At 44.4% G+C, this 72,089-nt stretch overlaps 2 protein-coding genes across 2 annotated transcripts; both read left to right on the forward strand.

The window, feature by feature from the left end:
* The first annotated feature begins 16,523 nt into the window (after positions 1-16,523).
* LOC120924660 (POU domain, class 5, transcription factor 1.1-like) lies at positions 16,524-43,487 on the forward strand. The gene is made up of 5 exons (XM_040335659.1): positions 16,524-17,487; positions 20,024-20,135; positions 34,708-34,838; positions 36,648-36,827; positions 42,720-43,487. The coding sequence occupies exons 1-5, from the start codon at positions 16,846-16,848 to the stop codon at positions 42,963-42,965; spliced, it is 1,311 nt and encodes a 436-aa protein (XP_040191593.1). The 5' UTR covers positions 16,524-16,845; the 3' UTR covers positions 42,966-43,487.
* A 14,287-nt stretch (positions 43,488-57,774) lies between these two features.
* Positions 57,775-65,501, forward strand: LOC120945191 (serine/threonine-protein kinase SBK1-like). The gene is made up of 5 exons (XM_040359159.1): positions 57,775-57,780; positions 60,784-60,952; positions 62,522-62,724; positions 63,477-63,626; positions 64,680-65,501. Exons 1-5 carry the CDS (start codon positions 57,775-57,777, stop codon positions 65,499-65,501), a joined length of 1,350 nt encoding a protein of 449 aa, XP_040215093.1.
* The last annotated feature ends 6,588 nt before the right edge of the window (positions 65,502-72,089 follow it).

A 72,089-nucleotide genomic window follows, 5' to 3' on the forward strand; every position in this document is an offset into this window, starting at 1 on the left:
TGAAAGAGAAACTATAAACTGCTGGGCCTATACCTATAGAATCCCCTAATGCCCCTGTCAGGTCACCTGTGGCCAGGTGACAAGTGCACCCTGTTGGGGTCAGGGATGCACCACGGGGTAGTGAACCCTATAGCCGACTGCTGCTATTAAAGAGGAAGCGTGAACCCAAGATCCCCCAGGGCGCGGAGTCTAACACCCAGCTTTGTGTTCACCAGAGCCTCTAGCGGTGAGGATGGACTTCGCCGCAGCTGGATCCAGGTCGCGACCCCTGGGACCCCCTAGGTCACGCTCCGCAGGGAGAGAGGGGAAGCAGCAAGCAGGACAAGCGATAGTGATGGGTAAGCCGAGGTCAGGGCAACAGGCAGACAAGGGTAACCGAGAGACAGGCAAAAGGTCAGATTACAGGCAAACAGGAGAAGTCAGGGACGAGCCAAAAACGGTACACAGGAAGGAAATCGTAGCACACTGCAGACAGGAACTTAAGCTAACAACACGGTTGAACAGCAAAGCAGACTAGCAGTGCAGTGGTTAATATAGGCTTCCTGGGATGGCCTGGGGTGGAGCCATACAGGGAGGAAGGTGATAAAAGACAGTCAGAAATAGGGTCAGGCCTCCAATGAACACATGGAGATCAGGTAAGCTGCCAGACTTTATTGCATATCCATGACAGCCCCGTACACACGATCAGGCTTTTGCCCAGCCAAAATCACATCGGAATTCCATCGTAGTAAAAGAGAACACGTTCTCTATCTAAACTCTGATGGAATTCCTCGGAATATCCGATGGAAAAACTCAGATGGGGCATACACATGGTCAAAATTAAAAAAAGTGGCGCTATACTGTTGGAATTGCGGCGGTATTCTGCCGCTAGTGGTGCAGTATTAACCACCGCTAGCGGCCGAAAAAAGGCTTAACACTGCCCGCAATGTGCCTCTGCAGAGGTGCATTGCCGGTGGTATTACCGCGGTGTCCCATTGTTTTTCACATTTCCCATTGTATCCACACCGCTCCTCTCACCGCTCCAAAGACGCTGCTGGCAGGAGATTTTTTTCTCTCCCGCCAGCGCATTGCCTCAGTGTGAAAGCCCTCGAGCTTTCACATTGAGAATGCTGGAGCAGGCGTATTTCAGACGGTATTTATGCGCTTTTTTTAGCGCTAAAACGCCTGAAAAACTCCTCAGTGTGAAAGGGGCCTAACTATCAATGTTCTTTTATTTCCATAATAAATGTGTAAATGATGGACAGATGTCAGAGAATAGCAATTATTCTGGCTGTGTTGTCTGTGGGGTATTGTGGACAGATGATGGGGGGGGTATCTCAAGAAGAGGAGATCCATAGCTTTGTATATGGGGATATTGACCAATGATTGAATGGATTGGACTATTACTAGAATGTTCATTACCCACTTAACCCCCGGACCATATTGCTGGTCAAAGACCAGGCCCCTTTTTGCGATTCGGCACTGCGTCGCTTTAACTGACAATTGCGTGGTCGTGCGACGTGGCTCCCAAACAAAATTGGCGTCCTTTTTTTCCCACAAATAGAGCTTTCTTTTGGTGGTATTTGATCACCTCTGCGGTTTTTAGTTTTTGTGCTATAAACAAAAATAGAGTGACAATTTTGAAAAAAATAAGAATATTTTTTACTTTTTGCTATAATAAATATCCCCAAAAAAATAGAAAAAAAATTATTTTTTTCCTCAGTTTAGGCCGATACGTATTCTTTTACATATTTTTTGTAAAAAAAATCGCAATGAGCATTTATTGATTGGTTTGCGCAAAAGTTATAGTGTTTACAAAATAGGGGGTATTTTTATGGCATTTTTATTAATATTTTTTTTTTACTAGTAATGGCGGCGATCAGCGATTTTTTTTCGTTACTGCGACATTATGGCGGACACTTCGGACACTTTTGACACATTTTTGGGACCATTGGCATTTTTATAGCGATCAGTGCTATAAAAATGCATTGGATTACTATAAAAATGCCACTGGCAGTGAAGGGGTTAACACTAGGGGGCGGGGAAGGGGTTAAGTATGTTCCCTGGGTGTGTTCTAACTGTAGGGGGGGTGGCCTCACTAGGGGAAATGACTGATCCTCTGTTCATACATTGTATGAACAGAAGATCAGCATTTCTCTCCCTGACAGGACCGGGAGCTGTGTGTTTACCGCTCTGTAACGAGCGATCGCGTGTGCCCGGTGGCGATCGCGCCCGCCGGGCACGCGCATGGGAGTCGGGGGCCTTTGCGAGAGCCGACATATAGCTACAGGCTTTCGCGCAGGGGAGCCGACCTGCCGCCGTATAACTGCGGCGGCTGGTCGGCAAGCAGTTAACAAAGAAGTAGAACCCTAGAAACTAACTACTAGAGATCAATATTCACTCCGACATTGCTTATATCTAAACAAATACAAGTATTATATATTAATCTTTATGAAAAAAAATGTATGTGCTCATAGAAAATATATAATCTGCCCCCTGTACGGCATTTTGTCAAAAAGGTTGACTGTATATCATATAGGCTGGTTTATGCTTGATTACTCATCAAAAGTACAGGCAAGTAAGTATAAGCCAAGAGCAGAAATGCCATAAAACTGGTAGTGTGTTGGAAAAGTTAAGTTAAAGCGGAGTTCCAGCAGAAATATGACTTTTAACCACTTAAGGACCCGCTCACGTACATATACGTCCTTTTTTTAAAGATGGATATCTCGGTAACGGCAGCAGCTGCTGCCACAACCGAAATATCTATCTTTACTGTGAGCGGTCCTGTAAACGATAACGGTGGTCTCTGCGGCGGATTCGCCGCGAGATCACCGTTATCGGTGGTGGGAGAGGGCCCCCCTCCCACCGCTCTCCCGCGCCTTCCACCGCTTACCAGAGCCGTCGGTAGTGGCGGAGGCGATCGGGTCCTTTCCTCTCCTCAGCTGGGAGACGATTGAGGGCAAGATGGCCCCCACCCGTCCCCATAGCATAGCAGGGCGGAAGTGACGTCAAAACGTCACTTCCGCCCATGCTTCTTAAAAAAATATTTTCAGGTTGTCATTTTTTAAATGTTTTATTTTTTTTTGCATTGAAGTCTAAATATTAGATGTGAGGTCTTTTTGACCCCCAGATCTCATATTTAAGAGGACCTGTCATGCTTTTTTTCTATTACAAGGGATGTTTACATTCCTTATAATAGGAATAAAAGTGATCAATTTTTTTTTCAGTCTAAAAAATAAATAAATAAATAAAAATAAATAAGAAAACAAAAAAAAAATTCTAGCGCCCTGTCCCAACGAGCTCGCGCGCAGAAGCGAACGCATACGCGAGTAGCGCCCGCATATGAAAACGGTGTTCAAACCACACAAGTGAGGTCTCACCGCGATCGTTGGAGCGAGAGCAATAATTCTAGCCCTAGACCTCCTCTGTAAAGCTCAAAAGATGCAACCTATAGAATTTTTTAAACGTCGCCTATGGAGATTTTTAAGGGTAAAAGTTTGACGCCATTCCACGAGCGGGCGCAATTTTGAAGCGTGACATGTTGGGTATCATTTTACTCGGTGTAACATTATCTTTCACAATATATACAAAAATTGGGCTAACTTTACTGTTGTCTTATCTTTTTAATTAAAAAAGTGAATTTTTTCCAAAAAAAGTGCGCTTGTAAGACCCGCTGCACAAATACAGTGTGACAAAAAGTATTGCAATGACCGCCATTTTATTCTCTAGAGTGTTAGAAAAAAAATATATAATGTTTGGGGGTTTTAAGTAATTTTCTAGCAAGAAAAACTTTTAGTCTGAATCTAAAAAAAAAACACCCAAGGTCCGTAAGTGGTTAAGATAAAAATACCCCTAGAACAGTCAGGCCTCGTGCAATGTAACAGAGGTATGCTGTAAACTATGCCCAGTTTTCTATCTGTGCAGCATTGTTTTCTTACTTTGTGAAGTTCCTGCACGATGCAGCCATCTCCAATGTGGGCATCTGAAGCCACAGTGTCCTCCTTCCTGGATTTCATTCATGCTAGCTACCCAGCATGCACCTGCCAATCTTGTGCATGTGCAGTGCGGTTAAATCTTGGTCAGCTTGACATGGAACAGCCAAGCTGGCCATGATTTTCCAAAGACACCAATGTTAAATGTTACGGGAGCTGTGCCATGCCAAGCTGGCCATGATTTTCCATAGACACCAATGTTAAATGTTACGGGAACAAATGGAAAAAAAAAATATGGACAGCCACACTCCAAAAAAAACCTTGGTGGTTGTCTTTATTTAAAAACGGAAAAATGCACTACAAGTCACAGCACACAACACGGGAGTAAAACAGCTGATGCCTTTCACACTATAAATTAGTGCTTAATCATAGCTATCCCTTGATCTTCTGAGACCATACTGATCATCCTAACACAATCCTCCTGGAGCGGTAACTTTCTTTCCTAAATATTATGGGAGCCGTGCCATGCCAAGCTGACCAAGATTTTCCATAGACACCAATGTTAAATATTATGGGAGCAGTGCCATGCCAAGCTGACCAAGATCTCCCAGGAGCCAATGCAAAACCGGAAATGACGTACAGCGCCACGGCGCCTAAAGGAGGAAGTGGAATTAGATATAGGCATTAATCAGGTAAGTGAACAGAAAAAAAAATACCAATTAATTTTAAGGATGCACATTAGTGCTGCATGGTGAGGAATGAAAAATGTGGGCGGAACTTTTGTAAAGGCAAAAGGTGCATTCTATGCATTAAGATAAAACACTTCTGTGTGCAGCAGCCCCCCTAATACTTACCTGAGCCCCATCTAGATCCAGCGATGTGCACGGCTATCTGGTACTCTCCCTTCTGATTGGCTGAGACACTGCAGTGGTGCCACTGGCTCCAGCTGCTGTCAATCAAAGTCAATTGGCCAATCAGGAGAGAGAGGAGGCGGGGGTCGAACCACGGCTCAATATCCGAATGAACACACAGAGCTGCGGCTCGGCTTGGGTGCCCCCATAGCAAACTGTTTGCTGTGGGGCACTCAACTGGAGGGAGGGGCCAGGAGAGCTGAAGAGGAGGATCTGGGCTGCTCTGTGCAAAACCATTACACAGAGCAAGTAAGAATAATCTGTTATATTGATTGGTTTGTGCAAAAGTTATAGGGGCAGATCCACCAACATCTGCGCTCGACGCAGCGTATCTAAGATACGCTACGCCGCTGTAACTTACTTTGAGTTGGTTTCAATCCTCAAAGAATCCGCGCCATAAGTTACGGCGGCGTAGCGTATCTCTAGTACGGCGGCGTAGCGTAAGGGCGCGGAATTCAAATTCGGCGGGTAGGGGGCGTGTTTCATTTAAATAAAGAGCGTCCCCGCGCCGAATGAACTGCGCATGCGCCGTCCGTAAAAACTCCCAGGGTGCATTGCTCCAAATGACGTCGCAAGGACGTTATTGGTTTCGACGTGAACGTAAATGGCGTCCAGCCCCATTCACGGACGACTTACGCAAACGACGTAAAATTTTCAAAATTATACGCGGGAACGACGGCCATACTTAACATTGGAAAAAGCCGAACGGAAACGACGTAAAAAAATGCGACGGCCGGTCGTACGTTCGTGGATCGTTGGAAATAGCTCATTTGCATACTCGACGCGGATTACGACGGGAACGCCACCTAGCGGACGCAGAAAAATTGCATCTTAGATCCGACGGCGTACGAAGACGTACGCCTGTCGGATCTAGCCGAGATGCCGTTGTATCTTGTTTTGAGGATTCAAAACAAAGATATGACGTGGGAATTTTGAAATTACGCCGGCGTATCAGTAGATACGCCGGCGTAATTTCTTTGTGGATCTGCCCCATAGTGTCTACAAATAGGTGGATAGGTCTAGTCTAGGTTCACATCCATGCAGCTGCACTTGATGAGTTTTTCAAGCACGGTTTTCTGTGCATTTTGCGTTTTAAAATCAGCAGTTTTCATGCATTTTGCGGTTGTTGTTTTTTTTTCTCTTTAAACACACTGTAAAACACACTGTATAAAGCTGGTTGATAAGGAGGGGGCCAGGAAGCCGGCCGCCGCGTCCTTAACAACCGATGAGTCATCAGCTGTCAGCGGGGTTCCGACGGTGGAAGAAGACAACAACGGCACCGGGAGAGATGGTGGCTCAGAGTTATTTTACTAATAAAGGAATTGTCAAAAACTGGCTCTTGTTTTTTTTTTTTACTTTTCACTGCTTTTTTGTACCTGATACCCATTCACATAGGGGGACGGGATCTGGGTGCCCCCCAGATTCCGATAAACCCCCCTGCCCGCAGACCCCCAACAACCACCGGCTACGGTTGTCGGTAAGAGTCCCTTGTCCTCATAAAATTGGGGGAAGGTGCTTTGAGGGGGGGGGGCTCTCTCGCCCCCTCCCTTTCCTGACATGACATTCTTGACTAAGGGTTTGACATGAATTTTGGGGGGACCCCACACAATTTTTTAATTTTGGCGTGGGGTCCCCTCAGAATCCATACTAGACCCGAAGTGTCTGATATGAACCTGGGGGGGGGACCTCACTCCTTTTCTCAAATTTTTTTGCCAGCAAATTATTATTATTTTTTTTAATTCAACTTTCAGCAGGAAAACCCGCTGACAGCTGAGGACTCATCGGTTGTTAAGGATGTGGCGTCCAGCTTCCCAGCCCCCTGCTTAGCAACCAGTTATATAATAAGAACCGCAAAACACATAATAAAAATTGCATAAATAACGAACCACTTGCACTTCTGGTGCAGCAGCTCCATTGAACTCTATTACATGCAAACTGCAGTGGGAAAAATGGGGCAGATTCACATAGAAGAGCGGCGGCGTAACGTATCGTAGATACGTTACACCGCCGCAATTTTTCATCGCAAGTGCCTGATTCACCAAGCACTTGCGATGAAAACCCACGCCGGCGGCCTCCGGCGCAAGGCGGGCCAATTCAAATGGGCGTGCACCATTTAAATTAGGCACGCTCCTGCGCCGAACCTACCGGGCATGCTCCGTTTCCGAACTCCCGCCGTGTTTTGTGCAAAGTGATGCAAAGCGACGCGCGTAGCGTAATTCCGTATTCCCGGACGACTTACGCAAACAACGTTATTTTTTAAATTTCGACGTGGGAACGACGGCCATACTTTATACAGCAATACGATTGCTGTGTAAAGTTAGGGCACCAAAAAAAACCGACTAAAACGTTGTGGATCGCCGTAACTCCTAATTTGCATACCAGACACTGGTTTACGACGCAAACTCCACCCAGCGGCGGCCGCGGTATTGCATCTTAAGATCCGACAGTGTAAAACAATTACACCTGTCGGATCTTATGGCTATCTATGCGTAACTATGAATCAGTCGCATAGATGGAACAACAGATACGACGGCGTATCTGCTCTGTGAATCTGGCCCAATGTTCCTGACGCTTTCCAAAAAACGCAACACTGCAAAAAGGACAGATGTGAACTAGTACCATAGGAAACTATGTTAACCACGTGCCAACCAGGCCAATTCTGACCTTTCCCTCCTACATGTAAAAATCACATTTTTTTCCTAGAAAATTACATAGAACCCCCCCAAACAATATATACGTTTTTTTTTATCAGAGACCCCAAAGAATACAATGGTGGTCATTGGAACTTTTTATCTCGCACGGTATTTGTGCAACAATTTTCCAAACGCGTTTTTTGGGGAAATACACTTAAAAAACAAACAAAAAAACAGTAAAGTTGGCCCAATTTGTTTGGTATAATGTGAAAGATGAAGTTATGCCGAGTAAATAGATACCTAACATGTCACGCTTCAAAATTGCACACGCTCGTGGAATGGCGCCAAAGCTTAGTACTTAAAAATCCCCAAAGGCAACGCTTACATTTTTTTTTACTGGTTGTTTTGAGTTACAGAAGAGGTCTAGGGCTAGAATTATTGCTCTCGCTCTAACGATCGAAGCGACACCTCACCTCACCGTTTTCATATGTGGGCGGGACTTTCGTATGTGTTCGCGTCTGTGTGCGAGCACACAGGGACAGGGACACTTTAATTTTTTTTTTTTAATCATTGTTAATTTCACTTATTTTTAGTTTTACACTTTAACCACTTAAAGCGGAGGTTCACCCTAAAAAACATCTATATACAATTACATCCAGCATACTTCTGACATCTACAGTATGCTGTTTTTTTTTTCTTGCCGTATATACCGTTTTATTGTTATTTTCCCCCCGGCTTCCGGGTTCTGGCTCCCGCGGGAGTGGGCGTTCCTATTCAGAGGTTAGATGATTGACGTCTGGTGAAAAACTTCCCCAGGCGCATAAGGTGTGTCACCAGTTTTCCGTAACTAGCCGACCTGCGAGTCGGCTCTATACGGCGCCTGCGCCCGCCGTGTAGAGGCTAGTTACGGAAAACTGGTGACGCGCCTTATGCGCCAGGGGAAGTTTTTCACCAGACGTCAATCATCTAACCTCTGAATAGGAACGCCCACTCCCGCGGGAGCCAGAACCCGGAAGCCGGGGGGAAAATAACAATAAAACGGTATATACGGCAAGAAAAAAAAACCAGCATACTGTAGATGTCAGAAGTATGCTGGATGTAATGGTATATAATTGTTTTAGGGTGAACCTCCGCTTTAAGGACCCCTTCACGCCGATATACGCCGGCAGAATGGCAGGGCTGGGCACAGGCACGTACCTGCGGTACGTGGGTCGTGAGCGCGCCCAAGGACCTGGTCCTGTGCTCTGTAAGACCCACGGACCCGATCGACGCCGGTGTCCCGCAATCGGGTCATAGAACTGAAGAACGGGGAGAGTTAAGTGTAAACACACCTTCCCCGTTCTTCCTACCGTGTTTCCCCGAAAATAAGCCTGGGTCTTATATTAATTTTGGCAACAAAAGACATAGTAGGGCTTATTTTCGGTGTAGGTCTTATCATGTAATGTGCTGTCTTCTCTTCCCCTCTCCCTCCCTGCCTGTTAGGAATCCCCAGTGTGAACTTAGTTAAAATGCTTGTAAAATCTTGTTATCCACTCTATTACAGTATTATATAATGTACAATGTGTGTTTCTGTAATATAATTGTGCCAAATACCTTCATTATAGCGCCGCTCTGCGCTTTTGTGACCTGCCGGAGCTCTCTTCCCTACATTTATGTTACAGAAACACACACATTGTACATTGTGTACTACTGTAATAGAGTGGGTTATAGGATTTTAAACTAGGGCTTATTTTCAGGGTAGGGCTTATATTGCAGTCCTCCTGGAAAATTACGCTAGGTCTTATTTTAGGGGTAGGTGTTATTTTTGGGGAAACAGGGTAGTGTGACTGTCATTGATCGTCTGTTCCCTGTCACCTAATTTTACCACAAAAAACTGGGAAAACTTATTGACTTGAGTATAAGCCTAGGGTGTCCATCTGCATGCCTCACTGTGCCTCACTGTGCCCATGCCTTGCTGTGTCCATGTGCATGCCTCACTGTGCCCATGCCTCACTGTGCCCATGCCTCGCTGTGTCCATGTGCATGCCTCACTGTGCTCATGCCTCACTGTGCCCATGCCTCGCTGTGTCCATGTGCATGCCTCACTGTGCCCATGCCTCACTGTGCCCATGCCTATCTGTGTCCATGCCTAGATTGACATTTAACATGGGAGTCTATGGAAGGGGTGCCCGCCTTTTAAAAATCGGTGCTCCTCAGCCGTAGGTCCCCCAGACAACAAACTTTGCACACTTGTAGAGGAGAAATGGGGCTACATGTGTGCCAAGATTGGGGTCCAGGGTACATACGGCTGGCAAGTACCGGGTCCCCAAAATCCGGGAGATCAGGTGCAAAAAGGTGACTCGAGTATAAGCAGAGGGGGGCATTTTCAGCACCAAAAAAAAATGTGCTGAAAAACTCGGCTTATACTCGAGTATATACGGTATATAGAGAGTGTATAGAGTATATACGGTATATAGAGAGTGTATAGAGTATATACGGTATATAGAGAGTGTATAGAGTATATACGGTATATAGAGAGTGTATAGAGTGTATACGGTATATAGAGAGTGTATAGAGTATATACAGTATATAGAGAGTGTATAGAGTATATAGAGAGTGTATAGAGTATATACGGTATATAGAGAGTGTATAGAGTATATAGAGAGTGTATAGAGTATATACGGTATATAGAGAGTGTATAGAGTATATAGAGAGTGTATAGAGTATATACGGTATATAGAGAGTGTATAGAGTATATACGGTATATAGAGAGTGTATAGAGTATATACGGTATATAGAGAGTGTATAGAGTATATAGAGAGTGTATAGAGTATATAGAGAGTGTATAGAGTTTACTGAGAGTGTATAGAGTATATACGGTATATAGAGAGTGTATAGAGAGTGTATAGAGTATATAGAGAGTGTATAGAGTATATACGGTATATAGAGAGTGTATAGAGAGTGTATAGAGTATATAGAGAGTGTATAGAGTATATACGGTATATAGAGAGTGTATAGAGAGTGTATAGAGTATATAGAGAGTGTATAGAGTATATACGGTATATAGAGAGTGTTTAGAGTATATACGGTAAGCCTTGTACACACAGTTGGATTATCCAACGGAAAAAAGTGTCATGACAGGCTGTTGTCGGAAAATCCGTCCGTCTGTACGCTCCATCAGACAATTGTTGTCGGATTTTCCACCAACAAATGCTTTAAAATTGTTCGCCGACAAATGTGTGATGTCGGATTATCCGAGCATGTGTACACAAGTCTGTCGGAACAAAAATCCAAAGTACAAGCGTGCATGCTCAGAAGCAATGCTGACCATAACACACAGAAATTGCCCAAAGGGTGGCGCTAAAGATCTGAAAAAAACACGTCGTTTTGCGTTTGTTGGCCGACAAATCTTTGCCGTTTGTATGCAACAAGTTCCTGGCCAACGCCCTTCGGACAAAAGTCCTACGCTTTGTCTGATGAAAATGTGATCATGTGTACCAGGCTTAAAGGCCCATACGCACGATCGGAATTTTTGACAACAACAGTCCGATGGACGTGTTTTATCGGACAATCCGACCGTCTGTACGCTCCATCGGACAATTGTTGTCGGTTTTTCAACGGACAAATGTTCTCTGTGCGCGCTCTCAAACTTTCCGGCAACAAATGTCCGATGGAGGATCATCCGATTGTGTGTACACAAGTCCATAGCACAAACACGCATGCTCTGAACCAATGCCAAAGATCAGACAACAGTAGCAGAAGTTGCCCAAAGGGTGGCGGTAAAGAGCTGAAGAACCACGTGATTTGGTGAAAGTTGGCTGAAAAAGTTCTGCCGTGTGTATGCAGAACAAGTTCACGGCCAACTGCCCCTTCGGACCAAAATCTACAGAAAAGTCAGATGGAAGTCCGATCGTGTGTATGAGGCTTAAAGTGGAGGTTCACCCAAAAAGTTAATTTTTAACTTTAGATTGAGGCTCATTTTGTCTAGGGGAATCGGGTGTTTTTTTTCAAATCGAAGCTGTACTTACCATTTTAGAGATAGATCTTCTCCGCCGCTTCCGGGTATGGGCTGCGGGACTGGGCGTTCCTATTTTGATTGACAGGCTTCCGACCGTCGCATACAGCGCGTCACGATTTTCCGAAAATAGCCGAACGTCGGTGCGCAGGCGCCGTATAGAGCCGCACGGACGCTCGGCTTCTTTCGGCTACTCGTGACGCGATGTATGCGACCGTCGGAAGCCTGTCAGAAGACTGTCAATCAAATAGGAACGCCCGCTCCCGAAGACCCATACCCAGAAGCGGCGGAGAAGATCGCTCTCTAAAAAGGTAAATACAGCTTCGATTTAAAAAAAAAACACCCGATTCCCCTTCACAAAATGAGCCTCAATCTAATGTTAAAACATTTTTTTCGGGTGAACTCCCGCTTTAACCACTTCCCGACGGCCGTACGACTATATACGGCCGCCGGGTGGCTCTACTTCTCTGGGAGGCCGTGTTTTTACGGCCGCCCCTTTTCGCGTTCCCCGCGCGCGCTCCCGAGCGCGCAGCGGGGAACTGCTGTGCTGGCCGTGTCCCTTGGACACAGCCAGTCACAGATCGCCGTGAACGGCCAATCGGAGCGGCCGTTTCCTAGGCGATCTGTGCGGCCAATGAGAGATGATCTCATATGTTTACATATGAGATCATCTCCCATTCCCGGCTCTCACAGACAGCGGTGCTGTCAGGGGAGAGAGGAGACGGATCTGTGTCTCTTGTACATAGGGACACAGATCGGTCACCTCCCCCAGTCACCCCCCTTCCCCCACAGTTAGAACACTAATTAGGATACACATTTAACCCCTTCCTCACCCCCTAGTGTTAACCCCTTCCCTGCCAGTCACATTTATACAGTAATTAGTGCATATTTATAGCACTGATTGCAGTATAAATGTGAATGGCGCCAAAAATGTGTCAAAAGTGTCCGATGTGTCCGCCATAACGTCGCAGTCCCAATAAAAATCGCAGATCGCCGCCATTTCTAGTAAAAAAAAAATTTATACAGTAATTAGTGCATATTTATAGCACTGATTGCAGTATAAATGTGAATGGCGCCAAAAACGTGTCAAAAGTGTCCGATGTGTCCGCCATAACGTCGCAGTCCCAATAAAAATCGCAGATTGCCGCCATTTCTAGTAAAAAAAATAAATAATAATAATAATTCTGTCCCTTATTTTGTAGGCGCTATAACTTTTGCGCAAACCAGTCGCTTATTGCGATTTTTTTTTTTTTTTTTACTAAAAATATGTAGAATACGTATCGGCCTAGACTGAGGATAAAAAAAAAACGTAAAAAAAAAAATTGAGCTATTTATTATAGCAACAAAGTAAAAATATTTTTTTTTTTCAAAATTGTCGCTCTATTTTTGTTTATAGCGCAAAAAATAAAAACCGCAGAGGTGATCAAATACCACCAAAAGAAAGCTCTATTTGTGGGGAAAAAAGGACGTTAATTTTGTTTTCGAGCCACGTCGCACGACCGCGCAATTGTCAGTTAAAGCGACGCAGTGCCGAATCGCAAAAAGTCCTCTGGTCAGGAAGGGGTTTAAGTGCCCAGTAAGGAAGTGGTTAAGAATCACTCCCTAGGATACATTTAACCCCTTGATCGCCCCCTAGTGTTTAAGCCCCTTCCTGCCCCTGTTATTTACACAATAATCAGTTCATTTTTATAGCACCGATCGCTGTATAAATGTGAATGGTCCCAAAATAGTGTCTGATGTGTCCGCCGTAATGTCGCAGTCACGATAAAAATCACTGATCGCCGCCATTACTAGTAAAAAAAATAAATTATAAAAATGTCATAAAACTACCCCCCATTTTGTAGACATTATGGCCCGGATTCTTGAAACACTTACGCCGACGTATCTCTATTTACGCGGCGTAAGTGCACAGATGCGCCGTCGTATCTATGCGCCTGATTCTCAATGCAAGATACGCCTGAAATGTGGCTTCATCCGACTGACGTAAGTTTCCTACGCCGTCGGAGCATGGGCGCATATTTTTACGCTGGCCGCAAGGGGCACTTCCATTGATTTACGCGTCGAATATGCAAATGACCAAGATACGCCGATTCACGAACGTACTTGCGCCCGTCGCAGTAGTATACGCCGTTTACGTAAGGCGTACGTCCGGCGTAAAGTTATTCAACCTAAAGGAGGCGCATCCCATGCAAAGGTATGGACGACGGAACAGCCGTCGTGTTTTACGTAGTTTACGTAGTCGTACGTGAATAGGGCTGGGCAGTACGTCAGGTCGTAGGCAGTGATTCGACGTATCTTATGGAGTATTTAGACGTGATTCTGAGCATGCGCACTGGGATGCGTCCACGGGACGGCGCATGCACAGTTCGTTCGGCCCTTCATTTGCATGGGGTCACGGTTAATTTATATGTATCACGCCCACTACCTTACTACGTTGGCGCAACGTAGGGAGCGAGTGCTTTGTGAATACTGCTCTTGCCTCTCAGAGTTATGTCGGCGTAGCGCATATGAGATTTGCTACGCCGGTATATAGATGCGCCGATCTACGTGAATCTGGGTCTATAACTTTTGCGCAAACCAATCAATAAACGCTTATTGCGTTTTTTTTTACCAAAATATGTAAAAGAATATGTATCAGCTAATCAGCTCTTGAAGGGCTTTTGTTTAGTCCCAGCCTCTCCAGTGCTCTAAACTGAGGAAAAAAATAATTTTTATATCTTTTTTTGGAAATATTTATTATAGCAAAAAGTAAAAAATATTGCATTTTTTTTCAAAATTGTCGCTCTATTTTTGTTTTTATAGCGCAAAAAATAAAAACCGCAGAGGTGATCAAATACCACCAAAAGAAATCTCTATTTGTGGGAAAAAAAGGACGCCAATTTTGTTTGGGAGCCACGTCGCTCGACCGCGCAATTGTCAGTTCAAGGGACGCAGTGCAGAATCGCAAAAACTGGCCCGGTCATTGACCAGCAAAACAGGCCCGGGGCTGAAGTGGTTAAAGAATGTGCCAAAATGTGTGTTAAAAAAAAAGTGAGTTAAAAAAAAGCTCTTATTATTTTCATATAATAAACACACTGGGCCGGATTCAGAAAGAGATACGACGGTCGTATCTATGCGGCTGATTCATAGAATCAGTTACGCATAGATCTCCCTAAGATCCAACAGGTGTAATTGACTTACACCGTCGGATCTTAGGCTGCAATTCTAGGCCGGCCGCTAGGTGGCGATTCCATTGCAGTCGGCGTAGAATATGCAAATGAGTCCTTACGCCGATTCACGAACGTACGCTTGCCCGTCGCAGTAAATTTTCGCCGTTTCCGTAAGAGATACGCGGCGTAAAGATAAAGCTGCCCCCTAGGTGGCGTAGCCAATGTTAAGTATGGCTGTCGTTCCCGCATCGAAATTTGAAAATTTAACATCATTTGCGTAAGTCGTCCGTGAATGGCGCTGGACGTCATTTATGTTAACGTCAAAACCAATGACGTCCTCGCAACGTCATTTAGCGCAATGCACGTCGGGAAATTTTAGGGACAGCGCATGCGCAGTACGATCGGCGCGGGAACGCGCCTAATTTAAATGATCTACGCCCCCTTCCCGGATCATTTGAATTAGGCGGGCTTGCGTTGGAGGATTTACGCTACGCCGCCGCAACTTTTACAGGCAAGTGCTTTGTGAATCAAGCACTTGCCCGTAAAACTTGCGGCGGCGTAACGTAAATGAGATACATTACGACGCCGCAGAGATGCGGCGATCTACGTGAATCTGGCCCACTCTTTTTAATTTTAGTTTCACTTTTAAAACTCAGCTGTCCTTTAACTACTTGGGACCCGCGCTATAGTCAATTAACGGCTACAGCGCGGATCCCAAAATCCAAGTGGACGTCAATTGACGTCCGCCCCTTTGGGCGGTCCCCGCGCGCGCTCCAGAGCGCGCAGCGGGGAAAATCTGTGTTGGCCGTGTCCCTTGGACACAGCCAATTACAGATCGCCGCGAACGGCCAATCAGAGTGGCCGTTTGCGATGCGATCTGTGCGGCCAATGAGAGATGATCTCATATGTAAACATATGAGATCATCTGTCATTGCCGTTTTACACAGAGACAGCGGTGATGTCTCTGGAGAGGAGACCGATCTGTGTCCCTTGTACATAGAGACATAGATCGGTGATCGGTCACCCCCCCCCCCAGTCACCCGCCCTCCACCTACAGTTAGAACACTTTAAAGGAAACATATTTAACCCCTTCCTCACCCCCTAGTGTTAACCCCTTCAATGCCAGTCACATTTATACAGTAATTAGTGCATATTTATAGCACTGATCGCAGTATAAATGTGAATGGCGCCAAAAATGTGTCAAAAGTGTCCGATGTGTCCGCCATAACGTCGCAGTCCCAATAAAAATCGCAGATCGCCGCCATTTCTAGTAAAAAAAAAATAATAAAAAATAATAATTCTGTCCCTTATTTCGTAAGCGCTATAACTTTTGCGCAAACCAGTCGCTTATTGCGATTTTTTTTTTTTTTACCAAAAATATGTAGAATAATACGTATCGACCTAAACTGAGAAAAAAAATGTGTGTTTTTTTTTTTTAAATTGGGATATTTATTATAGCAACAAGTAAAAAATATTGTATTTTTTTCAAAATTGTCGCTCTTTTTTGTTTATAGCGCAAAAAATAAAAACCGCACAGGCGATCAAATACCACCAAAAGAAAGCTCTACTTGTGGGGAAAAAAGGACGTCAATTTTATTTGGGTGCCACGTAGCACGACCGCACAATTGTTAGTTAAAGCGACGCAGTGCCGAAAGCTGAAATTTCACCTGGGCAGGAGGGGGGTATATGTGCCCAGTAAGCAAGTGGTTAATCACAAAGATATCTCAGGAGATCACAGGCCGACCCTCCCCCTCTTCTCAGAGGAAAAAAAACTTCTCCTTCTGAGAACAAATCTTCTCCTCTTCATATACAGGGGGACAGAGGAGAAGATTTTTCCTGGAGAACTGAGATAGATTATCAATGTTTGATAAACGTAGAACTTAGATAGTTGATTCCCCCTGGTGGGCGGATGGTGGAGGATATTTGCTGTAGAGGAACCAATGAATGAGAGGATCCATTAGCCTAGCTATCGATTTGAAGGGTGGGGTTGGGATCTCCACTTCTAGAGTAATTAGTCCAATTGATTGGCCTCTCAGGTTGGGGGAGTGATCTTCATGGACACACTGGAAGAAGCAGTTGAGGTGTGAGGAGCCTGGTCTACGAAGGTGGTGTCAAGGTTTTATCCAAGCGGCTTCCGCTCTTGAAGGGCTTCTTTTGGGGGCTTTTGTTTAGTCCCAGCCCCTCCAGTGCTCTATTAGGCACTCAAACCTTTTCCGTAACTTGTAGACCTTTTAGAGCTTGTGGGTCATGTACAGCCAACAGGCTTTCCCTCCATTTATTCTGAACCCTGCTATCGTCCAATATGGGGGTTACCACCACCCCTCCCAAGCCTTTTTCTCCCCAGCTGTGATAACAGACCATGGGGCTTTGGCTAAGTTCTTAGCTTGGAACCACGCTCCTCAGCTGGAGCCCCCTAGTCACCTCAATTTCTGTGCACCCCCACGTCATCCGCTCAACATGGAGACCCCCGGCATGGTTGAGAGCATGAAGACTGAGCGGAGTGAGGATGGATCGGTAAAGGAGAGGAGTTGCCTTATTCCTCAGTATTACACCCATGACTGGATTCCAGCCTTCTGGCCAGGGAGCCCTAATTTTCCCAGCCAGACCCAGGAAAACGCCAGCGTTCCAGGCTCAGAAGGGTACCTGACACCGCCAGGCTCAGAAGGGTACCTGACACCGCCAGGCTCAGAAGGGTACCTGACACCGCCAGGCTCAGAAGGGTACCCGACAACGCCCAACCAGAGTCCCAACACGACGGTGGTGGCTAAACTGGAGAGCAGCGCCCCCACCCAAGAGGTGGCCAAAGAGAGCAACTCGCCTGCCGGCTCGACCGTGACCAGTCTGGAGGCCCAGGAGAAGATTTTGTCTGAAGACTCGGAGGACACGCTGGTGAGTCGCCATGTGTGCGGCTTCTAGCCTTGGCTTGTGCGCAACCAGGTCGCCAAAGTCTCTAGATTTTTTTAGCTGCCTTGAAAGTCTTCCTAATCAATATTGCTGTAGCTATCCATGTGCATGAAAAACAATAAGAGCCTACTACCTTTTTAGTCTCTAGATTCGATACTTTATAATGCTGACCTAGGTCAAGTCAATATATCGGGAAAGTCAGAAATACTTTTCTGCATACTTGTTGCCTGGCTGTGATCTTGAAAATTGACCAACATGACAGCCAGGCCAATAGCATTTTAGGTAGGCAGGATTGGCAATGGCACATAATTGTAGATATATTAGTCCTTGGGGTGTTTTTTATTTTATTTTTTACTGTTTTATGTTACAGCCACACATGCTCCATTTGTAGCCCCCCACCCCCCTTACAACTTTCAAGGGTGGTTCATCCTGCCATTAACCACTTCAGCCCTGGACCATTTGGCTGGTCAAAGACCTGGCCACTTTTTTGCGGTTCGCCACTGTGTCGCTTTAACTGACAATTGCGCGGTCATGCGACATGGCTCCCAAACCAAATTCACGTTTTTTTTGTTTGTTTTTTACACAAAAACTTGAATTTTGTTTGGGAGCCATGTCGCATGACCGCGCAATTGTCAACTAAAGCGACACAGTGCGGAATCGCAAAAAAGTTGCCCGGTCTTTGGCCAGCCAAATGGTCTAGGGCTGAAGTGGACCTCTTCGGTTTTTATTTTTTGCGCAATAAACAAGAAAAAACTCAATGTTTTGTACTTTTTGCTATAATACCACTTCCCCTCCTTCTCTTTTTTTTTTTTTTTTTTTTTTTTTTTGCAAATTGTTTCTCAGTTTATCTATTCTAGATATTTTTGGTAAAAAAAAACGCAATAATCGTATATTGATTGGATTGCACAAAATAGGGGCTATTTTTTTTATGTAAATTTTTCTCCTTTTTTTTTTTTTTTTTTTTTTTTTTTTATTCCCCATTTATTATTTTTATTTTATTTTTTTGTTTTCTACTTACTAGTAATGCTGGCAATCTGCGGGGGGAATTATCGTGACTGCAACTTTATGGCGGACACCATTTTTGGGACCATTGTCATTTTTACAGCGATCAGTGCTATAAAAATGCACTTATTACTGTATAAATGACACTGGCAGGGAAGGGATTAACCACTAGGTGGCGCTGAATGGGTTAAGTGTGTCCTAGGGGGAGGCGCTACCAGTGACACATCTCTGATCATTGTCTTCGATCACAGGGAACATTCGATCAGTGACATGTCACTAGGCAGAACAGGGAAAGGCTTTGTTTACAAAGGCACCCCCCCCCCTGTTCTGCCTTTGCCGACTGTAATCATGGGCCACCCGGGAACATCGAGTTCCCAGGACCCGCGAGCGCACTCACGAGGCACGCGTGTCCGCCAGTGGCGGCCCGCCCATAGGGGGCGCCGCCCCCCCCCCTCCTGTAGGCATAAAAAAATTGTCTTCATTGAATGACATTACAATATGGATTGGAATTCATATCGTCCCCCCCCCCCCCCCAAAGTCATCAGCAGTGCACTGCCTGATCCCATTCCCCACCCATCTACCTCGGAGCCTGTTATTGTAGTTAGACTGCTGGGACTTGTAGTTCTCCATCTTCTCCTGGGGCTCATGGAGATTGGAGTACTACAAGTCCCAGCAGGTTATACATACAATAAGGCTCTGGTGTGGACAGGGCTGGACTGGGTCAAAAATTTGGCCCTGGACTTCATTCAGACTGGCCCACTTTGACAGGTCTCTCACACAGCGGCCGCACAACTCCCAAAGCCCCCCCCCCAGGCCACCCAAGCCCCCTCTCCCCCTTCCCTAGCCACTAGCCGTTTTACTTTATTAGAGTAGAACGGCTGGTACTGGTACTCTTATAGGCAGTACCAGTGGGGAAGCTAGACATTATTTCTCCCGGGGGAAAGAATCAGTTTGGTGCCCCCCCTTATGGGACAAGATTAGGCAGAAGTGAGAAACTCCCAGGCCGCTGTCACTGAAGCCGGCCCACTGAGCCAACAGCCCACCGGGAAACTCCCTGTAGTCCCAATGGCCAGTCCATCCCTGGGTGTGGATGGCATGCACCTGAGCCCAGGAGAATATGGGGAACTACAAGTCCCAGCAGGTTATAATATAAGGCTCTGAGGTGGATGGATGTACAAGAAGTGGAAGGGGCAAATCGTGGAGGGGCAGGGTCTTGCGCCCCCTCCCTATCCTAAAACTTCACCAGCCGCCAATGGTGTCCGCAAATTTAAAGGGACTTGCAGGTACGTCCATTTGCCTGCCCGTGCCGTTGGGCAGATGTATATCTGTGTGTGGCGGTCGCTATGGGGTTAATGATGGACCTGTGACTAGAGGAGGCATCTGCAGAAGCCAGAGCTTTACACATCATGATCCCACTGATGGTGGTTTCTAGGCTCTGTAGGCTCAAATGCACCCATTGTGGGGGGAAAAAATTGTTAAGGTGTCAAATGGGGGAAACAATGCATTTTTCTTTTTTTAGGAAATGACCAGTAAGATGGAAATGGAGAAGTTTGCTAGGGACATGAAGCAGAAGCGGCTGGCTATGGGGTTTACACAAGCAGATGTTTGCTATGCCGTGGGAGCTTTGTATGGTAAGCACTCTCTCTCCCCCCCCCCCCCCTCTTTTACTTGTATGTTTGTTTTTTTGTTTTTTTTTGGCTTTGCATATCCTTGAATGCCCATCATAGAGCTGGCACCATCCATGTGATGAGAAATGCTACATTTAGGTTTCTTGGTCTGTTTATTGAGGCTCATGAATTATTACATAGAAATGGTTGGGGACTTTGAATGAGGCATACAGTATAGATTGCCGCACATGCCTCCATCCCCGAAATTGGAACAAGAAAAGAAGTTGGGACTTTAAATGAGATGCGATTTGATGCAAACAGTAGTAAAGTAATAAATGCGTAATAACCAAGCTCAAACTTACCACCCAAACAGCAAGCCACCTTCAACTGTCTAACTGTATGTTAAAAGCAGAGGATTGGTTGCACACATTTGCAAATGCATGGATAAGCTACAGGCCACTTCACGGCTCTCTGCGTTTCTGTAGTCCTAACTAAACTGATATTAGTATTTGTATGCCTCCCATTGAGGAAACTATGAGTAGATGGAGGACAGGTGACTGGGAGTATGTGTCCCCGCCTCCACCTAGGAATGGTATGGTAGTGAGAAGTTTGAAGATATATTTTCGCGCCAAAAATTAAATGTGGAACATATAAATACTAAAATTAAATTTAAATAAAGCTGCTCCCCTAAAAAATAAAAAGGTGATACCTCATTTAATTTTAGTGAATGGTGATTGGTAGGGGGCGCTAATGTGATAGGAATATAATAAAACCTATTGGTGAATCCAGAAATATATATATTATTATAGCCTGGTCACGCTTTTTACTTACCCCCCATCATCCGACCCGGTGAGCTGGCGAGACACGCCACACGTGAATTGAGGTTTGCTACCTCTCATATCCAAGGCCCGCAGACCCAGTGCCGGGATGGGCACCTTTTAATGTAAGTGGCCACTTGGCCCATGATTTGTTTTACAATTTTAAAATAAAAACCGGTTGCACTATGGAGCTTTTTTCTGTTTTATGTCCCATTTTATGAGATTATTTGGAGAAGACTTGCCTGTGTTCAACCACTGGAGGACGCACTACATGTTTGCAGACATTAATAACTGCACAAGTGATTTTTGACTCTCTTTTTAGTTAAAGGAGTCTAATCGCTTTGGTAAGCGCATTTAATATACGCACTTTTGGGTGTCGTTTGCGTGATTGGTGGAAGGAATATTTGAAGCACTGCTGTCCATGAGAAGATTGCATGTTAATTTTCTGGACCATTTAAAAGATTCACTCCTGTTTATTAGTGGCTCACTATTCTAGGATTTTATGGACATTATCATTATCACAAATATATGATTTTTTTCTGAATTTATTATTTTTCTGATACAAGGTTTTGGGAACACATCACTCTTTAATTAGAGGTTCTTTTGTGGATCTTTCCTTTTTAATATTGACTTGACTAATTTTTTGGATTACGTTGCTAGTTGATATATTTTGAATATTTTCTTATCACATGAGTTTTGTAATTGCTACCACTTATTTATCAGATTTATATTATTATAATAATATATATATATTTCTGGATTCACTAATAGGTTTTATTATGGTAGTGAGAAGCATTGGAAAAGACGCATAAGGGTAAATATATAAAAAAATATCATCAAAATCGCATCTCCATCCCTGTAATATGACATAGAAATGGTTGGGGACTTTGAATGAGGCATATAGACTGCCGCACCAGCACATGCCTCCATCCCCGAAATGTAATACTTTACTACTGTTTGCATCAAATCGCATCTCATTTAAAGTCCCAACTTCTTTTCTTGTTCCAATTTCGGGGATGGAGGCATGTGCTGGTGCGGCAGTCTATATGCCTCATTCAAAGTCCCCAACCATTTCTATGTCATATTACAGGGATGGAGATGCGATTTTGATATTTTTTTTTATATATTTACCCTTATGCGTCTTTTCCAATGCTTCTCACTACCATACCATTCCTAGGTGGAGGCGGGGACACATACTCCCAGTCACCTGTCCTCCATCTACTCATTAGTATTTGTATGCCTCCCATTGAGGAAACTATATCAGTTTAGTTAGGACTACAGAAACGCAGAGAGCCGTGGAGTGGCCTGTAACTTATCTATGCATTTGCAAATGTGTGCAACCAATCCCATGAATTAATTATTGGGCTCTTTCACACAGGCATTGTGACTAGGGATGAGACCGATGTAAGATAGTTAATTGACTCTGGTGGGCAGATGGTGGCGGTGGTGTTTTGCTGTAGAGCAGGGGGTCTCCAAACTTTCTAGAGAAAGGGCCAGTTTACTGTCCTACAGACTTTGGGGGGGCCGAACTGTGCCGAATTAAAGTAAACAATGCCCGATCTTTGGTATTGGCAGGAGAAATAGTTGGTGTCAGTGGGAGGCACAGTGGCCCATTTGTGTTGCCAGAGGAAGGAATTATGCCCCGTTGCTGGAGTCATTGGAAGGAATTGTGCCCCATTGCTGGTATCCGTGTGAGGAATAATGCCACATCCTTGGTGTCAGTGGAAGAAAGAGTGTCCAAATGCTGATGGCAGTGGCGGCTGGTGCTCAATTATGTATTTTTTTTTTGGGGGGGGGGGGGGGCGTGCAAACAATGGGGGGGAAAAAAATCAATTGCAGCCTCACTGTGCCCATCAATTGCAGCCTCACTGTGCCCATCAATTGCAGCCTCACTGTGCCCATCAATTGCAGCCTCACTGTGCCCATCAATTGCAGCCTCACTGTGCAATGCCATCAAACGTTGCCACTGTGCCCTGCCATCGTCGCCAGTTTTCCCCTAAAATGCTGCCAGATTGCCCCATCCACCTGGCACTTGCCTTCCTCGGATCTTCCTCCACGATCCTTCGAAGTAGTCCGGCCCTCTGTCGCTTTAGCCAATCAGGATACTGGGAACCAGAACCGGTGAACTTGATTGGCTGAGACGCCTGTCGGTGTGAACCAGGGAACGTATACCCCCTGTGTCCCCTGGTTAACTATTCGGAAACCGATTACAACCCATCAGAGCTGTTAGCTCTGATAGACGCTTCCAAAGCCAACCAGCTGCCGTTATTCAGATGGCCGGCGCTCATCAGGGGGTCGGCCATCTGAATAGTGGGTGGCAGCGGCGACGATACATTCATGCAATGCTTGAATCTGTGTATTGTTTTTCAGTGGCGGCGCTTCAGCGCCCTCTATGGACGCACTGCCACTGGTCAGTGAAGAAAGAGTGCCCAAATGTTGATGTTGGAGGCAGGGAAAAATGCCTCCAAGGGCCGGATAAAGGCGAGCAAAGGGCCACAGTTTGGAGACCACTGCTGTAGAGGACCCAATAAATGAAAGTTGTGTTAATTGATCCTATCGATTTGAAGGGTGGGGTTGTGTATGAGCCTTGAAAATGCTGCGAACACCGCATAATGTTCGGCGATCACCCAAATTTACGTTTCGCCGAACAGTGAACATTATGTGGTGCTCGTGGAAAATTCGAAGGCCACTGAACAGCGTTAAAGTCTATGAGACGCTAACATGAAAAACCAAAAGTGCTCACTTTAACGGCTAATATGCAAGTTATTGTCAATGCAATTTTTTTTTAAATCGTCCATTTTTCCGGGAACCTTGTGTGTTTTTTTTTTTTTTTAATGCTTAAAGTGAAACAATAAAAGTGAAATATTCCTTTTAAATATTGTGCCTGGGGGGTGTCTATAGTATGCCTGTAAAGTGGCAGAAAAATGACATTTCTAAAGGGAAAAAGTAATTTTTAAAATTGATCGCGGCTGTAATGAATATCTGGCAATACAGGTAAAACTCATTGGAAAAAAAAAACGGCATTGGTCCCTCCACTCTCCAAGACAATAATCAGGCCATTTGGGTCTGGTATGGGTATTAAAAGAAACCCTGTGCCAAATAAAATAAAATAAATGGCCGAGAGTGCTTCCACCCCCCCCCCCTCTGTACCAGGCCACATGCCCTCAAAATGGGGAGGGTGCTTTGGAGTTGCCCCCCAAAATACTTTGTCCCCATGTTGATGGGGACAATGGCCTCATCCCCACAACCCAGACCTGGAAGGGTCTGGTATGGATTTTGGGGGGGGACTCCCATGCAATTTTCATTTTGGTTCGGGGTTCCCCTTAATATTCATACCAGACCCAAAGGGCCTGGTAATGGACTGGGGGGGGAGGAGGGGTTCGGGGAGCGCAAGCTCACTGCTGCGGTTTTTATTTGTTGCGCTATAAACAAAAAAGAGCAACAATTTTGAAGAAAAAGCAATATTTTGTGCTATAATAAATGCTTAATAGGGGCTTTTTTTTTTTTTTTGCTAGTAATGGTGGTGATCAGCTATTTTATTTTTTTATCTATATATATATATATCTTGGGGGGAGATAGAGGGGTTAAGTGTGTCCTAGGGAGTGATTCTAACTGTAAGGGGAAGGAGCTGAAATCGAATCGCCTTGAGGCGATTTAGTTCGCATTTGTAGCGCTATACAAGTTAGTGACACATCACTGCTCCTGATCACAGTGAACAGTAGATCGCTGACGTGTCACTAGGCAGAACAGGGAAATGTCTTGTTTACAAAGGCACCCCCCTTTGCTGACCGCAATTGTGGGCCGCCCAGGAATATCGAGTTCCAGGGACCCGCGAGGCAGAACATTTTAAGGGACGTACAGGTACACACATTTGCCTGCCCGTGCCATTCTCCTGACGTATATCGGCGTGCGGCAGTCGGCAAGGGGTTAAAATGAGTTTTATTTATATTCCCAGGACCCGACAATTTATTATAGCCGCGAGTAGTTTTAAATGACTTTTTTCTTCCCTTTTAGAAATGTCATTTTGTGCAGGGACTGTTCTAAACAGGGGGAAAATGCACCACTTCACAGGCATACTATAGACACCCCCAGGTATGAAATTTTTTTTTTTTTATTTCAATATATTTTTATTGGATTATTCCAATATGAAATTTAAAGTAATATTTCACTTTTATTGTTTCACTTTAAGCATTATTAAAATCACTGCTCCTGTTTTTTTAAAAAACTTTTTTTTTAATTCGTTTATGTCCCCTGGGGCAGGACCCGGGTCCCCAAACACTTTTTTTGACAATAACTTGCATATAAACCTTTAAAATTGGCACGTTTTTTGATTTTTTTTTTTTCATGTTCGTGTCCCATACACTTTAACGTTGTTCAAGCATATTTTCTGCCTGTTTAGGTTCTGGTGCGAACCAGGAGTGTTCGGGTCATCCTTAACCGCTTTCCGACCGCCCACTGTAGTTTTACGGCAGCAGGTCGGCTCGGCTGCGCAAAATCACATAATATAACATGATTTTGCATTTCAGCCACTAGGGGTGCGTGCTGCCTGCTCTCCCCTGGTGCCGACGCGCGTGCCCGATCACAGCCGGGAACCCGCGATTGCTCGTTAAGAGCGAGAACCGGGAGCTGTGTGTGTAAATACACAGCTCCCGGTCCTTTCAGGGGGAGAAATGACTGATTGCATGTTCATACAATGTATGAACAGCGATCTGTCATTTCCCCTAGTCAGTCCCACCCCCCCTTCAGTTAGAACACACCTAGGGAACATAATTAACCTCTCCCTCGCCCCCTAGTGTTAACCCCTTCACTGCCAGTGGCATTTTTACACTAATCCAATGCATTTTTATAGCACTGATCGCTATAAAAATGCCAATGGTCCCAAAAATTTGTCAAGTGTCCGAAGTGTCCGCCATAATGTCGCAGTACTGATAAAAATTGCTGATTGCCGCCATTACTAGTAAAAAAAAAAAAATTATAAAAATGCCATAAAACTATCCCCTATTTTGTAGACTCTAACTTTTGCGCAAACCAATCAATAAATGCTTATTGCGATATTTTTTTTCGTAAAAAAAAAAAAAAAAAAAAAAATGTAGATTATGCATTGGCCTAAACTGAGGATTTTTTTTTTTTTTTTTTTTTTTTTTTTTTATATATCTTTGGCGATATTTATTGCAGCAAAAAGTAAATAACATTCTTTTTTTTTTTTTTCCAAATTGTCACTCTATTTTTGTTTATAGCACAAAAAATAAAAACCTCAGAGGTGATCAAATACCACCAAAAGAAAGCTCTATTTGTGGGGAAAAAAAGGACATCAATTTTGTTTGGGAGCCACGTCGCACGACCGTGCAATTGTCAGTTAAAGCGACGCAGTGCCGAATCGCAGAAGGTGGCCTGGTCATTGACCAGCAAAATGGTCCGGGGCTGAAGTGGTTAATTGTGATCAAGTCAGCATGGGGGGGAACTGACCGGTGGACCTAAATTGGATGGTCCATCCATGCAGCATTATGGACTGGCTGATGTAAAGGGGACGCACGTGTGTGTGTGTGTGTGTGTGTGTGTGTGTGTTTTTTTTGTTTGTTTTTGTATTTTTGTTTTGCTTGCCTTCAGGTCTGGGAGAAGGTCTACGTACATTTCCAGTTGCAAACTGGATGGGTGAGAGCCTGATGTTTATACCCAGCCACCCATAGAGCTGACATGGGTCCACCAGGCATGGATGTGACTTCCATCCTGGTTCAGCTCTGACCGGCAGCGAATCTGCTCACCGGTCCCCCTGCTGATCAGAAAAGGCAACACTCAAGAATGTATTGGACTACCAATGGGCACAAAAACTTCAATTCTTCTCGGAGCCATAGATGGATACTTGGGGAGGGATGTATGTTGTTTCCTGAACGGTGATGGAGGAAGTCTAAGGTGTACATTTTATTAAACAGATAATTTATTCAATTTCTCAGAGACAAATCATCCCCTCCTGTCCCACTAATTGCATGAAAACAATACACAGCTATCTGGTGATGACAGCTGATGCAGCTCGGCCGTTATCCCAGGCAGTGGGAGGGGAAAATCCTCTTAACACAGGATTCAGCACCCGGATCTCTCCCGATTAACTTCTTGTGAACTTGGAACTGACAGGCGACCGTCATTCAGCCTCCCAGTAATGGTGCGTCCTTCAATGAAGTTCAAGGCCTCTCCTGAGATACCAGCCTCTTGCTCAGTCCTCTCCAAGATAGGTTCTTCATCGAGTGGCTTCCTCCCTCAGGACGGACAGCACAGGACCACTCTGCAAACGTAGACCCAGTCTGACTACCGGGCCTACTTAGTAGATCACAACACCAGACCAACATGGTCACGGCGCCAGGAACACTTGAACACGCACCCCTGGCCAGGAGGGCCACACACTGGGGGGGGGGGTGGTGGGACGACAGACCAGCGATTGATGACCCCGGGCCAATGGCGTTTTGTCCATTAAGTACTCCTCGCCAGCATGCACAGCGGGACGACCAACCCCCACTGATTGGCTGCCGAAGGGGAACACCCAAAACACCTTGACCTGACTGCTGCCACCCTTGACCTGGAGTGATAACAACACAAAAATAAAATGTTTAATTGGGGGTTCTAACACTCTAGAGAATAAAATGGTGGTCATTTCAATACTTTTTGGCACACCGTATTTTGTGCAGTGGTCTTGCAAACACACTTAAAAAAAAAAAAAAAATCTTTAGTAGTTGGCCCAATTTTTTATTTTGCAAAAGATGTTATGCCGAGTAAATTGATGCCAAACATGGCACGCTTGAAAATTGCGCCCACTCCTGGAATTGCGTCAAACTTTTACCCTTAAAAATCTCCATAGGCAATGTTTAAAGTGGGGGTTCACACTAAAAAAAAAATTCTAACATTACATCCAGCTCACTACCGACATTGTCAGTAAGCCGATTTTTTTTTTTTTTTTTTGCTGTACATACCTTGTAAAGCTATTTTCTTAGCCAGCTTCCGGGTAGTGCCTCACTTGGGAGTTGGCATTCCTATGCCGCAGTTGGTGAATGACATGACAAACACTACCCCCCCCCCCCCATCGCATAAGGAGCGTCACAAGTTGCCGAAAGAAGCCGAACGTTGATTCTGCGCTATACGGCGCCTGCGCACCGATGTTCGGCAACTCGTGACACTCCTTATGCGACGGGGGGGGGGGGGGGGGGGGTAGTGTTTGTCATCATGTCAATCACTAACTGCTGCATAGGAACGCCCACTCCCGCGGGAGTCACTACCCGGAAGCCGGCTAAGAAAATAGCTTTACAAGGTATGTACAGCAAAAATAATTTGGCATACTGACAATGTCGGTAGTGAGCTCAATGTAATGTTAGACATTTTTTGTTTTTAGGGTGAACCCCCACTTTAAATTCTACAGGTTGCATGTTTTGAGTTAAAGGAGGGCTAGAATTGTTGCTCTCGCTCTAACGATCGCGGCGATACCTTGCATGTGTGGTTTGAACATTATTTTAATATGCAAGCACTGCTCACTTATGCGCTTGCTTCTGCACGTTCGCTCATCGGGACAGGGCGCTTTGAAATAAAAAAAAATTGTAATTGGTCACTTTTATTCCTATTACAAGGAATGTAAACATCCCTTGTAATAGGAGAAAAAAACATGACAGGTCCTCCTTAAATATGAGATCTGGGGTCAAAAAGTCCTCGGATCTCATATTTGGACTTGAATGCAATTAAAAAATTGTCATTTGAAAAAAATTGCAGCAAAAAATGTCCCTTTTGTAAGAGGTATGGGCAGAAGTGAGGTTTTGACGTCGCTTCCACCCTGCTATGGTAAGGAAATGGGTGGGGTGTCATCTTCCCCCTCACTTGTATCCATACCACAGAGGGAGATAAGGACCTGATTGCCTCCGACTGTACCAATGGCTCTAGTAAGCGATAACTGTGATTATACCTCAGACAGGAGGCTCATATCTTATGCATTATCTTTCTTTAATAATGCCCATAGCAGAAATACAGTAAACATTTATTGTAACTTAAAAGAAAAAATTCAAAGAACTACCCTTCCCAGCAAGCCCCTGGGCCAGCGTAGCCCCTCCCAGACCGTAATCTATATAAGGGACTGTCTGAGGTAACCTCTTCCTCTTTCTTTCTGCTCATGGCAGAGCACACAAGATAAGTATTTCATGTACCTTTATTATTTACAGGATAGGTACTTCTTGTATCTTTATTATTTACAAGATGGGTGTTTCATGTACCTTTATTGTTTGATTGTATATATGGTCTCTGATACCGAGTGCCCCGGTGTCGGGTGATTTTCTTCAGTCTTGACTGATATGTTTGAGGTATTGTGGAACATGGGGAGTTTCCCTGGAATTCCTCCCTGATACTGAATGCCCCGGTGTCAGGTATTTTGTCGGAATTGATTGTTCTGTAGTTTTTGGAAGATTTGGAATACTGGGGGTTCTCCCTGCTATCCCCCGTTTCTGCGCTTTATTTCTGTCTGCCTGACACCGGAGCGGTGTCAGGCAGATATGTTTGAGAGACCACGTTTGTTTCCAATTCTTTGATTCTTTGCTCGGGTTTTTTCCCTTTCTTTGACGTCGGAGCACTGCGGCGTCCGTGCGGGATCCGCGCTGTTTTTCATTCGCTCCCTCGGCGGGCGCCATGCCTGGGCAACTGTGTCCCCCCCCCCCCACCCCCCCTCCCTCCCCACGCTCAGGTGGGGGGCGGGGTCTCCGCCGCGGCCGCTCCTCTCCTCCTCTCCTCTCTTTCGGTGCCTCTCTCGGTATCGAGAGACGCCTCGGGCCCCCCCCCCCCAGGTCTCCGAGCGAGACGGGGGGAGAACGGTTCTCATCGACCGTTCCGTCCCTCACAACCTCGGGCCAATAAGTTAGAATCTCGTCAGGCTCCCCTCACACCGCAGGATGTCCTTCCCAGCGGTGTCGTAGCCAGGAACCTGCTGCTGTTTCACCATGCTTTCAACCACTAGATGGCAGTACATCTTTTCAGATATATATATATAAATATATATATTTCATTCCAATGAATCAATATCTAATTAATAAATAAATAAATAAATTTAAATAACCGAATCTACAATAAATAATTCAATATATACTCAAATTATATTTCTGGGGAATTTATTCCCTAGAACATATACCTTATTTATCCTAATAAATAAATAATCAATATGTAGATAGATCAATAAATTAAATAAAGAAATTATAGCAGGTTTATCTCCGGGGAATTTATTCCCTACAACATACTCCTAATAAATAATGTATTAAATAACTATCTAAGGATTGAATGAATAAATACATTTATTATTAATGATATTATTATTAATATATATTATTACTTATAATATATAACTAAATCCATTATTCAATTTTACAAATAATAAATTATAGATGTATTATACAAATTATATATTCATTATATAAATAAATTATACAAATATGTATAAAAAATTGTATTGAATTGTACAAAGATTCTACAATTTAATGAATATCATGGCATTGTTCATGCCGTTACCCCGGATAGGGTGGACACAGTCCTAGGAGGCCAAATCTCAACAGTGTTACACAGTTGCCAAAACTGATCGGTAGACCAATCTTTACGACCATGGCGTCGGTTACCCCCGCCTGCACACCATATGCCCCGACCATCCGGCAACGGTCTACCGCCCCTGAGAAGGGCTGGGCGTTCCAAAACGCTGCCACGTTTCTGTGGCCCTTGACTCCCCGACAGGGGAAGTAAATAATATGTCCCAGGCAGTACCCTACCCGGACTGCCGACCCACTGCCCTCCCAGACTCCGACCGACCCCCGAGCCTCGGGGAGATGCACATGCAGAGGCAGCGATCCGTTAGACGGACTAAGCCAGACCCATTCGTGGACTCTTCCAGAGTTGTCCGCGGAGTCTGAGGCGGCTAACACCTTGAGTCTGAGGTTGTAGATGATGAGAATGATGATGAGTGTTAGGGCAGTGGGCACATGGCGCTCTATGACGACGCCAACCCTGTTCCCAGGGTGACACTCTATGGATTCTCGTAGAGAGCCATTATAGATCCGGGGGCGATATGCCATCCACACTCCGATGACTGGGCACCTCCGCCCGAGGTGATCCAATATATCACATAATGGACCCGGAGATCGGTCGAAAAACTCACCGACTCATTTTCAGGGCGTAACCCCCTTCCTTTACCATTTATGGCTGTGCAGACTCCCGAGGGGTATCCCACCATACACGGGAAATCCCCCAAGCTGGGAATAGAGAGGTCCTTCGGATCATACAGACCAGGGCCTTGGATCTTTGGGACCTATCACCATCATCCCACACCTTAGTGAGCAGGCCACGCCGCTGTACAGCCGACTGACCTGTCCCAAATCAGGGCTGGGCCCAACGGGCGGTCGCCTCCTGGGATGCGTGGACACTACGGGTCCGACTGGACACCGCCGCTCGAATCTTAATGTGGCTTGTTCCCCAGCTGTCTCACCTAGCCGAATCAGACCCGGTCCGACCACCGAGGGCAGGCTAGTCGGGATCACGCTGATTAAGATATTCCAAGACGGTAGGGCTCTATTCCATCCCGGATGAGCCCAAACGTCATCAAAGTCTAACACGGTACAGTGCCGGTCTATCAGGATTATAGGACCGGAGATGGACCTAGTCCCTCGGTCTTCAGACCTGAACACCGCCCTAATAGACAACGAATTGCAGGGCCTCTGGTTCACCCAAACGATAGTGGAGGCGGACCCGCTCTCCCCGGGTTTCCCCAACAACGTCTTCCTGGTCAGGAAAGGAGGGCGGTTATCGCCGGGTAGTAACTTGAGAAATCTCTCGTAATTACTGTATACAGTGACGACATTCTGCGACACAAAGGGTGAGGTTGATTATCTACTTGGACGACCTACTCTTAATGGCTCGTACCCCTCGCCTGGCGAACGAACACGCCTCCGGGACAGTTCCCCATAGATCACGGGGAATCTATCCTCTCCCCATCTCAGGAGGTAGAGCTTTAGGGTTCTTGGTGGACTCCAACCTAGTGATCCTTCGGCTACCCATGACCACTTGGCCGCCATCTGCACGAGGTCAGTATCGTGCTGGGCTAACGACGGGTATCCTTAAGCGGACTGGCTCGCCTGGTCGGCCTGTTTCCGGCGTTAATCCAGGCCATTTGTCCAGCTTCTTTTCACTATCGAGACCTTCAGAGTCTCAGTCCCTACGTCTTTGCCAGGGGCTTCACTGTGCAGACGTCGTCACTCTGGACACGGAAGCCATAATTGAACTACGGTGGTGGCTACGTCAGGTCGACAGACGGCACGGCAGGTCCACCTGCAACTCCACGACGGATTCATCTTGGAATAGGTTGCCAACCACCTCGGTTGGGGTACTCTATGCGGTCCCTCGTCCACAGGAGGGGCGTGGCCCACAGCGGAGTCTCTGCTGCACGTTCACACGTGGAAATCCTGACGACCGTCTTGCCATCAGGACTCTAATGCCACACACGTCCACCTACGGTGTGTTCTTGCGTATAGACACCGTATCAGCGGTCCAGTACGACCTTCGCTTGGGGGGTCCTTGACCCAAAATCCTAACGGATCTAGCAAGATCTCTGACATTTCTGCCTGGAACGCGACATCGTTCCAGCTGCGAAATGTACCCCAGGCACTTCCGCTATGGTGTTAGATTGGAATTCTCGTTACCCGCCCAATTCCATCGACTGACGACTGCACCGGTCAGTGTTCCTGGCCCTTGCTCCCTTATGGGATCCTTTCTCTCCCCAGTCTGTACGGGGATCTGCACCCTCTATTCACGACGCACGTCCTACTTCTCTTCGCATGGTTGGGTTTTCGGGGTGTCGATCACGGACAGCGACCTTTTCTTTTATAACGGGGGTTCCACTTGCCTTGATCTAGGCCTTGGGACTATATATACATTTCGATCATCCGGAGGACTCTGGGTTAGTTGGTGATCAACGACAAGTTAACCTCATGAAGGCGTTCGTCTGAGATGACCAACTACCTGGTGGACTCGTTTGAGTCCGGGAGGTCCTATAGCTCCCCTGCGCCTTCCGCGCTGCGAACTCGGACTACCGCTCCCTTGTAGACTTACTACCGGTGGGATAACACCCATGGTGTACCGACTTAGTAAGCGTTAAGTTTCAACGCCCATCACACCCAGGGTATCAACGCTCTTGGGAGGTGATCAGTGGTCCTGACCACGCGCCAGGACTGGGGGGACAATCTCACTCTGTCGGAGGTTATTGTCGTTTGAGCTACTGCCCCCTCGTGTCTGATTCCGTCAGACGCATATCGGGTGTCACGACGTTGGCCATTCCAGGCGTCCGATCCCGCCTCGGAGAGTCGGGGTTTTTCCGTCGTGCGTAGGACAGCGGCGGGACTTCATCGTTTTTTTTCTACCCGTTATTCCCCGCACATCGTACTCCGTTGTCTACGGATTTCTTAGTCCTTCACGGTCCCACTGCGATCTTCGCATCTCTTCCTACTCCTCATTCCTACGCTAAACCTCAGTTTCCGGTTTCCTCAGCTACGCTAGCCAGAGGGGTACGATCAATCATGGAAATGGCAGGGTCTTACGTAACCCCGTTGGGCGCCCACCCCTCCAGAGGAGCGGTGGCTCCTAGGTCATCACCCCGGGCGGCTCCCTATAGGATTTACGGCTAGCGGCGGACTGGTAACCACGATTGCTTTCCCCCAATTCTGCTTGGATCGGAGGAACACATATCTATATCAATTTTGTAGTTGTTTCATTTGTTATCATCTATATATGCATTGTTATAGCTTTGAACTTGCATAAGATATGAGCCTCCTGTCTGAGGTATAATTCGAGTTTTTCCTAGCTTGTGACGGAAAATATTGATTATATGAAGACAGGAGGCGAGTATCTTCCCTCCCGACCCAACCCTGTCACGAGGTTGTCTCTCTCTAGTTCTAGACTGTTGAACCACACACCCTGCAAGTCGGAGGCTGGTACGCCCCGGGAGTTCGTTTTCACTAACCCCGTCGGGATTGCTGTTCCGTTTCGATCCATGGGTTTAGTTCACCGCAGATGGAGGCTCCTACTACGTTCCAGATCCGGAGTCGGGATGCCGTTGACTGAATCCGTTGGTCCATGTTCCTGAAGACGACTGACCGGTCGGCTCCGAATGGTTTTGGTTTTCCTATAGTCCCCGTTGGGATGAAGTTGGTCCGTGTTGGCCTTGTCCTTTCGTTTCCTCCAGATTCAGATGTTGTGTTCCGGTCGGAAGGTTCCCGGCAGCCGCGGAGATGTCTAATTGGACTTTCGGTTCCTGTTTACACTAATTCGCATGAAGAAAGAGGAATAGGTTACCTCAGACAGTCCCTTATATAGATTACGGTCTGGGAGGGGCTACGCTGGCCCAGGGACTGCTGGGAAGGGTAGTTCTTTGAATTTTTTCTTTTAAGTTACAATAAATGTTTACTGTATTTCTGCTATGGGCATTATTAAAGAAAGATAATGCATAAGATACTCGCCTCCTGTCTTCATATAATCAATATTTTCCGTCACAAGCTAGGAAAATCTCGAATTTTGTGGCGAATCTGCAATAAAGACCATCAAACAGAACGACCCACTGAAAAGATGGATACCTTGGTCGTGGCAGCAGCTACTGCCGTTACCGAGATATCCATCTTTAAAGGGGAGAGAGGGGGAGAGGGATAGATCTAGTTTTGACAACAGCAAATGGTGAAGTTTTGTCTCAATCTGTAGAAATTTATAGTGACTTTTTTTTTTCCTTTCTCCTACAGGAAAGATCTTTACCCAAACAACAATATGTAAGTTTGAGTCAGTCCAGCTAACTTACAAGAATATGTGCCGGATTAAACCCTTTCTACAACGCTGGCTGAAAGAAGCTAAAAACAATGACCACCTTCAAGAGGTAAGTTGGACTTAAAACAACGCCTACATTTTTGTTGGTTACAGAAATTGGTGAGCGGACATTTTTTTTTAAAGGGCCATTTGCTTTTGAAAAGTGTTCGGTGAGCGACTCTAGAGGCTGCCACTGCTGACGCCCCAGGCTGATCCAGTGGCTTAATTGGTTTACTTCACTAGCTGCAGGTCTGGTCCGGGTTTAAGTCCCAATGGTGATTTCAGTGTTTTTCATATGGGTCCTTTTTTTTTTTTTTTTTTTTTTTTTTCAAATCAAAATGTAGGGTTAAAATGGACTACTCCAGTTTGCACTCTTTGGGCCTTAAGCAATCATCACCCCAAGCGTCAAAGTCAAACGTCTGAGTCATCTTTGACTCTGAAATGTCGATCGATGCACAAATAGGATCGGTAGTCGGCGGATCTCGCCATCTCCTCCGGATGCAGCGTAGACTCATCCCAGAAGAGGACACAGCCGTAGTAGTTGGAACTATCAATTCCTGACTCGACTACGCAAACCCTCTCCACATAGGACTACCTAAATACCAGATTTTGCGCCAGAACACGGAAGCCAGACTGGTAACAGGGGGGGGGGGGTGAGAATCCTGGGAATCCATCACCCCTTCACGGAGGACCCTTCATTGGCTAACCATAAAGGATAGGGTCCCATTCAAGACCCTCTGCCTCATCCACAAGTGCACACAAGGAAACGCTCCTCAATACTTGTGTGAGAAAATAAAACGCTACACCCCCAATCGCATTCTCCGCTCAACCAACCAAAAACTCCTCCACATACCCAAGTCCTGCTACAAATCGAAGGGAGAGCGAAGATTTGCAGTCCAAGGACCACGGCTATGGAACACTACCCACAAACATCCGCATGGAAGAAAACCATCGGGCCTTCAGGAAAAAACTTAAGACTCCTGTTTTCTAAACGATCATGATGACATTGGATGGAAATTAACGCCTTGAGGTGATTTAGTTGGCATTTGCTATACAAGTTATTCACTCACTAAAGCCAAAATGTTAGTATACTGGGTACCTTCTTGGTGTTAACCACTTGACAACCGTGCTATAGCCAAATGACGGCTAGTTTTGGAAGGATATCATATGACGGCCTCCCGTGATCGTCCCTACCCTGTGATCAGTGTCCCAAAGGACGCTGCTGATCGCAGATTGAGGTGAACAGCCAATCGGCAGCTCTTTGTCCAGTCGTGGCTCATCACGCATGTAAATGGAAGCCCATTATCGGCGCTCCCTTCCTCATGTTCTGATTATCAGTGTCCAGATTACAAATGGCTGCCTCACAAGAGCTTGCCTTATTGGCACACGTCAGTGAAGGAGAAAAATTGCCAGTTTCTAACATTTTATAAAGTGTTATTTTTATGTTTTTCTTAAAAAATAAAAAACCCAGTGGTGATTAAATACCACCAAAAAAATGATAATGTCCTATGGATACAGTGTTTCATGACGGTGCATTTGTCATTCAAAGTGTGATTGCTGAAAATTTAGCCTGGGCAGGAAGGGGGTGAAAGTGCCTGGTAGGCTAGTGGCTAAGGGGCTGGGACAGGGTCCTCGAAGCTTGCTAAGGACCAAGATGGGGGGGGGGGGGGGGGTGGGTTGAAGTGTGTGGTGTGTTTTTTTTTTTTTTGTTTTTTTTCCTTCCTAATGTGAGAACGTCGCCAGCTGATATTTTGATTTGGCAAATCATTATCTTGGCACTTATAGCATACAAGTGCTACAATTTCTTGTTAGTCCATTGTTTTCTTTCTTGATTGGTGCCTCCTGAAACAGTGCTTGACTATATTTGTGGTCCTTTTAGATGATCAATCAGCAACAGATGCAGGCTCTAGCACTGGCTCAGTCCCAGAGGAAGAAGAAACGAAGGACAGGCATTGGCCACATTGCAAAAGTCAGCCTGGAGACATATTTTACAAACAACCCCAGACCATTTACCCAGGAATTGGCACAGATTGCCCGGGACCTGCATATGGAGAAGGATGTAAGGATATTCATAATGACTTTTATCTACCCTGTAGTATGCCTTTTTATAGTGAGGGTTGATGTGTAGGCAAGTGCAGTTGACTAGTCTAACTAGGTGGCTGTGTCAGAATAGGGGTTGGTTACAGCTGTGTCGTCAGGTGCTAGGCCCCTTTAGTTAAGAGTCCTCCTGTAGTGATGTTATGGGTGAGTCGATGGCCAGTTTTAAGTCAGGTTGGGAGGAGCCCTAGGACAGATGGGAGCCCTACACCAGCATGTGGAGGCCCTGGACAGGTCTGGGAGAAGTAGACATGCACCCATAATGGCTGAATGTAGACTTCCTGACCCTTATGTAGGTGGGGCCAGGGTGGGTTGCAACTTTTTTTTTTTTTTTTTTTTGGACCAGGCCAAGAGTTCCTTGAGTGGGGCTATTTCCCTGGAGGGTCCCATGAGAAGTGTACCTGTGGAGGAGGTGAGTGCAGAGAACACAGTCCTGTGAGTACTAATGACCTTGGGTTGAAGAAGATGGCTGCTTGGTGCTGCATATGCATGCACATGTGTGTCTTGACCCATGTATGTCAATATAATGGGTTATGCCATTTCCTGACTTCCAACAGTAAATGCAGCAACCTCAACATGTGGACATTCTATCCTTGTGATGGAGTGGGGTGCAATATGGTGGAAGGTTTGGCCTCAGCAGGAGAGTGTTCTACCAAGAACAGGAGGGTGACAGGGACTTGTGTTTTTTGGCACCAACGTCCAGTCAACTGCAGAACGCCCTCTTTCTAGATTTTTGTTTTGGCCAAAATACAAATTTGGCCAAATTTTTTGGTTGAGACATTCGGATGTATCTGAATCTTAGAATGGTAACTAATTTCATTGAAGTCCATAATTTTTTTTATTTTTTTCAAACTAATTTCAACTTTTCAGAACCATTAGAATTTGGATTGATCAACCAAACCAAATTCTGTGTGAAAAAAATAGCTGGTTGTTAAGCAGTAGGCCAGAAAGCCAGCCACCTGCATCCTTAACAATCATGAGTTGTCATTTGTAAGCAGGCTTAACCACTGACAGATGACTGAAGAAAACTAGGCTGGCATTGACCGGCAATAAAAAATGGCGTGGGGGTCCCCCAGTCAATACAAGGCTCGAGTATGGATTTAAAGGAAAATCCCATGCCAAAAGCAAAAAAAAAAGCATAGGGTCCCCCCAAAATCCATGCCAGATCTTTATACGAGCATGCAGCCTGTCAGGTCAGGAAAGGGAAGGAAACAAGCGAGTGCCCCCCTCTTGAACCATACTAGGCCAAATGCCTTCAATGTGGGGGAGGGTACTTTGATGGGGACAAGGGACCACAACAACCGCAACCCAGGGTTGTTGGGAAGGAGCCCTTGGGGCATCAACATGGGGTTAAGGTGCTTTGGGGCATCACCTATGTTGAGGGCACGTGGCCTGGTATGGTTCGGTGGGGGTTGCGCGCTTGCATATTCCTCTTCCCTGACCTGCATGCTCGGATTAGTCCGGTATAGACTGGGGGGACCCAAGCCTCTCCTCCCCAGCAATGCCGGTGTTTTCTTTACACTCATCTGTCAGTGGGGAAGCCCACTGACCTACTGTAACTAATGGTTGAGGTTGTGGGCGGACAGCTTCCCGGCCCGCTGCTTAACAACCAGCTATTTTTTCAAACTGAATTTGAAACAGTTTATTGTTTTTTCGACTGATCCAAATTCTAATCATTCTGAAAAATTGGAATTTGTTTTTATAAATTTAAAAATAAATGAAACAATTTTAACAAAATCATTTCACAAACGAAACTAAAATTCCATAATGAAACAAAATTGGTAACAATTTTTGTTTTTCCATTCTGCATATGTTTACCACTTACATGTGTTTGATCCTATGTACTGCCCATGGAGAACCTCAAAGGGCCACCAAGCTGAAAGAATTCCAGTGAAGACCCAGACAAAATGGTAGTTGGGCCCTCAAGGTTGGTTGGGAGGGAGTCCGACATTCATTAACCACTTCCCGACGGCCGTACGACTATATACGGCCGCAGGGTGGTTCTACTTCTCTGGGGCGCCGTGTTTTCACGTCCGCCCCTTTCTGCGTTCCCCGCGCTCCCGAGCGTGCATCGGGGAACTGCTGTGCTGGCCGTGTCCCATGGACACAGCCAATCACAGATCGCCGTGAACGGCCAATCGGAGTGGCCGTTTGCTAGGCGATCTGTGCGGCCAATGAGAGATGATCTGATATGTTTACATATGAGATCATTTCTCATTGCCGGCTCTCACAGACAGCGGTGCTGTCAGGGAGAGAAGAGACCGATCTGTGTCTCTTGTACATAGGGACACAGATCAGTCACCCCCCCCAGTCACCCCCCTCCCCCACAGCTAGAACACTATATAGGGAATACATTTAACCCCTTCCTCACCCCCTAGTGTTAACCCCTTCCCTGCCAGTCACATTTATACAGTAATTAGTGCATATTTATAGCACTGATCGCAGTATAAATGTGAATGGTGCCAAAAATGTGTCAAAAGTGTCCGATGTGTCCGCCATAATGTCGCAGTCGCAATAAAAATCGCAGATAGCCGCCATTACTAGTAAAAAAAAAAAAAAATAATAATTCTGTCCCTTATTTTGTAGGCACTATAACTTTTGCGCAAACCATTCGCTTATTGCGATTTTTTTTTTTTTTTTTTACTAAAAATACGTATGGGCCTAGACTGAGGATAAAAAAAAAAAAAAAAAAAAAATTGAGCTATTTATTATAGCAACAAGTAAAATATATATATTTTTTTCAAAATTGTCGCTCTATTTTTGTTTATAGCGCAAAAAATAAAAAACAGAGGTGATCAAATGCCACCAAAAGAAAGCTCTATTTGTGGGAAAAAAAGGACGTCAATTTTGTTTGGGAGCCACGTCGCACGACCGCGCAATTGTCAGTTAAAGCGACGCAGTGCCGAATCGCAAAAAGTCCTCTGGGCAGGAAGGGGGTTTAAGTGCCCAGTAAGGAAGTGGTTAAAGAAAAGATTGAGGCCTAAAGAGGGTTTGTGTATAGGTCTTGGTTGTTGTTGTCGCCTAGACAGGAAGGCAATAAAATGTAAGTTGTACCCCTTCCCCTAGCTTCTATGTGTCCTGACTTCAGTACTTGAGTCACTGATCTGGTACAGGAACTAGTAAGAGGAATGCAGTGGCAGCCTTCATGTCTCCCTGACAGATGCAACTCGGTGGGTTAACTAGAAGAATGTGCACCAATTTTTGCTTGCTCCTCCAGGATTGTGCCTACACTACCATATATGCCATTGGAGAACTGGGTTGCTGGCTACAGTGGCAGGTGTTGGCCAACACTAGGATTCTGGTCATCTTTTTTGCATAGTGCGGTATGTGCAGAATCTGGTAAAAAAAAATCCATCCATCCCCTCCAGAGTTTCAGTCTGACAAGTGAAGTTGGTGCTTCAGGCTATACACTGTATTGCCAAAAGTATTGGGCCTCTCCTGCCTTTACACGCACATAAACTTTAATGGCATTCCAGCCTTAGTCGGTAGGGTTCAATATTGAGTTTGCCCACCCTTGGCAGCGTCAATTCCTTCACAGAAGGCTGTCCACAAGGTTTAGGAGGGTGTCTACGGGAATGTTTGACCATTCTGCCAGAAGCATATTTGTAAGGTCAGGCACTCATGTGGACGAAAAAGGCCTGGCTTGGGATCTTCACTCCATTTCTTCCCAAAGGTGTTCTATCGGGAGTTGAAGTCAGAACTCTGTGTAGGCCAGTCAAGTTCCTTGACCCCAAACTCGCTCATTCACACTGTATTGTCAAAAGTATTGGGTAACTCCACCAAATCCATTTGGTGGAGGGGGGATTATGGTGTGGGGGTTATTTTTTCAGGGGTTGGGCCTGGCCTCTTGGTTCCAGTGAAGGGAACTCATTAAGTGGTTTTTAACCCAATTCATGAAATTTGAGCTGGAAACATATATCTGTAGTATTTCCTTAGCTGTCTCCAATGCACTTGGTCATGTGTGTTTTGTGCTGCTTCGTTCTTCTTTCATCAGCGTGATGATTTCTGACAAGTTCTCTAAGACGGGTATAAAGCAGCCTGGAATGTGTCGGAGCTTGCTATAACTAGATTAGCAGAGAGCTGGACTTGGAAAGTGATTTTGGAGCTGTGATTTTACTACTTCTGCCAGTGGCGGCCCGTCCATAGGGGGCGCCCGGGCACCGCCCCCCCTCCTGTAGTCATAAAAAAAAAAAAACGGGCCCTTTAAGGCTTTAAAAAATAAATTTTGCATGAGTGTATGTTATTGTGGCCAGCCTATTCAGATAACCGGACATTGGGCGCCAATTATCTGAATAAGGACAGCTGGTTGGCTGTACGGAAGTGCCTAGCTCTGATAGGCTTTCCTAGTACAGCCCTTCAGCTCCCGGATGTCTTATCCTTGGAAAGTAGTGGGCTACGTCCCTTGGAAAAGACAGATGGCCGTCTCAACCAGAATCGGTGAACCTGATTGGCTATCAGTAACCTGATTGGCTGAAGCGTCATCGAGGGCGACAGAAGACATCGAGGGACCGTGGAAGGAGGATGGCGAACCCCAGAAAGGTAAGTGCTGAGGGGGGGGGGCAATCTGACTGGCAGCATTTTACAGGGCGATGTGGGGGACGATTGATGTGGGGGACAATTGATGTGGGGGACAATTGATGTGGGGGACAATTGATGTGGGGGACAATTGATGTGGGGGACAATTGATGTGGGGGACAATTGATGTGGGCACAGTGAGGCTGCAATTGTGTTTTTTTTTTTTTTTTTTTTTTCATTTGTTTGTGCCCCCCTAAAATTTTTGAGCACCAGCCGCCACTAACTTCTGCCAATGTTGAGGGGGGGGGATGTGTGCCTTTTCCTCCAATCGGCTGTCAGAAACTCGCTCCTTCTGAATGAGGAAGTGAAAGTTCTAACCCGATTGTAAGAATTCTAAAGAATATAGCAAGATGGAGACAGCAGATATGCATGTAAAACTTGTGTAGGGAGATTTGTTTCATCTGTGTATCATCTAAGGCAGGGTTGTGCAATTAGCGGACCTCCAGCTGTTGAAAAACTACAAGTCCCATCATGCCTCAGCCTCTGGGTGTCATGCTTGTGGCTGTCAGTCTTGTTATGCCTCATAGGACTTGTAGTTCTGCAACAGCTGGAGGTCCGCTATTTGCATATCCCTGCTCTAAGGCTTTACATTCACTTTAGGGTGCCATGTCAAGACATTTTGTAGAATTTCATGCTCCCAACTTTTGTAGGAATAGTTTAGGGATGGCCCTTTCCTCCAACAGTACTGTGCACAAAGCAAGGTCCATGGATGAACTTGATTGGCCTGCCCAGTCTTGGCCTCGACCGTATAGATCACCTTTGGGGTGAATTAAAGTGGAGACTGCGAGCCAGGCCTTCTCGCCCAACATCAGTGCCTGACCTCACAAAGGTGCTTCTGGAAGAATGGTCAAACATTCCCATAGACCAGGGATAAGCAATTAGCGGACCTCCAGATGTTGCCAAACTACAAGTCCCATGAGGCATAGCGAGACTCTGACAGCATCAAGCATGACACCCAGAGGCAGAGGCATGATGGGACTTGTAGTTTGGCAACAGCTGGAGGTCCGCTAATTGCTTATCCCCGCCATAGACAAACTCCTAAACCTTGTGGACAACCTTCCTGGAAGAGTTGAAGCTGTTATAGCTGCAAAGGGTGCGCCAACTCAACATTGAACTCTACCGACTAAGACTGGGATGCCATTAAAGTTCGTGTGTGTGTGTGTGTGTAAAGGTAGGTGTCACAATACTTTTGGCAATATAGTGTATCTACAAACTATTGTCTTCATGTTTTCTGGTCTGGTCTGGTCATATTCTGCTTTAAAATGTATTTGTTTTTCAGGTGGTCCGTGTGTGGTTCTGTAATCGCCGTCAGAGGAAGAAGTCTTTGGTTGTGAAGGAACTTAGTAACACAGGTCATGAACCACAACACATTGTCCCTCAAGTTGGAGTTTTTTCCCATCAGATGCCATTTTTAGGATATATGTCTGGGTCACCACCAATGTACAATCCTGCCTTTCACCACAAAAACATGTTCCAACAGCTACATGTGCCTTATGGAATGCAGCTTGGAAACCAAATCTGCTAACTTTGAGTCTAAGACTTCTTGGAAATGGGACTACTGGCCTTCCCTGCTTGTAGCAGGATTGTGTTCTGGCTCCGGTGTGAAGACTTTTTATATTTTAACTTTAAATTTTAGAGCCTTTTCATGCTTCACAAGACTTGGTATCTAATTTTTTAATCTCATATTTGCCACTGTCTTCCTCTGAGGTACAAAGTGGATATCTTTCCTTAAATTAGGTGTTGACTAGGGAGAGCTCAGGGCCATTGTTATCAAAAAATAGGTATGTTAAACTGTCTTCTATGTCAACCAGTTTTGCTATCCGGTGCTAACAAGGTTGAGATGGAAAGATCTCCTGAAGTTTGGATACGAGATACCGGACTTCCAGCACGAGGCTTATGGGGGACTAGCTATAGAGATGCCCATTCTTGAGTTGGGATTATTAAGGAGGGGAACTGGGTAAACGCTGGAATGTTATGATGTCCCTCAATATGCAAAATGGCCCATCTGTCCTCGGATGAGTTATAGGGAGCTTTTTGTAGTGAGACCTTTCGAGAAGTTTCCATTAGTCTGCAAATGCCAGACCCCTGGCGGTTATGCTGGCATACTTGCTTCATTACTTTGTGGGACCAGCCTAGAACAAGTGTGCCAATTTTTTTTAAGACTTTTTGATTTCAAACAAATTCGGAACTTGCATACCTGTTCTTGGCTAGGTGACTACATTTCTGAGGCCAGGTTCACATGTGTTTTGGTTTACCGATTCCGTTCTGAGTTTTTACCTGAATTTGCACTTGAACTGGACCCCAAAAAAGACACAGGACCCCATTGGCTACTACCAGGGCTCAAGTCCTGCGGGAACTCGTGGGAACGGACTTTCTGCAATTTTTTTCACAGCAGGAACGCAGTTCCTTTTTTTTTTTTTTTTTTTTTTTTTTTTCAAAATGTTTTATTGAACATATAGAGATAATCATAAACATTGACATGTACAGTGCATTTCACAAGGCTAATAATTTCACAATGCGTATACAGAAGTAAGCAAACGGCAACAAGGCATCTATTCCAGTAATGCAAAGATAACCATTTCATATATCTATTGGGGATCCTCCGAAGGGGAGAGGGACTGACCCACTCACGAAACCCCGAACAAGGGAGCAAAGGTCCACCCGGAGGGGTGTAGGGGGTCGGGGACCCTGTCTCTAAGAGGATTGCAAAATGGACCATCGCCAGTCATACCCTCGACCGTCCACCCCTAAAGGGAACTAATCTGTGGACGGGAGGGTAACCGTGGCACTAACATAGTGGGTGAGGGTTGACATGGTCCTTGGGCTCGTAGGATCCCCACAATTGAGACAAGGGTAGGAGTCAGCCGGGGTGGTAAAAATGCGATATGGAGTGTAGACTTAAAGCTATCTCGACATACGTAGGGGTGGACTACCCATGTAGGTCTACTTCCACTAAGAGTATGTTCCCCTGGTAGCACCCACTGAAGTTTAAACTCTGACTTAAGTTCACAGCCAATGAGAAAGATGGCTAGGAGGGGGGGGGGGAGCAGGGAAAACGCAGTTCCCTTTGCAGGACTAGAGCAGCCGAGCTGCCCGAGCCAATCCTTCACTAAGCGGCGATGCCCAGCTCGAGTCACTGTCAGGGGCAGGCAAACCTTAGTAATCCTTTGTTACTGGCCACTTCCTGTATATGGATTCATCGGGTAGTGTGCGGGTATTCCGTCACTTCCTCGATGCCGCAATGTCTCCTGGGAGCTTTTGTCATTGTTCCCAGGAGACCTTGCAGAGGTCTGCCGCGAGCTTTCACAGGATTTCGAAAGAAGTTCTTTCTAAATGCCGCGATAACTCGCGGCAGACCTCCGCAATGTCTCCTGGGAGCAGTGACAAGAGCTCTCAGGAGACTTTGAGCTATGAGCGTATCTTTTTTTTTTTTTTTTTTTTTTTTTTTTTTCTGGGGGGGTGGATCTTGGGTGGGAGTTCCCACACTTTTTTCCCCCAGGACTTGACCCCTGGCTACTACACTGTGGCTGCCCCGGACATGTGTGAACCGTCTCTATTAAGGGCTGGTCACTCGCATGTCTTGGCAATTGGATGCAGTGAATAGTGCACTGCCGAAAAAAGAAAAATATTTATTTAGTTTTTTTATTTGAAAATGTGAAAATACAAATTTGTCTGAAGTTAGGAATTATCCAAAATAAAGAATGCCACATCTAAACAAATGGAACAAAACTAAATAATTTTTCTTATTGTATTGTTAATTTGTTACGTTCCATTCGTTTAGATACGGCGTTCATTTATTACGAATAATTCGTAACTTCGGATAAATTTGTATTTGTCACGTTCACTAACAGCAACATTTGAAAGGCAATTCCAATACCTATAATTTTAATAGTTAAAGGAGTTGTAAAGGAATTTTTTTTTTCACCTTAATGCATTCTTTTCAAACATACCGCCCCCCGGTATACTTGCCTGACCCCTCGAAAGTCCCGCGCTCGGCCCTGACATCCCCTTCGCCGCTCAGCCTGGCCGCTGATTGGCTAGAGCTGATGGATTGGAAGAAGTGCAGCCATAGGCTGGCGCTGTTGTCAATCACATCCAGTGATGTGGCGCGCAGAGGGGTGGGCCGAGTGATACAGCGAGCGGCTATGGCCGCTCACTGTATCACGGGAGCGCGCCCGCAAGGACTACACACAATGCAAGCTCTCTCGCATGAATGTGTGTAGTTCGTGCGGGGAGGACCAGAGACAGCCGCCGAGGGACCCCAGATGATGTGGATTGGGGGCCACTCTGTGCAAAATGAGCTGCACAGTGGAGGTATGTATAACATGTTTGTTATTTTAAAAAAAATAATCCAACTCCATTAAGTTTATTAGTTCAGATTTTGGAGTTTTCAGTTTTTTTTTCTTTCTTTTTCAGATTTTCGTTCTCTTTGAATTTTTCTTCTTTTTGGATATTCGGGATTTCGAAACTAACAAATTTTGTCTAAATTGGTTAAAACAAATTTTGGAACTAAACAAATTGCACATGTCTAGCGGTGAAAACCACGTCCAATTCATAACATACAGTATATGTGAACCCGACCTGAAACTTGTTGGGTGGGTAGAATAACCAGGAAGATGGCATTTACGGAGGAGAGGTAAACAATTGAAGTCAACATAATTAACTCGACACGCAACCATGACCTTGCTTAAGTTAATTATGTTTACTTCAATCGTGTGTGTGGTGTGTGTGTGTTTTTTTATTTTATTTTTTTATTATTTTATAACCTTTTTTAAATGCTTAAAACTGTCTACACCAAACCAGAATTTGTACCTGAAACAAGTCTGTGCTAAAACTAATTAAATTGCATCTCATGATTGTATATTGTCGCAGCAATTATTTTAAACCTGAATTCCCCTCAACTACTGCAGACTTGTCCCAAGCTGCTATGTATGTTTGCACATATATGTATATAGTCACTTGACTAAAGGACATTTTGAATGCTATGATGCTGAAGTTGCCTTTTTACTGTGGATTTATTTTTTTGTTTTTTACTCTACAAATTGGCTGTGTGGATGGAAGTTGGAATTTTGGCTGTATGGGATTTGACACCTCAGCCAATGTTACTGTAGCACTACCCCCGGAGGAGCTGCTGGATTTTTGGGCGGCGTGTTGCCTCTTGGCTCCTCCGAAATTACTAGGCGTGATTGATGTATAGTACATCTAGTAGAAGTAAAAGTTAAAGTTATGTCCAGACAGGTGTTCTTTTGCTGTGCTCTTTATTACCCAGCCCGGGTAAAAACAGTAAACTTGTGGTGAGGAAAGTGAGGGCCCTTTCACACGGGGCGGATCAGTAATGATTTGCCTCCGTGTGCCCGTAAGCTCAGCGAGGATCGCTCCGTATATCCCCGCTGAGCCGTCGGCTGACAGGGCGGTCCCCGCACACTGTGCAGGGACTGCCCTGTCTTTTCTCCACTCTTCCATATGGGGGGATCGGATGAACACGGACCGTGTGTTCATCCGATCCGCAGACGGAAGAAAAAATAGGGTTTTCTTCCGTCCGCAAAATCAGATCTTTGCGGAGGCATGTGATTACGGGTGTCAGCGGATGTTTATCCGCTGACATCCGCAGACATCCGCAATCACATAGGGACCAATGTATGTCCCTTTTTCATCTGCAAACGGATGGATGAAAAAGCAGACGTATGGTCCGCACATGTGAAAGGGGCCTTAAGCTGAAGAAGATTGAATAGCATATTCAGGCGTAATAATAGGAAACAGTCCTGCCTCCAAACGTAACACTTCTTAGTACCACTCCCGCCAGAGTGGGTTTAGTGTACCCGGACAGGCCTCTCACTGACCTGGCAGCCGAAGCATCACGTGGACAATTGTAGAAATAAGTCTCTGCCACAGACCCTCCTTGGTGAACTTGGGAGAAAGTCTGTGCCACAGACCCCTCTCAATGAGCCTCATAAGATACCTCTGCCACAGGTTCCCTCTGGGTTGAATTCCCGGAGATATCCCTCCTTAATTGAGTTACGTCTGGATCTCCTTCAGCTTGATGCCCAGGTACCGACTGACAGGTGATCAGTCCCACAGTGTCCGGCTAACTGTGATCCCCGGTGGTTTCATCCAAGCCCTATTGGACCGCCAGACTTTCAATGGTGCTCCTCGACCAATTCCCCCACCGAACGGCACACAACTTGGGATCTTCAAAATAGGGAACCCAGTCGCTCACTGGATCCCCATCGCTGGTTCAGATGCTCTGGGCCAACATGGTCCCGTAACCAGGAACACCACGTGGCACGCACGCCCTGGCCAGCCTGATGTGGCCACCCTAAAGGTGGGTGCCACACTCGACAAAGAAGACCCAGAACCAATGGCGCCTGCCCCATAAATACCCCTCCCAGCATGCACAGCGAGGACAAACCCCCGTGCTGGGAAAGAGCACCCAAACCTTGACTCCACTGCTGCCACCTGCAGCACCGGGGCTGGAAGAACACCCCAGTACAGCAGAATGAGCCTGCATCACAGCCAAGCTGAGACAGAGAACACATAATTGCTCTAACAATCAGGATCAGAGTTTAACTACACTCTGCTCTACACATAAATGTACATAGTACCAGTACTATATAGTACATGGGCACATTACTATGAAGATATTTTGGCAAATGTTTGAACACATGCCCTGCAGAGATTTACTGTGCGCTCACTACAGGAGGGAAGTTGGGGGGATGGGAAGATCCTCACTGGGGGGGGGGGGTTGTCTGTGGTTTCTGTGCAGACCTCTTCTGTGGTTGAACAATTTTGCTGTTCTCCACATGAAGTGCCACCTTCCACTGATTTCTTTTAGGCTACATCCACACCTGAGTGTTACATCTTTAAGCGTTTTCATGTGCAATTTGTTTTTTTTTTTGTTTTTTTTTGTGGCCTATAGAGAACTATGAAATGTTGCATTGTTTGTTACTAGGTATTGCAGCTTTTTATTACACTCTCTTTCTCTTTTTTTTTCTCTTTGGAGGCGGTATAATATTCGTGGTAAGATGTTAATTTTCATGATTGCTACCAAACCATGAGAAATGTGACTTGTTCCATTTTTGGAGGTCTTCCATTAGGGTTTTGAGAAGTGGGTGGTATTTTTTTTTTTTTTTTTTTTTTTGAGTATCGGCAGGTTGATTCCTAGTTGAGTTATAGCTTCTGTTTGCCATGTAAATGGGAAGTTTTGTTTTACGTTTTTGAACTTTCGATTCCAGCAATGTTATGTTTTAAAGTGTGCAATGAATTTTGAAACTAGCGAAAATAATTTTGAGGTTGGGTAGAGTTGTATGAGGCTCTGTGAGGCAAAAGTAGAATGTCGTCCGCAAATGGGGCTGTCTTGTTTTGTTGGCCCCTGTTATTCCTCCGGATGTTTGTGTTGTCCCTTAGCCAATGTAGAAAGGGCTCAAGAGTGAGAATGGAGAAGGCGTTGGACAGGAGGCTATTTACTCAAACTTTAGCTATAGGGTTGATGTACAGTGACATTATGATGCATACAAGTCGAATGCCAAGACCTAATTCCTGTAATACAGCTTCAGGGTGGTCCCAAGCCAACCTGTCAAACGCCTTCTCAGCATCTAATATAAGGAAGAATCCAGAATGTTTCGCTTTGGCTGCGATCCCCGACGACGTCATCTTGTGACGAAACGCGTAGGCGTGGCCAGCGTCCCGACGCCATCACGTTTCCTACACAGTAAGCAGAGACAGCAGGAGGACACGAGAAGACGCAGAGATCACTCGTATATACGGGCGGATGTTTATTTCAATGCGCGCATTGTTGACTTTTCTGTAAGTGCAATACTTTTTAATAAATTACCGCTGTTTTAGCAATTTCACACTATGGGGATTTTCCATTTTCTCTCCCTTCTGAGACATATATGAAAGCTACATCCAGGATTTAGGAACCGGATTCCCCTTAGTCTTGTTGGGAGACTTTAAATAAATCCTGTGTCCATACTGACCGCTGTAGTGGTCATTTGCTCTGGTAAGCAGACTACAACACTATATCACTTGGGTGTTTTATCTGGTGGATAGATCGCATGGATTTCTTCTGATGGCACATTTTTTGAGTTTAATATCAGTGATTCAGCTGATTCACATTGGAGATTTCATTCTTTGGACTTCCAATTATTCACTGTTCCTCACTCAATATGTTTGGACTTTGTTAATACTAACATTCATTTATCATATAATATGGGTTTCTGATAGGGTTGTCCCGATACCACTTTTTTAGGACTGAGTACAAGTACCGATACTTTTTTTCAAGTACTCGCCGATACCGAATACCGATACTTTTAATAAAATGTCCCCCCACAGATGCAGCCATGTCTCCCCCCACAGATGCAGCCATGTCTCCCCCCACAGATGCAGCCATGTCTCCCCCCACAGATGCAGCCATGTCTCCCCCCACAGATGCAGCCATGTCTCCCCCCACAGATGCAGCCATGTCTCCCCCCACAGATGCAGCCATGTCTCCCCCCACAGATGCAGCCATGTCTCCCCCCACAGATGCAGCCATGTCTCCCCCCACAGATGCAGCCATGTCTCCCCCCACAGATGCAGCCATGTCTCCCCCCACAGATGCAGCCATGTCTCCCCCCACAGATGCAGCCATGTCTCCCCCCACAGATGCAGCCATGTCTCCCCCCACAGATGCAGCCATGTCTCCCCCCACAGATGCAGCCATGTCTCCCCCCCCCATATGCAGCCATGTCTCCCCCCCCCCCATATGCAGCCATGTCTCCCCCCCATATGCAGCCATGTCTCCCCCCCCATATGCAGCCATGTCCCCCCCCCCCCTATGCAGCCATGTCCCCCCCCCCATATGCAGCCATGTCTCCCCCCCCATATGCAGCCATGTCTCCCCCCCCATATGCAGCCATGTCTCCCCCCATATGCAGCCATGTCTCCCCCCCCCCCCCATATGCAGCCATGTCTCCCCCCCCCCCCCCATATGCAGCCATGTCTCCCCCCATATCCAGCCATGTCCCCCATATGCAGCCATGTCTCCCCCCCATATGCAGCCATGTCTCCCCCCATATCCAGCCATGTCCCCCTTACCTGCATCCCGCTGCCGCCGACTGGTTAATACGCGCGGGGAACATTACAGCTTTCATTTGAATAGCTGTAATGATTCGCGCCGCACTGCATATAGACACTCCCCCTTGCTCGGGATTGGACAGTTCACCCGAGCAAGGGGAAGTGTCTATACGCGGCGGGAAACACTACAGCTATTCAAATGAAAGCTGTAATGTTCCCCGCGCGTATTAACCAGTCGACGGCAGCGGGGGGGGGAGTATTCTATTTCGGTATCGGGGGTATTTGCGGGAGTACGAGTACTCCCGCAAATACTCGGAATCGGTCCCGATACTAGTATCGGTATCGGGACAACCCTAGTTTCTGATTGCCTGCAGACTCGGGCCACTTTTTTATGTTTTTTATTTTTTCACCTATGTTCAGTCATTAGGTTTTCATCATCAATCATTCACTGTTTTTTGCGCTGTACCTTCTTTTTTAACCAAAAAGAGAACATGTTCTCTATTTCCTCGTTAGTCAGTGGGAAAAGTAGGCTCGCCGAGATCCTCGGCGGCTTCAAAAGGAACTCGACGAGCAAAACGATGTGTTTTGCCCGTCGAGTTTCTCGGACGTGTGTACGAGGCCTTAGATAAGATTAACACATCAAAAGGGTCCTCAGCTGTTCCTTTGATCTGTGTTTGACCACTAACCCAGCAAACACCTTTTTGATGTGTAACCTTGAATCCCTGTGGAGATTCTGTCGGATACCCCCATTCAGCATAGAGCAATACACTGTGACGCTCTTTACATCCATATTAAGGTAAATAATAAACTTTATTCCCTTATATCTTTTACATACATACCAATTTGTTTTCCTTTTTGTTCTACCCGCTTGTCCCTTGTTCTTTAAGGTTTTTCTATACGGATGTAATAATGGGTCTTCTTAAAGGTGTAACTTGTTACCATAAAAAATTTGTTATGAGATTTTAATTCATGTGTGTTCCCTTCCAGTCGCAATAAATCCTCTGAAGAAGACCGACAAGGTCGAAACGTTAGGAATTATTTATACTGCGCTACAATTACTGGCCGTATGAATATAATATTGTGCACTGTTTATACATTATATGTAAATTGTGTCTTTGTGCCATGCCACAACTTATGCTCTAATTTGTAATCAACAATTGTCCCACCCTGTGAACCCCCCTTTTATACATGTGAATAAACACAATTACTTTTAACTACACTGTAATTCATTTTTTTTCTAATCTGAGCTGCCTAAAAACCCCACTGGGAAAATTTCTTTAACATATATATACTGTGCCTTACATATACCACAATATTTTACAATACCTACATATCTATATTAACCACTTCCCGACCTCCGCATGTAAATGTACGTCCACAATATGGCACGTACAGGCACATGAGCGTTAATGTACGTCCTTGCCTATTAGCGGGTGGGGGGTCCGATCGGGACCCCCCCCCCGCTACATGCGGCGGTCGGATTCCCTCGGGGAGCGATCCGGGACGACGGCGCGGCTATTCGTTTATAGCTGCCCCGTCGCGATCGCTCCCCGGAGCTGAAGAACGGGGAGAGCCGTATGTAAACACGGCTTCCCCGTGCTTCACTGTGGCGGCGCATCGATCGAGTGATCCCTTATATAAGGGAGACTCGATCGATGACGTCAGTCCTACAGCCACACCTCCCTACAGTTGTAAACACACACTAGGTGAACCCTAACTCCTACAGCGCCCCCTGTGGTTAACTCCCAAACTGCAACTGTCACTTTCACAATAAACAATGCAATTTAAATGCATTTTTTGCTGTGAAAATGACAATGGTCCCAAAAATGTGTCAAAATTGTCCGAAGTGTCCGCCATAATGTCGCAGTCACGAAAAAAATCGCTGATCGCCGCCAATAGTAGTATTAAAAAAAATTTATAAAAATGCAATAAAACTATCCCCTATTTTGTAAACGCTATAAATTTTGCGCAAACCAATCGATAAACGCTTATTGCGATTTTTTTTTTTTTTTTTTTTTTTTTACCAAAAATAGGTAGAATATGTATCGGCCTAAACTGAGAAAAAAAAAATTATATATGTTTTTGGGGATATTTATTATAGCAAAAAGTAAAAAATATTGCATTTTTCTCAAAATTGTCGCTCTATTTTTGTTTATAGCGCAAAAAATAAAAACCGCAGAGGTGATCAAATACCACCAAAAGAAAGCTCTATTTGTGGGGGAAAAAAGGACGCCAATTTTGTTTGGGAGCCACGTCGCACGACCGCGCAATTGTCTGTTAAAGCGACGCAGTGCCGAATCACAAAACCTGGCCTGGGCATTTAGCTGCAAAATGGTCCGGGGCTTAAGTGGTTAAAGAAATAGGAATGGTTCCCTGCCATGATTTAAACAGATTTTTAAAATGGTTTTATGACTTGCAGAATGTCATAGATTTGTACAATATCAACCCAAAGACTATTCCCTAAAGAATGTTGCAAAACTCTTTCTACGTCAGATGGGTTGATATTGTACAAATCTATGACATTCTGCAAGTCACAAAACCATTTTAAAAATCTGTTTAAATCGTGGCAGGGAACCATTCCCATTTCTTTAAGAATTGCATCCAGTTCTTTTGGTTTCAAATGCTTCATTACAACCTGAACTTCACCTGTAGTATTATAAACCGTGGTGGTCACAGTGGGTGCGGCTGGCAATGAATTATCAGATTTAATATGAGGTTCTGTTTCATTTGATAGACAGTTTGTATTTTGCTGCAGATTGCTTAACCACTTCCCCACCGCGCCATAGACAAAAGACGTCTACAGCGCGGTGGAGTTATTCTGGGAGGACGTCCTCCCAGAATCCTTCACTCGCACGCCCCCTGGGGCGCGCTCCCGGAATCATCTGTGAGCGCGGGGTCTAGAAGACCCCGCGCATCACAGATCGCGGTAAATTGCTGCTGATAGCGGCCGTTTACCACGTGATCGCTCCGTCAAATGACGCCGGTTCCTCCCTCTCCTCTCTGTACCGATCGGTACAGTGTGAAAGGAGAGGGGGGAGAGCGGAAGCAGCAGCAGCAGCTGCTGTGGGCTGGATCTGTGGCAAATGCAGTCACAGATCCAGCCATCCCTCCCTGCGCAATACTCTGCAATACCCCCCAATACTCTGCAATACCTGCTAATATGACAGAAACAAGATTTTATTTATTTTTATATATTTTTTTACAGAATTGTCTGTTTTTTCTTAGCGCAAAAAATAAAAAACCCAGAGGTGATCAAATGCCACCAAAAGAAAGCTCCATTTGTGGGGAAAAAAGGACAAAAATTTCAGATGGGCACAATGTTGTATGACTGAGTTATTGTCATTCAAATTGTGAGAGCACCGAAAGCTGAAAATTGGTCTGGTTAGGAAGGGGGTTTAAGTGCCCAGTGGGCAAGAGGTTAATCCAAGATTTGATGCATATCTGCACTCCTGAGATCTCTTCTCTAATTCCATAATTCTTAACTTTAATCTCTCATTTTCCTCTGATAATTCATCACAACGTTTTAGATTTCTCAAGCAAAGCTCCACCAATGGTAACTGCATGCAATTTTAAATTTACTGTCTCAGTTTCTGATTGGTTTTGTAACCTCTGACAAACCTTATGGCTATTATCAACTGCACTCTGTAACTGCCATTTCCTCAACCTTATCATTCAAAGAACTTTCCAGTTTTAAACAACAAGCCCTGCACAATACAACCTTTTCTTTTACTTTCTGAAATTTTGCTATCAAAAACACTTTTCTCTAAAAATTCCTTCATGATAGTCCACATCTGCTTACATTTTTCTGGAATTTCATAAGGACCGCCATGACCAGAGCTTTTTTTCTCAGAAAATAGGTGCAGGAACTCAACCACGACCCTGTTCAGATTTCAAAAACAGTAGAAGGGTCTTAAAGAGGCATTAAATACCAGAATTGCATTACATACAGAGTGCAGAGTTCAGGGGGTTACACACAGAGGGCAGAGCTGTCACTTGTAAACACAGAAACCAGACTTCTGTGTTTACAAGTAATTGTAGTGAGCAGGCACCAAAGGGTCTGAGCCAAAGGTGGTGGAACAAGTTCCCCCAGAAAAAAAGCCCTGGCCATGACGCTTTAATACATTTTAATACCCATTTGTTAACTTTTTTTCAGAACTGACACTAGTCTCACACTGAGTAAGCATTTTGACTATAGTACTAATAATTTAAAATAAAGGAAATATTTTACTCACCGCATTTGAAGCTCCACCTTGCCAGTTCCGGTCTTCTAGTACACGGCAGTACTTCAGTTTCCAGTCTCCAGAGAAAAATTCTGGGTTTCCAAACTTTTTTTTTTTTCACAGTAAAAGTCTTCTTTTATTGACATACAAACAAGTAACAGAAAACAATGACAGTTGAAAGGTAAACGTGCGTATTCAGTCACAGATTGCAGTTATAAATTGGTCACAAAAATCAAGGTAAGTACGATGCAAGGGCCATAAAGTAGTACAGATGGGTGAGCAGAACCTAAACCAACAAAACCATAAGACCGGGGGGGGGGGGGGCAGCTAGCCCGAGGCATCGACCCAGCTGGACCATATCTTGTCGAACTTAGTCGGACAGTTTCTGCTTTCGTACGTGATGGGGTTCCAAACTTGTTTAGTCTTGTATATCAGACTCTCTTATGTCACAACCAGACATTAGAGTCACCGCACAGCTCTTGGGTCTCCATCAGACTTCTCTCCAACTCACAGGATTGCTATCATCACCGGCTTCTGTTACTAAGTCCTGAAAATGCGCTTCTGGTCACTTGAACGGCACCAATGTAGAAATATCCAGAGAAGGCATTTAATGGATCTTCCACTAACATACAAAGTCCAAAGTCCACAGACGATACAAAGATCCAACAGAGTATTTCAGAATCCCATCTTTTCCTAGACATGTGCCATATTCATCATAGAGTGACAAGACTACACTAGCTGAATGCCAGCTTGACTGCCTCAAATATTGGTCTCACACTGGAGGGGGGTCAACCAAATGTTCCCATTGAATGAATACCCCCCTCAAGTCTAATTACCATCAATAAATACTTCCTTCCTTACCAGGCCATCTCACACACCTAGGTCGTCTTAGATAAGATTAACACATCAAAAGGGTCCTCAGCTGTTCCTTTGATCTGTGTTTGACCACTAACCCAGCAAACACCTTTTGATGTGTAACCTTGAATTCCTGTATGTCACACATATATACTGTGCCTTACATATACCACACTATTTTACAATACCTACATATCTATATTAATATTACAACAATGGCAACTCCAATATTCATATCCTGACAGGTCCCTTTAATTGAATATTCCGTACACAGGACTGAGACACAACATTTATAATAACAATGGTATCTACTCTGAATAGTTTGAGCCTACACCCGAAAGACAATAGACAGAGGGGACATGGAGAACAATAGTGATGGGATACGGTGTATCTGGTAAACACAACAAACAATAGTACAGGTGACCCTCCAGGAAGACAATATGAATACTAAACACTGGCAGTATTATTCTAATGACAACTACAACCAATTCAACAGACAATGTTAGGGGTGTAGAACACCTAGAATATTTATCTCAACAAATAAAAAATAAAGTATGCAAAATATATTAAACAATCCAATAAATCTTTATCTGATTCAAAGACCATATACACAGCTCCATACCCTAGAACATTTGTAACAATGCAAAGAAAGACCAAAACTCTTATCTACTTGTGAAAATTGGAAGTCACATAAATTTCCACTTTTCCAACACTAAAGCCCCCAAAACACTTTCTCCTATAACTCTTAGGGCCAGATTCACGAAGAATTGCGGTGGCGTAACGTATCGTAGATGCGTTACACCGCCGCAAGTTTTCATTGCAAGTGGCTGATTCACCAAGCACTTGCGATGAAAACCTACGCCGGCGGCCTCCGGCGCAAGGCGGGACAATTTAAATGGGCGTGTGCCATTTAAATTAGGCGCGCTCCCGCGCCAGACCTACCGCGCATGCTCCGTTTCCGAACTCCCGCCGTGCTTTGCGCGCCGTGACGTCATGTTTTCGAACGGTGACGCGCTTAGCGTAATTCCGTATTCCCGGACGGCTTACGCAAACAACGTTATTTTTTACATTTCGACGCGGGAACGACGGCCATACTTTAGACAGCAATACGTTTGCTGTCTAAAGTTAGGGCACCAAAAAAACCGACTAACTTTGCGACAGGAAACTAGACTAGCGGCGACGTAGCGAACGCGAAAATCCATCGGGAACCGCCGTAACTCCTAATTTGCATACCCGACACTGGTTTACGACGCAAACTCCCCCCAGCGGCGGCCGCGGTATTGCATCCTAAGATCCGACAGTGTAAAACAATTGCACCTGTCGGATCTTCTGGCTATCTATGCGTAACTGATTCTATGAATCAGGCACATAGATAGAAACAGAGATACGACGGCGTATCTCCACTGTGAATCTGGCCCTTAGTTTCCCATTCCTGAAAATACAATGCATTTAGTTGACACAAAATCTAAATAATAAAAACGAATCACTTAAGGTTTAACACAGGAATTTTCATATACACAGAACTGAAACTCAACATTTATAATAACAATGGTATCTACCCTGAATAATCTGAGCCTACACCCAAAAGACAATAGACAGAGGAGACTTTGGGAACAATAGTGATGGGATACGGTGTATATAGTAAACACAACAAACAATGGTACAGGTGACCCTCCAGGAATACAATATGAATACTAAACTGGCAGTGTTATGGTAATGACTATCACACCCAATTCAACAGGTAATGTTAGGGTGTAGAACACCTAGAAAATTAACCTCAACTAATAAAAAATAAGGTATGCTAGATGCAAGAGATATTAAAATAAATCCAATAAATCTTTATTTGATTCACTGACTATATACACAGCTCCATACCCTAGAACATTTATAACAACGTAAAGAAAGACCAAAACTCTTTTCTACTTGTGAAAATATGGAAGTCACTTCTATAAATTTCCACTTTTCCAACGCTAAAACCCCCAAAACACTTTCTCCTGTAACTCTGTTTCCCTTTCCTGAAAAATACAATGCATTTAGTTGACATAATATCTAAATAATAAAAAAACACACTTAAGGGTTTTCCAAAAATAAAAACAAATCAAGATTTTTCTGCCTTATTAAATAAAATAAATACAAGAGAAAAACAACAAGCAAAAACTGTAACAATCTTTGTGTCATCACCAACACAAAACACAAATACAAGAAATGGAAGTAAGTTGAGCAAAAAGATATAAAACAAATACAAGTAAAAAGTGTTGGGTTTTTAACGATGTTTCCAATATACTCTTTTAATATAATTGCAGGAAATTATTTTTAAAATATTCAGTGGGGTATCCTTCCTATTTCTTCTTATAAAACAAAATGAACCTATTATATCTATGTTACACTGAAAAGTTTCGATGTAATGTCCTGACAAAGTGGTAAGTAATTATTTTACCCAAAATCTATATACTTTACCAAATGATATCACTAGAGAAATCAGATCTCAGAGAGAATTCTTAGTCTAAAGCTGGTCATAGATGGGAAGGGTTTAGAGATGAATCTCTAGATATAAGCTCAGACATGGCGGCTCCAATATTCCTATCCTGACAGGACCCTTGAATTGTTCTTCAAACTATAAAATGTAATTGGCATAAAAATCATATATATATCTATATTTTTATTTTCAATTAAGTCCTTTTTAAATTAAACCCATTGGTATACAATGTTACTGGAAATTAGACATAATGGTATACAGTAAAATAACCACCAAAAACCTACAGCAGATATCACAAGATGTTTTTTCTCAATTAATTACCTTGTTAATATTTCCTTTTGTATTAGTTATTCAGTTTAGAATCAGTTAAAAAAATATTTTAAGATTAACATTTCCGCCATATTAACCATGGAATGGAAAATTATTTTTGTTTTATAACTCAGTAAAGTTTTAAAATATTTGTGTTCCATCATGTTAATTCTCTCACTTATTCTCCAGAAAACCTGTTTATATGTAAATTAGCAGCAGCAACTCAGGCTTATTTACATAACATTTACATTAGAAGTCAGCCAATGGAAACCCTCCATTCTCTGACTTCCCCGCCCATCTCCCTTGTATAAAGCGGGCCTCAACCTCTCATCAGTCATTCTACTTCCAGAGAGTATACACATCTATTACAGCCTAGCTGGAGATTTGGTGACGTTTTCCGGTGTTGATCTGCAGAGGAACATAATATTCAGAGAAACGAATCCAACTTCATCACCGCTGAATCCCCACCACATTAAGGTAAGGTCACTTTCATCTAACCAATCAATGGATCTTTATATATTCATCACATAAAAATCTGCAGTATTATTATCAGAATGTTCATTAAATAATAAAGAACTATATATTAAAAACTGCCAAAAGAGGCAATGGATGGAGGTTCAGGACAGGATATTATGTAATACAATGTATAGAGAAGACAGGATGGACATTGGAGGTCTGCAGTGACCAGCCTGATGAAAAAGTTGTTAGTAATAAATTAAATGCAATAAAAGTTGAGGTAGTAATTTGTGTGATGTAATACAAAGGTAAATGTGTTTGGGTGGGCAAATTAATGTATCATTTTATGCAAATCTCCTATTACAAGTATATTCCAATCTGTACAAAACAATTCAACACTTGCTGAGTTTTTGGTATAAAAGACTCACTCACAACAAAACAAGAATACAACATGTTTCATAAATATCTCACTGAGCATTCCCTTCAATTCATTTCATGACGTCTGTCAGTCTGATGATATGAGGTCTTACTGAGACCATAAAGATGACATTGAGCAAGAAAATGCTTTAAAATTTTTTTTTTTTTTTTAAGATGCCCGAAAGGGGACGTGACAATTGAGTGTTTGGATGCTATGACATCACTCATGGTCATTGTGGGTCATTCTGGGACTTCACATTTTTGGGGAGAAGGGTTTAGGGAAAAGTCACTAATATCTTCTGATGGCCTTTATCATGGCCTCTGCTGTCTTGTACTGGATACAAAAGAGAGGCGTCCATTTTCCATATTTTACATGATATCTCTCAATAAAATTACACTTCTTACCTGGCTGAGCTCTGTGTTCATCCTCCTGACTTTATGTAACAAAACTGGAAACTCGGCATAGCTGGTTGGCCACAGGAAAGTTGAGCATCTCATGTAGGTCATCCTTATGGTATCTTTACTCTTTTCGTGGCAGTATCTGGGGTCACCAAGATGCTGCTGGCAGCAAATACACCTTTCCATCAGTAGTGACCAATGTTTATTACATTTCCTTACCAAAAGAATAAAAATGAGTCTTTTGGCCACCAGTTACTTCGAAGGCCCCTGCACACAACTGAACTAGTAACTATTGGATATAGCATGGCACCTATTTATGTAATGCTTTATGTCTTGGATATTTTATTTATTTTCCTACTTGATCAGTTTATATCATTCCCTGATAATTGTCTTGTTTATAAATAGATGGCTGAGAGCCCATTCACACAGGGGCGACGCTAATTTGGGGGCGACTCGGCAAGGCGACCTGAAGATGACTTCAGAGGCGACTTGCAAAATGACTTCTGTATAGATGTCAATGCAAGTTGCCCCGAGTCGCCCCCAAAGTCGTACAAGAACCTTTTTCTAAGTTGGAGCGACTTGCGTTGCTCCTATTAGAACGGTTCTATTGAACAGACGGGCCGCGACTTGTCAGGCGTCTGTCGCCCCGTGTGAATGGGCTCTGACTTTCATGTTTGTTTCCTTTAAGCTTGTGTTCAAGCTCTAAATTTGGTGGCCAAGCCTTATTCCTGAGGCCCCAGAATTCAGCCAGAAACTCGATCGGAGCTGAATTCTGCCGCGAAACCCGGCGTGTGTACACTTTCGGCCGAGGAAGCCGACGAGTTCCTCGTCGAGCCAAATAGAGAACATGTTCTCTATTTCCTCGTTGTTCAATGAGGAAAGTTGACTCGCCGAGATCCTCGGCGGCTTCACACAGAACTCGACGAGCAAAACAATGAGTTTTGCCCATCGAGTTCCTCGGACGTGTGTACGGGGCCTACGTCATACATATAGATGTGGAGGTCTATTGAGCTTTTTTATATTTATAGGTATATAACATAGCTATTTACTCATATTTGACACATTTCTATAGTTTCTGTAAAGATTTTATTTTCAAGCTAATAATTTATCAATTTATTGTAACCAATAATGTGACAAACATATTTTTTGCTCTCTAGGACACTATGGCCTCTGTTGCCCATGACGTGGAAGCTCTTCTGGATAGAATGGTCTCTTTCTATTCGCAGAGACTACGGCAGGTGGACATACAGAAGTATTTCCTCATGGGGAAGGAGCTTGGAAAAGGTTCATATGGAAAAGTCTTCCTGACAAACGACAGGAAAACAGGTAATTTAATCTAATCACCATTTTGATATACAACAATATTTGTAGAGGATATGTATGGAAATTCGATTTTTTTCAAGAGGTCACTAATTGTAGACTCACTCTAAAATAAAAGGAGCAGTAAAGTAGAATCCCTGATCAACACACGTAATGACAAATAACAGGTACAATATATGCAGTGAGAGAATATGGCCCAATTATAGGATTTATTACATCTCTATAAATATAAACTGTATGAAACATTAATACATATTGATAAGATTATTTAGCTAACTAAGCATTGGGTTGACTCTTGGGAGTAGTTATGCAAATATCAAAATGTCTTGATGGGAACATATCTGTCGGGAGGAGTGGACATTCCTAGACAGGTTGTGTTTGCATGCAGACAGTCCTAGATAATGACCACATATAATGATGAGTCTATATGATAAAATAGAAATCCAATGAATACAAGGAACCAACTAGAAGCAGTCAGGCTGGGAAGGATATAATGCTAACAATGCTTATTGTCCTCCAGCCAGGAAATGAGGTTGGCTCTATCTGACTTGCTGAAGCTTCTAATTGTGGAAATCTCAGTGTGAAGCAACAATCAGAATAAAGCCTCGTACACACGCACGGTTTTATCGGCAGGAAACGGCAAGAAAACTGCTGGCAGAGCTTTCTTGCCAAGTAAACGGTGCGTGTGTACGAGGCTTTGAGGTTTCTCGTCGAGAAAACTGCCCAGAATCTAGACGAGAAAAATAGAGAACCTGCTCTCTATTTTCTCTGCAGTATTTTCCTGCCGAGAAACCCGAGCGTGTGTATACTTGCCTGTCTCCATGGAAACCTGTGCATGCTCAAAAAATGACTTTGACGCATGCGCGGTAGCTTCCAAGGCATAGGTAGGGTGAAGCAAAAATGTGAGCTTGTTGTAGTCCATGACGTCACTGTGTTTGTGTGTACACTCGGCCGGCAAGAGAATCTTGCCAGGAATCTCGTCGGCAAAAACAAGGTTTTTCCTGACGAGAATCTGGGCCGTGTGTACAGGGCTTAAGAGTTGTACAGGAACCTCTCCAGTACTAAATTGTGTCTGCTGATTGCTGGTAGGGCTGAAGTTTCGTTTAAAAAAAATAAAAAAAAAATCACAATAAAGTTTATTAACCTTTTTTTATAAGTTTAACTTTTAATGAAGCATAATACATTCTCTTGTTCAATATTTTTATTGAGTTTTACAAGAAAAAACATACAAAATATAATAAGCAACATATTATGAGATACATATATAATAAGTAGAGACATTTCTATAATTACCTAACTCAAAACTAACAGGAGAGTAGAAAGAAAACTTCATGAATATCACAGTTGGATAACAAGTGTGAGGACCCAATTATGGGTCAAACATTTTTTAGGGTAAAATTCCGTAGAGCATGCCTCCCGATGACTCATCCACCCCAAATGGGCTGCATAATACATTCTCAATCTGGGAGCATCAGATCTAATTAAAACTATTGCAATTTTGAGAGTGAACATAGGAAAATGATCAGCTTAAAATTTCCAATTTTTAATTCAAGTTTAATTCTTTTTTTTTTACAGGACAAAGAATGGCTTCGAAGTTCATGGATAGAAGCAGAATCAGTCAGGAGTCTTTCCTCCGGGAGTTCAGCATTTCATCCTTTCTTTCGTCTCATCCCAACATCATCGGATGCTGTGACGCCATCTTCAAAACCACTAACAACTTTGTGTTTACCCAAGAACTGGCTCCTGCTGGTGATCTGTTCTCTCTGATTATACCAAATGTAAGTACATCAAGATATATGTGTGTGGCTGAATTTTGTTTCTTGTAGTTTTGGCTAGAGTTACAGTATGAGGAGTTAAAGAAGTTCACCTTTTCAGAAAAACATAATAAATTCACATTTTGTTGCAGGTAGAAAAAAATGTGCATTTATTATTTTAGTCGCAGGAACCTGTAAAGCATTGTACCAGCAATCAGAAGATCACTGATGCCATGTAGGTCTCCTTCAGACCTGTCAGTGTATAGGCTTGCTCGTACCTCGTACGAGGGAGCCAATACCTGCTCACAGGAAGAATGAATGAACTACCACGGCGCTCACGTGGTTCATTGAAAACTACAAGCTGACAGGGGCAAAGGCTGCTGGTCCTTGTAGTTTTCCATTCAGAGTGCTGTGAATGAGTGACGTAGCTTGGTGGGCGGAGCCCCACGTGGCCTTTTTTTAAAAACAGCTAATGGGTGTAAAAGACCCCCCACTAGCTGGCACAGCTCAGTGCGAGGGCTGGTGCATTCATAACATGTTACATCCTGAATATTGGTGTAACATGTTATAAAAGGTGAACTTATCCTTTATAAGGACAACTAATTATGTTTGATGATGAATTTTCCCTACATATTGGTGCAGAGGTAGATGTTGGGTAAAGAATTGGTGAGTGATGGCACATCTGAAACAACATCACATAAGCTCAATTTTCTCAGGTATGTGACTTTCTTGAGGAAATACATAGCTCATTCGGTTATATGTGCATTTTTCTGTAGTCAACTTCACAGTTTGAACCATTCAGGCCAGGCCATACCACAACCCCAAACGCGTTCTCTGATCAGCCAACCAGAATCTACTACAAATCCCCCCGGCCCGTTACAAGAGCAAAGGAGAACGAAGATTTGCAGTCCAAGGACCTCGACTGTGTAACTCATTACCAACTCATTTGGGAACGGAAGAGAATCACCAGGCCTTCAGAAAAAAACTCAAGACCCACCTTTTCTGAAGGCTAAATGGAAGGAAAATGGATGCCAAGCGCCTTGACGCGATTCGGTTCGCATTTGTAGCGCTATATAAGTTATTCACTCACTCACTCATAAGCTAAAACTTCTGTTAGGCCCCATACACACGAGAGAATTTATCCGCGGATACGGTCCAGCGGACCGTTTCCACGGATAAATCCTCTCAAAGATTTCCGCAGATTTCTATGCGATGGAGTGTACACACCATCGCATTGAAATCCGCGCGGAAATCCTCTGGCGATGACGTGTCGCGCCGTCGCCGCGATTATGACGCGGCGACGGGCGCGACGCTGTCATATAAGGAATTCCACGCATGCGTCAAATCATTACGACGCGTGCGGGGAATCCCTTTGGACGGATGGATCCGGTGAGTCTGTACAAACGAGCGGATCCATCCGTTGGGATGGATTCCAGCAGATGGATTTGTTGTGCATGTCAGCAAATATCCGATCTGCTGGAATCCATCCCAGAGGAGATTTCTCCGCGGAAACAGATCCGCTGGCGTGTACACACCATAGGATCTATCCGCAGAAACCCATTTGCTGGGATTTATCTGCGGATGGATTCTATCATGTGTATGGGGCCTTAGTCAATTTGGGGAGATTTCCCTTCACTTCCTCTCCCAGAGATGCAACAGGAAGTGAGAGGAAACTTTCTTAGTTGAAACTAGTACAGGTGTCCAAGTTGGAAGATTTACACTTTTTGTTCTGAAAACTTTAATATTTTGAATTTTCTATCACTTTAATTGTCCTGGTGACCACTGCCATTGAGACAAATAGGGTGAATATAAGGAAAATACATAAAAATATGACAAATAATCCCTAGTATAAAAAAAACAAAGTTATGGCAATACATACACTTTACCTGTTTCTGCATAAGTATTCTGAATGTCTCCTTATTATCTCCCTTCTGTATTTAACATCTATTGTGTTTTGATCATTTTTATTAACTTTTTAGGTGGGAATTCCAGAAGACGCTGCAAAGAGATGTGCTGTTCAGATCTCCAGTGCCCTCAAATTCATAGCGAAAAATGGACTTGTGCACATGGATCTGAAGCCAGAAAATATTTTGGTATTTGATAAGGAGTGTCATTGCATCAAGATCACAGACTTTGGCCTTGCTAAGGTCAGAGGGACAGTAATAAGATCCAGGTGTGGCAGCCAATCCTACATGGCCCCAGAGATGCGTAATGTGACCGTTTCAGGTGGATTGGTTGTAGATGGCAGCCTCGATGTTTGGGCATTTGGTGTCATCATCTTCTGCTTACTTACAGGAAAGTTTCCATGGCGGGTGGCCATCCTTGATGATGGAGGCTACAAACGTTTTGTTGAATGGCAAAACAATTTCAAGATGGCTAACCCTCCTAAAGCATGGAAAAGGGTTCCACCTAAGATACAACGGATGTTTAATGGTCTTTTGGCAATTGATTACTCCAAAAGAAGTCAAAGTACTGAAGTCCTTAAATATACAAATGAAAGCTGGAAAGAAAAAACTGCGGATTCAGCTACACGAGGAGAGGAAGAAGATCCCATTGAAACGGATTCTACTGCACAATCTGAGGACTCATCAGTTTCCCACCAGAACACTTCACAGAGCTCCAGAGTTTCCAACACATCTACTGTCAACTCCATGTCTTCTTCTTCCGTTTCGACCACAAACACATCTGGATCTCAGTCTGAGATGTCTCCAGAGGCACAGGAGGACAACATGGAAGAGGCACTAATTGTGTTTGATGATGAATTTTCCCTACATATTGGTGCAGAGGTAGATGTTGGGTAAGGAAGAATTGGTGAGTGATGGCACGTCTGAAACAACATCACATAAGCTCAATTTTATCAGGTATGTGACTTTCTTGAGGAAATACATAGCTCATTAGGTTATATGTGCATTTTGCTGTAGTCAACTTCACAGTTTGAATCATTCAGGCCCATGTCACACTATTAGTTCTGCACGAAGGGCCAGATTCAGGTAGCTTGGCGCATCTTTGTGCCAGCGTAGCGCATCTCATATGCGCTAAGCCGACGTAACTCTAAGGCCTAGTACACACGAGAGGATTTATCCGCGGATACGGTCCACCGGACCGTATCCGCGGATAAATCCTCTCAAGAAATTCCACGGATTTGGATCCGATGGAGTGTACTCACCATGGGATCGAAATCCGCGCCGAAATCCCCTCGCGATGACGTGTCGCGCTGTCGCCGCGATGATGACGTGCGCGACGCTGTCATAAAAGGAATTCCATAAATATTCGCAGGAATGTACACACCATAGAATCTATCCGCTGAAACCGATCCGCTGAGATTTTTCAGCGGATGGATTCTATCGTGTGTACGGGGCCTGAGAGGCAAGAGCAGTATTCACAAAGCACTCGCTCCCTACGTTGTGCCAGCGTAACGTAAATTGGCCGGCGTAAGCCCGCCTAATTCAAAGTAGGAAGGTAGTGGGCGTGTTGTATTAAGATACGACGGCTTCCTAAGATACGACGGCTCAATGCGTACGACGTGAAAGTAACCTACGCCCAGCCCCATTCACGTACGACTTACATAAACAATGTAAAATCCGACTGCTGTACCGACGTCCATACCCTAACATGACTTACCCCTGCTTTATGAGGGATAACTTTACGCCGGTCGTACGCCTTACATAAACGGCGTAACTTACTGTGACGGGCGCAAGTATGTTCGTGAATTGGCGTATCTAGGTCATTTACGCGTAAATCAATGGAAGCGCAACTAGCGGCCAGCTTAAATATGCACCCAAGATACGACGGCGTAGGAGACTTGCGTCGTTCGGATGAGGCCAAAATTCACGCATCTCTTCCATTAAGAATTAGGCTCAGAGATACAACGGCGCATCAGTGCACTTACGCGGCGTATCAGAAGATACGTTGGCATAAGTCATACCTGAATCTGGCCCTAAGTGTGTAGTCATGACTCTTTGTCCTGAGATATCCACCACTGATTTAACTTTCTTACTAAAGGCATGGCATCTCCATCCAAAAAATACAGACTGATTACCCCATTTTTATTTTAGAACAAATTCCCTCTGTTTTCTTGTCCCTCTTCTGATGTTCAGATCTCTTAACAAATTGTATTTCACTACCAAGACTGTTGTAACTCACTAAACCTTTTATCCAACCTCTAAACTATTGCATGCCTGGCATGACCACATTCTATGTCTATATACTTTGTGTTATGTGTCCTTCCTTTTCATTTTAGAATTTTGGGCGGTATGCCAATGGTATAGCATTTGTTAGCCATTTCCAGAGTAGTGGAGTTAAGCCTTGCAGTTAGGAGTATTAAAGTGAAACTAGATTCAATGAGGTTGATCTAAAAGATCTTCAAGCTTACAATGGTAATAGCAGGACTCGTGTTGGATAGGCTGTTAACATTTTGCTTTTTTTTTTTTTTTTTTTTTTCTTTTTTTTCTTTCCTCACTTCAGACTCTACCTCATAGAGTGCGTGTTTTATGCTCATGTTCTGCGTACCAGCCCATTGCATCTCTATTTTGGTTTAGCATCATTAGTGTCGCTTTTTCTTTATACATCTTTATTTATTTATTTATTTTTTTTTTATATTTATTTTTCCTTTTTTTTTTTTTTTTTTTCTTTCTTTTTTTATACCAATGAATTGACCATTTCACATTTTTACCCCCCCTTACCCCTACCCCTTCCCCCCCTGTCTCACCTTAGACATTCTCTTCAGACCTATGGGTCTTTCTAATTTTCTTCTAAGGGAGCGTTTAAATTTCTTCCCGTAGCTTTTCTGCGTAACTCCATGTTTTCTTGAAAATCCTCCAGTTTTCCCATTTTGTGCTTAATAAGATATTATTACCCTCTAACCCCTCTTTCAGTTCTTCCATTCTGTATGTTTCTTCGACCGCGTCAATCCATTCCCACATTAAAGGGGGGTCTGGATCTTGCCACCTTCTAGGAATTAATCTCTTAGCGGCATTCAGGAGGTGCGGAACCAGTGAGTCCCTGTACCTTTTAATGCCTTCTTCTCCCCCATGAAATAAAACAACCCATGGGTCCATCTTTATCTTTTTCTTTGTGATCTCTTCCACGCAACCCAATATATTTTCCCAATACTCTTTTATCTTGGGGCATCCCCACCAAAGGTGTGCCATATTTCCTGGTGATCTACATCCCCTCCAACAGTCCCCTGTCTGCCCCTCTTTAAATTGTTTTAATTTATCCGGTGTCATATACCAACCGGCGATGCATTTATAACACATTTCCGCCGTGCGGCTGTCAACCGCTGAGGAGTGAGTCAGAGCCAACAATCTCTCTATTGTGGTCCTATCCCGCTGTGTGCCCAATTCCCTTTCCCATTTTTCAATGAATGGAGGTACGTCCGGCTCCCCCATCCTCAGTAGGATCCTATATAGTTTTGAAATAATACCTTTGGATCTTTCTGTGGTACAAATTTTCTCAAGATCTGACAACTGGTCTCCCGACCTCAAAGGGTGGGGAAGACCCTGTATAAAATGGTTTAGTTGCTGATACCTCCACTCATTGATTTCCATTAAATTTTTATTAAGTTTTAACTCCTGCAGTGTTCTAATGTGACCCTCACTCATTATATCTCTTAGTTGTGCAGTGTCTTTTTTAATCCAATGCCCCCCTACTTGTGTCTTACCCGGTGCAAAAAAATCATTGTTTTTCAGTGCTATGAGAGGTGAGTTGTATTCTTTCTCAATTTTTTTATATACTATATCCCATGTTTTCAGTGCCTTTTTTGTTATCTCGTGTAGATTTATATCCAGTGTCCTAAATTTGGGGGGATTCCAAATTATCTTATCTAACCTTGCCTGTGATATTTCATTTTCTAAACTTACCCACCTTTTTTCTTTATTGACTCTGGCCCACTCCACCACCCTTGTTAATATCACCGCATCGTAGTATCTCTTAACATCCGGAACGGCGAGTCCACCCTTTTTTTTTGGTTGCCTTAATGTTTGAGAGGATATCCTATGTTTCTTATTCTTCCATATAAAATTCATAATTAATTTATTAAGGGCTGAGAGTAGCGTTCTCGGGAGGGCTATGGTGATCATCTGGAATTTATATAGGATCTTTGGCATGATGACCATTTTGCAATAATTGATTCGTCCTATCCATGATATTGCTCTATTTTCCACCCTTTTTGTCTCTTTCTTAATTTCATTTAACAATGGGATGAAATTTATCGCGTAGGTTTTTTTGATTGATTTTGCTAACAAGATCCCAAGGTATTTAAGTTCGCTAACCCAGGCGAAACGATGATTCCTTTGCAGGGATTTTTCTTCTGTCTTACTAACATTTATACTCATAATCTCCGTTTTGGTGATATTCAATTTGAAATTTGAAACTTCTCCATATTCATGGCAAAGGCTTAATAGGTTTGGGATTGATGTTTTGGGTTCAGTTAAATAGAAGAGGACGTCGTCTGCAAAAGCTGCAAGTTTATGTTCCTCCTCTCCTATTTTGATCCCTTTTATTTTTTGACTGTTACGGATCTTAGCTAGCAGGGGTTCCATTGACAACACAAACAGCAGTGGTGACAATGGACATCCCTGCCTCGTTCCGTTTTTCATTTGAAATGTTTGCGAGAAGCTACCGTTTATTTTTATTTTTGCCGAAGGAGACTGATAAAGGGCGGCCACCCAGTTCATCATCCCCCTGCCAAACCCCATTTCCTTTAACGTAGAGAGCATGAGTCCCCAGTCTACCCTGTCGAACGCTTTCTCTGCGTCTATTGACAGGAGTAGACCTGGGGACCCCGCCAACCTCATTTTCCGGATTATCAAAAGTGTTCTTACCCCATTGTCTCTCCCCTCTCGTCCCTGAATGAAACCCGTCTGATCTGGATGTACCAATTTATTCATTTCCTGCTTCACTCTCCCGGCCAATATCCTTGCGAACAATTTTATATCCGTGTTCAGCAAAGATATCGGCCGGTAGCCCGAGCAGCCCTCCAAGTCCTTGCCTTCTTTCGGGATAACAGTTATAATTGCTTCCGAGGCCTCTTTACTTAATTTGTGCCCCTTCCCCAGGCCGTTAAAATACCTACATAGCCTTGGTAGTAGTATCTCTTTACATTTTTTGTAATACATTACTGTAAAGCCATCTGGGCCTGGGCTTTTACCTGAGGCAGAGTTTGTTAATGCTAACTTGATTTCATTTTCCGTGATTGGCCTATCCATCCCCTCTGCATCCAATTGACTAACTTTTGGGAGTCTTGCTTCTTTTAAAAAGGTTGTGATCTTATTTTCTTTCTCTCCTGTCTGCCAAGTCTTTTGTTCTACTGAATATAATTTTTCATAATATAATCTAAATGTTTCGGCAATTTCTTTTGTTGTATGTACAACCTCTCCTTTTTCATTTTTGATTTTATCAATATAGTTCCTTGATTTCTTTTTTTTCACCAGCCGAGCCAAATGTTTGCTTGTTTTATTTCCCCACTTGTATCTTTCACCTGCTATTGAGTTGAATTCTTTTCTTATTTCCTGATCCATGAGATCTTTAAGTATGTTTCGTTTATTGACAAGAGTTAGGTATACATCTCGTTGCTTACCTTCTTTTTTGTGTTTTTGTTCTAAACTGTAGATCTCATCTATTAATTTTACTTTTTTACTGATCGCTTCTTTTTTTCTCCTTGCTCCTTCCGAGATCAGAGCCCCTCTTATCACTGCCTTGTGGGCATCCCATAGGGTTGCCGCTGAAATTTCCTCAGTCTCATTTATCTTAAAATATTCTTCTAGTTCTTTTTTAACCCTTGTTAAGCTTTTTTCCTCAATCAGTAGTTCCTCATTTAATCTCCAGCTTTGATAGGGCCTTTGATTTCCCGAGATTTTTATAGTTATACTAATGGGGGCGTGATCAGAGATCGTCATGGGCTCTATTCTCGTCTCGACCACCCCCTCCAGCATTCTATGATCCACAAAGATGTGGTCGATCCGAGAATAACTACCATGTACCTGGGAAAAAAATGTGTAGTCTCGCTGAGTAGGATTGAAAATCCTCCATGCATCTACGAGCTGACTTCTATGTAGGCTAGCTTTGGCCTTTCTTAATTGTGTGTCCTGGGTTTCTAGTGCACTGTGGGACTTATCCACTTTCGGATCCATGCAGAAGTTTAGGTCTCCTCCTAGTATTATCTTTCCCCTGCTAAAGTCTTTTAATTTTCCTAAGATTCCCAATATGTACTTCATCGGGGAGATGTTAGGTGCATATACGTTTACCAGGGTATACTCTTCTTCCTCCAATTTTCCTCTCAAAAAGAGGAATCTCCCTTCTGGGTCAGTTAGTCTATCTGTAGGCACAAACCTAGTCCCCTTGGCTACCCCTATTGCGACCCCTCTGGCTCTCTTGGAGATGGTGTCTCCATAATACCAAGTGGGGAAGTCTGTCGAATACATCCTTACGTTTGACCCTATTGTCAGATGGGTCTCTTGAAGGAATGCAATATCTGCCCTATAATGTTTCAGTTCCTTTAGCACCTTATGTCTCTTGTATGGGCTGTTTAGACCCTTAACATTGTATGAGAGGCATTTAATTACTGGCATCTTCATTCTCTTTTTTTTTTTTTCCTCCTCTTCCTCCCTTTTCTCTCCCCGGGTCTGGGTCTGCAATTTTCTTTTCTATGGGTTACGCTCTCTTCTAGTTGTCCAGGTGAGACAGGGCTTTTTCCCCCTCCCCTCAATCCCTCCCCCCTCTTCCCCCCTCCCCCCTCCCCCCCTCCCTCCCTCCCGTTTGGTCTATTAAAGACCTCTGAACCAACTCCCATGTCTTGGTCCAGATCACTCTGGGTGAGGGTTTAGGATTTCCCCCCCCCCCCACCATCATTAGATAGGGGAGGTGGGGGGAAAGCTTCAATTTCATCTTCCCCATAGCCACCCCGGGTCCTCTCGGATCCCGGTAGTAAGCCCGGGGGGAAGAGAAAAAAAAAAATTAAATAAGGGACACATTCCTAACACTCCAATCTCCTCTCTCAGATCTCAGCTAAGAGAGCAGGGAATCCCCAGATGTATTGAGTCCCTTTGAAAAAAAAGGGACTAATTTCGTTCGTCTTCCTCTATGTCCACCGAGTATTCCCTCCGTTCTCAGGATAAAGAGAGAGAAGAGCTCCGTCGAAGGGGACCCTAAGGAGACAGACTTTAGCCTAAGTCGGAGCCGGATGGGTATGGGAAGGAGAGGGACGGGGGGGCCTCAAAAAAGGGGCTCCCCCGCCTCCCCCTCAACCCCATCCCGGCAGGTCGGGGATCCGAATATCCAATTTCCTGCAGAATTCCCTCAAGTCCTCGGGGAATCTCAAGGTCGCAGATCTTCCCTCTCTTGTCCCAATTAGACAGGCGGGGAACCCCCAATTGTACTTGATATTTAGG

The sequence above is a fragment of the Rana temporaria genome, chromosome 1 (assembly GCF_905171775.1).
Source record: "Rana temporaria chromosome 1, aRanTem1.1, whole genome shotgun sequence".
NCBI lineage: Eukaryota > Metazoa > Chordata > Amphibia > Anura > Ranidae > Rana > Rana temporaria.

Bases quoted from the DNA above. Each gene is read 5' to 3' on its own strand.
- LOC120924660 (XM_040335659.1), top strand. From the start codon at position 16,846: ATGTACAGCCAACAGGCTTTCCCTCCATTTATTCTGAACCCTGCTATC. The intron at 34,839-36,647 runs GTAAGTTGGACT...TGGTCCTTTTAG, and splicing joins ACAATGACCACCTTCAAGAG to ATGATCAATCAGCAACAGAT. The intron at 36,828-42,719 runs GTAAGGATATTC...TTTGTTTTTCAG, and splicing joins ACCTGCATATGGAGAAGGAT to GTGGTCCGTGTGTGGTTCTG.
- LOC120945191 (XM_040359159.1), top strand. The intron at 60,953-62,521 runs GTAATTTAATCT...TTTTTTTTACAG, and splicing joins GACAAACGACAGGAAAACAG to GACAAAGAATGGCTTCGAAG. The intron at 62,725-63,476 runs GTAAGTACATCA...ATTTTTCTGTAG, and splicing joins TCTCTCTGATTATACCAAAT to TCAACTTCACAGTTTGAACC.